The 71,365-nt window shown below is 35.9% G+C and overlaps 7 protein-coding genes across 8 annotated transcripts; 4 read left to right on the top strand and 3 right to left on the bottom strand.

Annotated features, from left to right (window-relative positions):
* On the bottom strand, positions 1-2,573 carry LOC110738207. Its single transcript, XM_021918575.1, has 4 exons — positions 2,197-2,573; positions 1,294-1,987; positions 330-474; positions 1-71 (listed from the first exon to the last, which is right to left on the bottom strand). Exons 2-4 carry the CDS (start codon positions 1,802-1,804, stop codon positions 11-13), a joined length of 717 nt encoding a protein of 238 aa, XP_021774267.1. The 5' UTR covers positions 1,805-1,987; positions 2,197-2,573; the 3' UTR covers positions 1-10.
* A 9,875-nt stretch (positions 2,574-12,448) lies between these two features.
* Positions 12,449-19,306, bottom strand: LOC110738208 (galactokinase-like). Its single transcript, XM_021918577.1, has 13 exons — positions 19,073-19,306; positions 18,813-18,997; positions 18,385-18,431; positions 18,094-18,188; positions 17,869-17,951; positions 16,775-16,843; positions 15,923-16,108; positions 15,487-15,621; positions 15,034-15,168; positions 14,170-14,240; positions 13,816-13,893; positions 12,784-12,925; positions 12,449-12,685 (listed from the first exon to the last, which is right to left on the bottom strand). The coding sequence occupies exons 1-13, from the start codon at positions 19,233-19,235 to the stop codon at positions 12,575-12,577; spliced, it is 1,500 nt and encodes a 499-aa protein (XP_021774269.1). The 5' UTR covers positions 19,236-19,306; the 3' UTR covers positions 12,449-12,574.
* A 1,790-nt stretch (positions 19,307-21,096) lies between these two features.
* Positions 21,097-23,228, top strand: LOC110738186. The gene is made up of 4 exons (XM_021918560.1): positions 21,097-22,030; positions 22,108-22,731; positions 22,823-23,112; positions 23,160-23,228. Exons 1-4 carry the CDS (start codon positions 21,097-21,099, stop codon positions 23,226-23,228), a joined length of 1,917 nt encoding a protein of 638 aa, XP_021774252.1.
* Positions 23,229-40,661: 17,433 nt separating this feature from the next.
* On the top strand, positions 40,662-58,075 carry LOC110738209 (CSC1-like protein RXW8). Of its 2 annotated transcripts, XM_021918578.1 has the most exons (13): positions 40,662-41,571; positions 43,699-44,100; positions 44,838-44,984; positions 45,591-45,654; positions 48,122-48,331; positions 49,040-49,210; positions 50,894-50,941; positions 51,246-51,544; positions 52,123-52,402; positions 53,831-54,109; positions 57,043-57,276; positions 57,376-57,550; positions 57,661-58,075. In XM_021918578.1, the coding sequence occupies exons 2-13, from the start codon at positions 43,820-43,822 to the stop codon at positions 57,756-57,758; spliced, it is 2,286 nt and encodes a 761-aa protein (XP_021774270.1). In that variant the 5' UTR covers positions 40,662-41,571; positions 43,699-43,819; the 3' UTR covers positions 57,759-58,075. The 2 variants fall into 2 exon arrangements, with proteins under 2 accessions (XP_021774270.1, XP_021774271.1); XM_021918579.1 differs by lacking the exon at positions 50,894-50,941 and having other exon boundaries at positions 40,666-41,571.
* A 1,230-nt stretch (positions 58,076-59,305) lies between these two features.
* On the bottom strand, positions 59,306-60,481 carry LOC110738187. Its single transcript, XM_021918561.1, has one exon. It carries the CDS (start codon positions 60,479-60,481, stop codon positions 59,306-59,308), a length of 1,176 nt encoding a protein of 391 aa, XP_021774253.1.
* Positions 60,482-62,081: 1,600 nt separating this feature from the next.
* Positions 62,082-62,741, top strand: LOC110738188. Its single transcript, XM_021918562.1, has one exon. It carries the CDS (start codon positions 62,082-62,084, stop codon positions 62,739-62,741), a length of 660 nt encoding a protein of 219 aa, XP_021774254.1.
* Positions 62,742-65,515: 2,774 nt separating this feature from the next.
* On the top strand, positions 65,516-67,119 carry LOC110738197 (Werner Syndrome-like exonuclease). The gene has a single exon (XM_021918568.1). The coding sequence runs from the start codon at positions 65,818-65,820 to the stop codon at positions 66,496-66,498; it is 681 nt and encodes a 226-aa protein (XP_021774260.1). The 5' UTR covers positions 65,516-65,817; the 3' UTR covers positions 66,499-67,119.
* The last annotated feature ends 4,246 nt before the right edge of the window (positions 67,120-71,365 follow it).

Here is a 71,365-nt window from a genome sequence, read left to right on the forward strand (position 1 = left end):
CAAGCTATACTCAGCCCACTGCTCTGCTCGCCTGTTCTCCTCTATTATTCCCAGAAGACTGCTCCACTAATCTGCAATATATTGACTACATGAGAGGAGATTCTAATTGATGACTTACTACATAAGACAAAACATAGAAGCGAGGTATGTTACTCATACTCAGGTACAATGGACATGATCACTACTCCAAGTGGCAGAACTTGACCATATTATGAAATATTTTAAAGATTTGGGTCCAAAATGAAATGTCAAGTACTAGTATTTACACTCAAATTGGAGTATTGAGAATCTAGCACAACCAAAAAAGTATCTGCAGAACTTAATAATACCTATGAGATTCAAAACCGGGTCCGTTATAATAGCTTGCTGATGATATCGGGTTATGCTGAACAGAAATAATGCTACGCTCTGTGACTCCAGATGAGATAGGCGATCCCTGGAAGCTTGCAGCTGAACTAGTCCTAGATGAAATTCCTGCAACATACAAGATATCAAACGATCTTTCAGCTGATTGTTAAGTATACACTTCTAGTCATGGGATCTGGCTAGCTCTAAATTTCATTTGCCCAAAGATCATTGAATTCATAGTAAAACAAATGAACATACAAAACTAACATTTCAACCAAATTTGGAATAGCTTATAACATAATCTCAAAGAATTGAATTCAGGTTATCCAATGAAAGAAAAAGGATGATTTTGAAGAAAAAAGATGATTTAGAAACTCCACCTCTAACAAACAGAAATACCTTCTGCAACTATACCAATAGAAGCCGACAGTTTGATGTATACAAATCCGAAAATGTATTAAATAAACAAGGAATGGAATTAAATCAACATCTTGAAGCCCATTCTCTTCCAAATAGCAGAGGGATCTCAAGCAGAACAGATACTTTTTTAACCTTCAAATAAAAATCTAAAATATAAGAGAACCTTAATTCCCAAGCTTCTTCAATATTATAAGTCAAAAAAAAGCCTAAAGCATGAAACTGTGATCCACAAAGAAATAACAACAATGAAGAAGAGCTTAATGTGTGGTGTATACGAAGTGAGAATCATTAGAACAGAAAGCCTTTTTTTAAAACAAATATTACAATTGCATTGAGTATTTATATGATCGCTAAAGAAGCAACATGAAGAATTAATCAGACCAAAAAATATCTAATGATATAGGAGACAAAATCCACTCATTCTGCTTTGCACGAAAACCAACAGATAGATCTTTCATTAGATTTTCAAGGAACAAAGTTTGGGGAGCAAAAATTTACAGAAACAGAACACGGGTAGAAATTTACCTTGCAAAAGCACAACTAGACAGAACAAAACAGTAAGAAGAGTAGCAAATAGCTGGTTTTTGGGGGAAGAAACCCTTGCTTCTCTCGTCTTCTTCAATGCTTTCATTCGCTCAACCCTTGCACGCTTAAGCCTAGCAAGTTCATGAAGTTCCCTAATCAGCTTCTGATCAGCTGAATCCAAAGACAAACCTCTAGGCGGTCGTGGGGGTTTGGGGGGTTTCTTAGCACTCATCGCCTTTGGTCTCTCCTTAACCACCTTCTCCGGTACTTCCACATTCCTTTCATCTATTACCATTAATTTCACACTCTCCGTGTCTTCCCCGCCACAACTCATAGCAATCGAAGGCGATAACCTCTCTTCAAACTTATTCCCTCCATTACCACTACCCTCAAAATACAATGGTTTCATGTTATTGTTCTCAATTTCTTCACCCACACTATTATCACAAGCTCCCCCCATTTCAAGATCAGCATCAAAATACCCGTCTTTTGAAGTAACATTCTCCATCATAATAATATAAATTTCCAATAACTTATCTCAACCGCAATACAACAGAACTCATTTCCTTACAATTTCCTAATATTTACACACTACCCACAAAATTTCTTCAATTAATTATATATTTTACACAAGATCCAACCCTAATTTCCGTTCCCCCAAATTAAATTTTTGACTCAAATGTTGGAAGCAACCCTGCAATTAGAAGCAAACATTTAAAATTTAAGACACCCAGAATATTGAACAACTATATATTATCCTAAAAAAATTCAATGTGAACAATTAATAAGCACTGAATTAGCTCAAAAACCCAAGTTAAAAATCACATTCTCAATGCTATAAAGAGCAGCAAAGTATCAAATTAATCTAAAAAAATTGAATTAGCGTATAGATTATAAGAATACCTTTTGTGGGGAGCGAAGAAACTGCAGATCCGAAGCTGGCAGTAGCAGCAGAAAACGAGGACAATTAAAGAATTTAAACAAAATAAAAATGAAAAAGAAATAACTTGGATCCTTCGTGAATTAGTGAGAAAATTAGAGAGAGAAAAAAGGGGAAAAATGTAAGAGGATAAGTTTGAATTTGAGAATGAAACCCAGAATTTTAAAAAGTATATACTGTAAAAGAAACTGAGTCTATGTTGTGAGTCACAGCTTTAATTAAAAAAAAACAAAACAAAACAAAACTATTTATAATAAAAAAAATGATAAAAATGAGGGTCAATTTATTGAAAGTAACCCAATTAAAGAGGGAAACCCGGGATTGTCACCGACACCTTATTACAAAGTACAAACCCATTTTATCATCAACTACCAAATGCTTAATTAAGACATTAGAATTGTCTTTCTATCCATTGTTTTCAAAAAAAAAAAAAAGAATTGTCTTTCTATCCATTGAAATTAAGGAATACTAATTTGGATTTAAGTGTTTGTTCAACTGGGTGGGCTAATTTGATTAAGTATTCTACAAAGGGTTCGGGTCAAGTCTGGGTCAATGAATTAAATTTGTTTGTTCGTGGTTGTCTTGTTATGACTCGAATGTTTGGCATAAACATTATGGAGTATTTGAGATTGAATTAGGACATGTTGTTTTTAGTAGAATACATAGCTTGGTTCTTTTGAATATGTCTAGTTAGGTTTTTCTAGTTAAGTTGGTTGAAAAAACCATTAATAAGCTAATTAAATAATGCTTGGTTTTCTATTAAAAAAAAATTGTTTGTTTTCTACAAATGCTTTTTAGCCAAATATTTTCACCATTTTGGCTTTTTTCAGCTTGTAGTAAACTCAACCAAAGTAATTAAGTAACCAATTTGTTAATGTTCTTCTTTTTTTTTAATTATTAATTGTGTATGTGTTAGAAAGCTAATTTATAAGAGTGGCTTTAGGCTAGAAGTATAAAAGTAGGCATGAAAGTAGTAGGTTAGTGACGAGTCTTTTTAAGACGTTTGGCTGTTTATATAATTAGAAAAACATGAAATTTGGCTAGATCGGATTAGTATGAATAATTTATAGCTAGCTCATTAATTAATTGGCACAAACATAAATTTGACAAGATAAAACCCAACCCAAATAAAAGCTCTACTATAAGCTTTGGTAGTTGCTTTTTCATAATTTAAATCATGGTTTTGCCGGTAGTTCATTTCGTGTATTAATAGTCAACATCTACAATGACAAATAACAAATTCAAAGGATCAGTTCATGCTTGTGTCCTTTACAGCTAAATTAAAATTAGTCACATAATAAATTATAGAAAAAACCAATGTGCCTTTTAATTTTATTTTTAGGAAGACTTGATTTTATACCAAGTGAGCAATTAGTTTATACTTATAAGCTACCTAGCCAACTGCCAATTTCGATTTAAAACTAGAATAGGTTGGCCCATAACCGTAATCATTCATCACCACTTAGCTTTTTTTTTTTTTTTTTTTTTTTTTTTTTTTTTTTTTTTTTTTGAGGAGCTCCACTTAGCTCAAAGTACTCCGTATAATATTGAAATTAATAGGAGTAATACTACCTCCGTTAACATTTACTTGCAACTTTAGAATATTTTATGTCTATCAAATAATACCCCAAAGTTGCAAGTAAATGTTAACGGAGGTAATAATATTTTCAGTCTATTTAATTAAAGTCAATAAACAATTAAACAATGGGACTTTTTTTTTTGACGTCATCACACCATGATAACAAGTTTTCCACATAATATCAACCTCTTTTTTCAAGCTATTTTGAAATCGCCTAAATATACATTCGGAATATAATACTACGTAGATTCATTTGAATTTACATTTTTTTTAACAGATTTGAATTTACATTTATATACTACTCAATTAATATTTAATAATAAGTAGGTATGTAAGCTCATTTTTGAGTTCAAGAGCATTGCATCAAGTGAGCATATGGTAATACTAATAGAGTATTACAAAGAAGACATTCTGAGTTACCTTAGAAATTTTATAAGATAACCCTAAAAATAATACTTTGTAATTGTATGAAGTAAAACATTTGAAGTCTGTCTCACATATAAGGCTTCAAATGTTTAAGGCTTCACATACTTTACTTCTTAAGAGTACGTGGATATTTATTTTTAAGGATAAGTTGGTCACTTCACGTATATAATAAACCTAAAATTATTGTTAACTTCTTATTAATGTTGTCCTATGTATGTTATACACTAATACTTAAATAAATCAAAAGTTTTAAAAAGTTAATATTTCTTTTGAGAATGATTGACAATATAGCTCTAACAAATAGCACATAAAGTAAGCTGCAAAGACTCAAAAAGAAAGTCGACAATTGAGTTTTGAATGACCCCACAACCAAATAATAAAGATTCATCTTGTTTGTTTGCTTTACCCCCCCCCCCCCTTTTTTTTTTTTTTTTTTTTTGGCACTGGCTTCTTTGAAATTTTATTACTACGTAGTTTAGTGTTTTGGTGATGTTAGCCCAACTACCCAATATTATCATTATACTTGTACTATCTTTGATGCTAGTGTTAAGATAGATAATGTAATAAAATACAAGTGAATGGAATATATAAGAGTTTGTACATTAATTACTTGTTACAATTATACGAAAACATTTTGTTTAAATAGGTGTAAGTTATGCCAATAGTGGCATCAATCATCGTTATTGAGAAATATTTATGGAAAAAAAACAAAAAATTAGTCATCATATAACTCTATGTGCTAAAGTCTCTAGTATAATCTCTACCGTACTGTATTTTTACAAGTAAACTCTTAATCAGTTTGGTGTCTAGCTAACATACAAAGTATACATTATTATTGGGGCCGGATTCCCTTATTTTCATATTTTCTTTAAAGTTATTGCTTGTCTCGTATATGGTTTTTAAAACTTGAAACACGCATTACGTGCATTAAATCTAGTGGAATATAACGGAACAAGAAAGCAGTTGATAACCAACTTTGAAAGCAAGAGGTTCAGAAAAACAGGCGTAGATGTGGTCATGTGGATCAACAAGAAATTAGCTCCAAAATTTACTCAACAATGTTTTCTTATTATTGTAGTGCAGCTTCTATAAATGTGGGTACTTTTTATGTGGATTTGTTTTGTGGAAACTGGAAAGTAGAGTATAAAATTAGCATCATATGAACAAATAAACTCAGGTGTTTGAGATTTAATCCCTGTATATTCTCCCGGTATTGATGGATCACATTAATGTAATGCACTTCATTGTCTACAGCAAATTTGATTTTTAAATTTTTTTTTTTTTTTATTTACTTCATGTACTTTCTGAAAATTGGGAATAATTAAAGGTCTTTATAATTGACTTTTATTGCTTAAAAAAAAATGACTTTTATTGTTTATGTTCACAAAAGAATAGTACGAGTTTATACTAGCTAGTAACTAGTTATTGCGTACTTCACTCTCATGTAATGTTATCGGAACAAAGTATTCTTTTTTATTAAAAAAATTAATAAAAAAAAATTGTAATATGTACGAAGTATATTTAGAGTTTTATTTTTAAAAAATAATTGTTTATGCATTGTCGACAAGATATATATTACAAGTAGTATTCTTCAAATCTTTGGCCTAAATTTTTTTTTTTAAGGAAATCTTTAGCCTAAATAAGAACATTTTATAAATTATAAAATTTCAAAAAAAATAAATACTACTTCATATATATGGTTAATTTAAAAAAGTAATACAATTTGTTAGTACTGTACTATATAAAGTCAGTTGTATCTAGAAATATAGTGGCCTTGTTTGGCAAATGGCTGTTGGCGGTTGGCTGCTTCACTTGGCTGGTTTGACCAGCTGGAATGTTTGGTCGTTTATAATGACTTTTGAAATTGGTTGTTTAAGCTGACTGTTTATAGAAGTGTTTGGTAAATTAATTGTTGGTTGTTGGCTGTTTATTAGATAATTTGTGGGCCAACAAGCCAAAAGCCAACAAAAAAGCTACTCAAAACAGCTTTTTCATTTTGGCTTAAAAGCCAGTTTTTTCGCTGACTAAAAAGTCAATTACCAAACACATTTTTTGGCTGTTTGACCACCTAAAAAAGCCAAAAGCTAACCAAAAAGCCATTGAAAAACCAATTACCAAACATGGCCAGTATCCTAAGGACTTGATGCACTTAATTAATAATCTAATTTAGTTAGTTTATAACTGATACTTCGTATTTCATAGTAAATGGGAACTAAATGAGAAAACGAGAAGTCCGGAAATACATGTCACAAGATATGTACATTATCTCCCAATTTACAATTTAGTAGTCCCTAGTCCCTACACCACCTTGTGATGTCTCAAAATCACAAAACCCTACTAGGCTACTATATCAACCTTGCCTGTAATGCCATGTAATCGCTTTCATTAGCATGAGCACGAGCACATTAAGCCTCGTGCCACCACCACTCATCGTATACATCTTAATCCCTCAACAAACAACAACTAGAATTAATAGAGTAGCTGAGTGGGGTGATGCTGAGAAACAAATTGACCCAAGATTGACGTTTATTTCACTAAATCATTAACTGAATTTGTATTTCAACTCGGACATTGCATTTAATTCATAACTCGTATGACATGCATTATTAGGAAAAAAAATCTTGCTTGTTTGATCCTTTGTCCTATTGTGTATTGTCCTATAAAGTTGATTGATGGGTTTCGGGTCATATACTCAGAGAGAGCGAGAAAAACAAAGTTGTACTGTTGTGGACTTGTGGGTTCGGATATTTTCGAATTACTACGGAGTCTCCGTATGTATTATTGGTTACTATCTATCAAGTTAATTGAGCTTTAGCTTCTTATTATCACCTGTAGCGGTTCTATATTTAATTACTCCCTCTGTCTCCTTCTGATAATCCCTTTATGGGCATTTTTCATCTGTTCTCAAAAAGTTCAAATTATATTTTGTAATCGTATCTATTCAAATAAAACAATTATAACCGTTACAAACTTAACAGTACTCGTAATATTACACGTGGTCCAACGCTCTAAACCCATGCTATATGTGGAGTCACGCTCCTCAGCTAAAGAAGAAAAAAAAAATCAACATTTGGTGGTCATTGGAAGTATCAAGAACATGAGCAGGTACGGCAGGGGTGAGGAGCCAATATCAAACAAAAAACAGAGGAATGAATCCCCAAATAATTTGCTATCATTTATCCATGCCCATAACGCCAGACTTTTGCCAGCCAAAGCCAAAGCCAAAGGTCACAACGCTCTTCTTAATTTCTATATGCGCTTCATTTATGAGCTTTAATATTCACAGAATCACAGGATACATTATACATATTTAGCAACACTTCAAGCACAGACTAGCATTTATCTTCTCTGATGTTTTTTCATGAAATCTTACTAGTACATTTTAAAGCTTCGTATCTATTTTTAGTAATTTAGTTTGAGGGAGATTTTCTTTTTCTTTTTCTTTTTATTTTTAAAAGAATGATTATACTGAACCGAAACCTCTCACAAACCTTCATCCCCAAAGAGCACCTAGTGAGGTTTAGTACCATAATCTCTAAGTCACTTAGCCAAACCTTTACCATTAAATCAAGTGTTACTTGATGGGGGTCATTATAGATAGACATGCCTACCAATTCTTTGTCTATTTCAAGCTAGTTCTTGTACAAAAAACTAGTTTAGAGGGGGGTATGTCCAATAATAAAGACCCAATCCATCTTCACTTTAATTTTGTTAAGAGTTAAAATTATCATTTAGTCAAAGGTGAAATTTGTTTGATTGCATCGAGATCACTTTCTGAAGATTATACTCCATATAACTGATGAAGATACGAAAATCAGTTCACACGACATAAAATTGCTCACGCCTTATTTTTCTTTATTGTCATTAAATTATACATTTCCTGTAACAGAACAAGAGTGGAGGTTTACTCCACAGATGTAACTGGTGTTCATTTGCTAAGACAAAAAAAACAGGGACTGCGGTAGGCAAAACTAAGGACGTTTTAGGAAACTAAGCTTCCCGAAGAAAATTATTACAAATTTGGTTGCGTGGCAAAAGTATTTACAAAAATAAGCTTCTGGGGTAAACCGCTGCCTCGGGCAGCGTTTTACCCTCTATTTTTTTAAAAAAAAAATTCTGCTACAAAAACGCTGCCCCAGGCAGCGTTTTTATAGTTTGACTTTTTTTTTCCCTCGTTTATTTTTTTTAAAATTAATTAAAAAAAAAAGGCAACAGCATAAAACGCTGCCCCAGGCAGCGTCTTATCTTGTTAATGAAACGCTGCCCTAGGCAGCGTTTATGTTTGGTTGTAAAACCAGAAACTCGAGCTTCGTTTTCAATCACGTTTGCTCTTCATTCCTTCGCCTCCTTCGCAATCCTCTTCCTTCCCTTCCCAAATTTCCTCTTCAATCCTCTTCAACCCAATTTCGTATTACATCCAATTCAAGGTATGGTTAAATATTAGTTGAGTATTTACAAATTGTTCGTTATGTTTGTTGAATTCTTGAATTGTTGGTTAGTGTTGTTGAATTCATGAATTGTTGGTTAGTGTTGTTGAATTGTTGGTTAGTGTTGTTGAATTATTGGTTATTGTTGAATTTCTTGAATTGTTGAATTTCTAGGGTTTATGTTGAATTTTGGGGGTTTTTGTTGAATTTAGGGGTTTAGGGTTGAGTTGATGAATTGTGATTGTTAAATATTAATTTGGATAATGTAGAATTGTTGGTCTTGAAATATTGAAGATGTTAAGTATTTGAATTTATAGAATTATTGCTTGTTAATGGTGACCTAGTGATGCTTAGTTGTTCCAAAGTGGTTAGTTGGATGTGATTTAGAGATGGATTAGTGTGTTTTAGTGTAATGTGTTTTGGTTGTTGTGTAGAATATGGCCGCACAGAATGTAGTTTTGTTGTGCCGGTGGGGAGGTGAATTTTTGTTTGACGGACCTCGTGTCGAGTATAATGGTGGAAATATGGAACCACTGACACTTGAACCGAACATGACCTTCAGTGATTTCATGAACGAGGTTCATAGTAGCGTTAGTTCAAACCCGGGTAGTGTTGAACTAAACATTAAAATGAGGTTTGAGACCGGGAATGGGGTTCAAGTGTTACCTGTGTCCTCGAATAAGCATTTGAAAGCTTTAAGGAGCGTTGTAGCGTTGAAGGGTGTTCCCACCGAGATTTATGTGGAGATGGTGCCTATTTGTACCCAACAAAATGCTTGTTAAATCATATTTGTGTTTAATCTATACCGTAGTCAGTGAACAGATACCATGGACAGAGAGGTGCATTTGCCCGGACCGCTTGACCCTTCCGTGCTTACACTCCAGGCCACGCACCGGAGCACTGCCGTATGGGATCAATCGGTAACATTTACTTCCTATGCCAACATACTTAAGAATGCTCCTTGAAATTATCGTTTTACACTTACGTTTATGTATTTCATTTGCAGGTTGATCCCGCGAAGCCGCTTGTTTGCAGGCACCACACAGCCAGAGTAATGGTGGGGTGGGCCGTCGAGGCACGCGTCCTAGAGTACATCGAGCTCGCTGGTTTTGGAGGAATTCACCGGATGGCCTTCAGGGCCATCGACCGAGCGCTTGTGACTGCGCTCGCGGAGAGGTGGAGACAAGAGACCCACTCCTTCCACCTTCCTGTAGGGGAGGCGACTGTGACCCTGCGTGACGTCGCGATACTTACGCGGCTTCCTATACACGGGACTCCAGTGACAGGACGCCCGTTAGTCGATCCTGTAGGACTTGTAGTTCGAGTTCTTGGGGTTCAGCCTGCTCCCGAAGATATCCGGGGAACTGGGTTGAGGATAGGTTGGCTACGAGAGACCTTTGGCGAGCTTCATCACGGTGCTGATGACGCCGCCGTTCAGAGACACGCCCGAGCTTACTTGTTCTTCTTGGTCGCTGGCGTGTTGTTCGGCAACAAGAGCGGCAGCCACCTCCAGCTCCTACACCTGCAGTTGTTAGACAACGACTGGGACCATATCCGTTCGTACAGCTGGGGTAGTGCTTGTTTGGCGATACTGTATCGCCATCTATGTCGAGCGTCCCACCGTGGTGCAATCGAGATCGGAGGTCCTTTGGTCGTCCTTCAGGTAACTCACCAATTAGTGTAATAGTTTAATAGATGAATAGTAAACACTTACGTTTTAATTCGTGTAACAGTTCTGGTCTTGGGAGCATCTCCACGTCGGGCGGCCAGGTAGGCCAGTCAGGCATCGACCGGGGGAACTGGATCAAGACGAGCAGTACGAGGCGTACGACGCTCCCCCTCTTCCTACACCTGACGAGGCATACGGATGCAGGTGGGTTGCCCCTAGACTCACACTTTCCCATGCGGCGAGGAGTCTACCGTACTTCCGAGACGCCTTCGATCGACTTACTGAGGACCAGGTATTTCTTCACTTGTACTCATTATTCTACTGTCTGATGTGTTTAGCGTTCACTGACGTTTTTTTGATGTGTATGTGCAGGTGACATGGGATCCGTACCTTCCTGAGTTAGTGGAGGCCATGCCTGGTCATTTGCTGGAGCATGAGGCAGAGTGGCGTGCTCGGACCCCGGTGATCTGTTTTGAGGTTGTGGAGAGTCACCTCCCTGACCGGGTCTTGCGGCAATATGGGATACGTCAGCCGGTCCCTCAGCCATGTGACACCAGCACTCGTTTGCACAGGGTTGACCGACGAGGAAAGGCAGAGACGGATTGGTCGGTGGAGCATCGTGCGTACGTAGAGCTCTGGCATCGCCGACTGGAGTTCGTTGTGGGCGGTGTACCGATGCAGGGCGTCCTCCAGCCTCACGATCCGTACATGGTCTGGTACCAGCGGATTACCCGGCGTTTCATCAACCCCAGCTACACACCTCCCTCCACCCATTACCATCCAGCATATGACGTGATTTATGGATATGTGAGTTTCACTTCCAACCGATTAATTTTCATCTCTTTTTAGGTTTCTATGCATAACTGATCAATGATTATTGCAGGCGGGAGACATGACATCGATGGTTGACGCGTTGTCCCTTAGCCTGGCTGACGGGCCCACCGGGAACGAGGTCCAGCGGGTTCGGGATATGGGCATGGCCAGCTTGCGTCGATATGGACACGACTACCTCGTCCCCCAACGGGACACGTATGATGGCCACTCGATGCATTCGCAGTTCGAGCTCGGACAGAGTAGTTGTGGAGGTGATTTTACGACGCCGACATTCTCAGAGGACTACACCTTCCACAGCACTGCGCCGTCCGGCTCCCAGGAGGTGCCAGATACCAGCCAGCTGACTCCCCCGCCGCCTCTAGACCCATTCACCACCATTACTCATTACAGGCGGCGGCGTGTCAGACAGAGGGCCGAGCAACCTGACCTAGATCAATTGCCCCGGATAGATGAATCGGGATAGTGTTAGCTTAGTTATTTCATGTAGTAAAATTTTTGTATAGATTAGGTATATAACATTTACATTTCTAATATAATAAATGTTTTTCGGTCAACATTTGTGTGTTATGTTCTTTGTTTCCCAATATGTTTTGATTTATGTATATATTGACTTGTCAACGGTGGTGGTGGAAGGTAGTGGTGTGAGGTGGAAGGTTGTTGGAGGTGGTGGTGGTGGAAGGTTGTTGGAGGTGGTGGTGGTGGTGGGAGGTCGGGGTGGAAGGTGGTGGACGGCGGTGGAGGAAGGTGGTGGAAGGCGGTGGAAGGCGGTGGTGGAAGGTGATGGTTGGAGGTGGTGGTGGAAGGTGGTGGAGGTGATGGTTGGAGGTGGTGGAGGGCGGTGGTGGAAAGGGGTTGGAGGTGGTGGAAGGTGGTGGTAGTGGTGGAAGGCGGTGGTGGTGGAGGGCGGTAGTGGAAAGGGGTTGGAGGTGGTGGAAGGAGGTTGGGGGTGGTGTTGGAAGGATTTTGAGGGTTGGGGCAAGAAACTGGTTTGGTGCTGCCAACCAGGTAAAACGCTGCCTGGGGCAGCGTTTTACCTGTAAACATATACAGATAAAACGCTGCCTGGGGCAACGTCTTATGTTTAAGCATAAGACGCTGCCTGGGGCAGCGTTTTATGCTGTTGCCTTTTTTTTAATTAATTTTTAAAAAAAATAAACGAGGGAAAAAAAAAAAGTCAAACTATAAAAACGCTGCCTGGGGCAGCGTTTTTGTAGCAGAATTTTTTTTAAAAAAAAATAGAGGGTAAAACGCTGCCCGAGGCAGCGGTTTACCCCAGAAGCTTATTTTTGTAAATACTTTTGCCACGCAACCAAATTTGTAATTATTTTCTTCGGGAAGCTTAGTTTCCTAAAACGTCCCAAAACTAAACTTGGCTGTGCAAAGATGAACAGGCAGCAATGGACAATCTAAAACTTAAAGATGGCAGCACCACTAGATGGCTTTGAGGCAAAAACATAGAGACCAAGGTCATTGTTACCGATCACCCCCTTGTCAATCCTCGATTGGTAGAAGTGCTCCTGATAGAGACACACAAAATGGGTCAGATAATTCTTCTTATATTCGGGTTGCACACTTCAAAACTCTATTAAATCCTGAGGTGTTTAGTTGAACTTACTTTCAAATCAAGGATAAAATGTGGCACTGTACTTTCCTTTACCAAAGAAACTGTGCAGCCACCCCATCCGGCACCTGTAAGCCTTGAACCAAGAGCACCTTTGTCGCGAGCAACTTTCACAAGTTCTTCTAACTCAGGACAGCTATATTACAAGTCACCCATTCACCACCAAGAAACAAAATCTCAGTTAATCAAGAAGCGCCAAAGAAAAAGTGATATAATAAAGTATGTTCCAATTTCTAACATCTGCATTACATACATTCCACCCTGTCTGCAACTAGTAAGCAAAGGATCCTACATATACTGCCACACTACATAAAGAAACTGGAGGGTGAAGGGCATTACATTCCACTCCTCCAGCAGTAGAAATCAAAAGGACCTATATATTGCTATAGGAAAAACTGAAGGCGAAATAAACACCCAAGCGCAAATCAAGTGGCCAGTAACAGCAGACAAATCCAACCGATTAACCACCAGAGCTCCACTTTGAAGCACAATTGCTGTCAAAACATCGAAATGGCCAAGGGAATTACTCATTCCAATTGCCTTAAGCAGTCAAAGTTGCAATTCAGGCATGTGTATCTTGTTTGTAAAGCACAGAACGGTGGATAGCCCCCCATCGGCCCCATGTAAGATGGACCTATATGATCAGTATTCCTCATGCCCTGCCACTCCCTTACTCTAACCCTTAGACCATTTAAAATTAACAGTACAATTAATGTGTTCTATTGATCAACTTAAGTGAAGCAGGACTGCAGGAGACCACGAGCAAGTGATATAACATTATGCTATAGTTAGTCACAATACAGGTTTTGCTACAATTCTCCTTCATTCCTCACAAATCTCATCATATTCAGGACACTCACAAGTCCCGAAAAATATTGCTTAAATTCATAAATAAAAGTTAAGCACTCAAACACTCTCAGGTCGACCTAAAACAGCCAGACACATGTAGTTTCGTACACAGGAAGACTTCATCAAATAATTAAATTGAACTCAAATTAGCATCACTAGTGGTTAATGCCTCTATACCTGCATTCATAGAGAACACTGCAGCTATAATGACTCTCATTCATAAGGTCACCAAGCTTCTTAAGCATATCCTCCTCACTGCAAAGACAAGTTGTAGAATATAAGTATACAAAAGACTATTTATACACGGTACGTAAAATTTTAATCTCAGCTACTACAGATAATTGTCAAATATTTGTTTCAAACTACTGGGTACAACAGCTATGTGACTCTCCATGTGTTTAGTCAATAACTCACTGCATATGACAGTCTCCAGCAGAATGAAAGGGTAATAGGGTCCAGCATGATATTTAAAAGATACACGACAGGGGAAAAGGATCCAAATGCTCAGCCAAAAGCTAAATTTCAACTTACCTCAAATCTGAGGACACTGTATCCTTGAAAGCATGTACCCTCTTGGCTTCAGAATACACATGAGCAGCCCTCTGGAGAAAGATGATTTGGCATTAGGCATAATTTAGGGGAAAAAATAACTAATTTTCTACCACAGTGGTGACTGGTGTGCAAGCATACAACACAGCAGATGGATCAAAGAATCATAAAATAATCCATCAGTGAAACACTCTAGCCTTAACATCAATGTAAAGTTTATCTAAAACCATCTGAAAAAAAAAAAAAATACCTTCAGAGAAATAGCAAAAGAAAAATTCACAATTTAGAAATATTACCATGATGACTTGAAAAAGATCCGAGGAGGAAAAAAAAAAGGGGGTGGGGGAAGGGAAAGAAAAGGAAAGAGAAGAGAGTGTTCCAAGAACAACTAATGAAAAAAAAAAAAAAAAGAAGCAGGGACATAAAGACAAAAAAATTCCACTCTTTCATTATAAATTGGCAGCTAGAGCAGATTGCACAATACAATACAATTGCAGTGTATATAGTGGATGAGATATAAAGTATCAAATTTCCAAATTGAGAAGACGCCCTTGATGAAAATTGAAACATTTTGAAAAAGGAAAAGAAGTGTACTAAATAGTGACATTGTCAAACACCTATTCCCAGAGTCTGATAACATGCAGCAACTACAGAGTTGCATCTTTATATGTTTTTGAGTGCATAACAACCAGCTATATACAAATTAGGATCTACAATAGCCAAAGATAAAATCAACAGATGTCTGGTAACTATGACACAATCAGGATTCATGAAAGCAAACATAGTTGCAAGGGTCTAAATTAAATTAACAATCACCAGACATAGTGTTGGGCCGTAGTATTATACCTGATGCAGCTTATAGTGTTTGGCTGCCTTCAAAACATCCAAAGAAGTTGGGGAGTCGCTAAAGATTGATTGCAGACTCTCATTAGTAATCTTCTCAATGTCTTCAGCAGTATATGGTTCCTCTTTAAGATTCTCCTGGAAAAATAGGGAAGGTTTGCATCGTCAAAATAGTGGTAAAAAAGGATTGATTACGCCTAGTCAAATTTCAGAATTAACTAAACAGTTGGTGATTGATAGTGCAGCACAATATGAGCACTTTGTTAAATAATATTATCGTATAACGTGACACCAACTTTCCCTAAATAAAATTCTCTCCACACCCAACACATTCTAATTAAAGGTTTCATAGCATAATCCATTACTCGGTTCCTAAAATAACAGAAAACAGCTAAACCGTGGATGATGCTATAGGTACAAAGAGACAACTACTATTAATAAGGTATGCAGGGGTACCTGGACAGCTAGTACAGGATCAGTGGATCCACGAGTGCCAGCGAAGGACATACAGAGGCCCTCAACATCAGAAAGTGTTTTGACATTGTATGCTGCCTCTTTTGGTTTCATTCCAAGCTTAATACCCAACACAATCTGCAGAAGTCAAACAAGCAAACTTTAACGCAAAACTCAAACATCAACAGTATTGCATCAAACACACATATAGTCATATCAACCCTAAATTTTTAATCAATAAGCTGCTTAACACATTCTTTAATAATCTTCAGCTTAGTCGGCAGCAAAATTATCGGAAGAAAAACAATGTCACAAATTTTGATTTTCTCCTGTCTCATCATAACTGCCTAATAGAACTTAGAACTCATGTAGAATGAATGATTTTGTAACCATCAAAATTTTTATTCAAAGCGTTAAGACAAGTTGAATATAAACTCACTGCAGCAAGTCTGCATTCAACCACACGATTGTTGTAATTTGTGGCAGCAGTGACAGCTTTCTGAGACTCTGCCAATGAATGTGCTATAACAAATGATCCCCCAGCTGGAAGTTTTACGTCAGTTGCACGAATAGGATTGAAATCTATCAACTCCGCGAATCCAGTCTGGGCCATGACAGAAATTGCCTAGCAAAAACACGCTTAAATCAATTGATAAATAGAATAATCTCAACATTGATTGATCTAAAGCCTTGAATGAGCAATCAGATGCCAAACCAGGTCAAAGAAGTTAGGTGGGGTCTTTTCATATTATGCAGTAATATTTTTTATAGGGAGCTCTTTATAGATCCAAAAATGAGCAATCAGATGCCAAACCAGATCAAGAGCATATTGATCTAAAGCCTTGAATCAGTATGGAACCCTAATAGTTGAGTATCAAGAGAAGTTCAGGTAAACGCCTGGAACGATACGAGTTGAGAAGAAAACAGAGAATGTGAACTGTAGTATAGTTTAGACAGAGACATAAAAATCTATGAAAGCAATGAGCGGGTAAGATTATAGTATATAATTTCCAACATGAAGAAAATACGAAAGTATATTTGTAAATTGTAAGTCTTGAGCCTACAAAGTTCAACATTTGAATATTAGGAGTAGCTATTTAGCAAGAAGTGGTCTCAAAAACTTCTAAAGACAAGATAACTCCACAGAAAAATAATTCAACAACATTGACAAACTGCATGTAGTTTGTGAATATTTCAGTAAATATTCGTTGTACTCCAGAACTTATTGTTCCCAGTGAAGTCTTTCATTTTACTCAAAATCCTTTAAATATATAACAATATGCTGTCTAACCTGATCCATTCCACCAGACTGTGTCCCTATGTGCCGCTCACATTCACAAGTGAGTTGTGCAATTTCTTTCTGCAAAAAAGGGAATGAAATTTGAAAAAAGAAATTATATTAGAAAATTAAAATCTAGATTGCAACCAAGACATATATAGACAGTAAACTACACATGACTATAGTATATAAGCTGTTACTGTACAGTCTGTTACAGCCTTTTGTTCCATCCGATATAAATTGTGCAAGACCAGTCCAATATATAATGCTTTCATCATGCAGAAGCAAGTTCAAGTAGCATAACAGAATTTTATAATCGAAAGTAAAGTTGTAGGTCATGTTGTTGTTAGACCATCCCCAATGGTAAGACTTGAGAGAGTTTCTTAAGAGAGAATTTTTTGCGAAGGATACCAATAAGTTGGTATCTAAACTTAGCAACTCTAAATGAAAGTTGCTAAGTTTAGATACTCAACTTTGAGTCTTATTTGACAAAAAGTTTGGGCCCCCTTATCAATATATAATATATTTTGTAATTTATTTAGGTGTTTTTTTTTTTTGAAAAAACTTACAATATGAATTTGGTGGGCCATAAATTGAAAGTGATGTTAGCATATTTTAGAGTGTCTCACCATTGGGAAATTAGCATTCACATGAGTTGCTAAATAGAGAAGTAGGTTGGGTATCACCATTGGAGGTAAAAAAACAACTCATTTTGTATTTCAATACTCAAAATTGAGTCTCACCATTGGAGATGGTCTTAAAAGCTTTCCCCAAATCAGTAACAATTAATAAAATAATACCAGCGTTATAAGATAGGCCTTAAAGTGATCTCAGAGAGCTCTAAGACATAGATACAGTCTGACTTGAGAAGAAGATAGCCCTTAAAATTTCCACTTAATAGATCATCCATATGGAAAGAAAAGCAATCTGTCCTCTTGGGAGTCTTGGATCATTTCAAGCAAGTTTGTGATAAAGTAATTTCCAAGCTTAGAACAGTATTAGAAAATGCAATTATTTTCTTCCAATTAATGAAATGGATTTTGGAAAGCAACTAAGGTGAAAATCAGCGAGCAGTAGAATTAACTACTACAAAGAGCTATAAATACCTTAGGGAAGTTAACCCCAAAAGCAGCCATTATAGCAATTGTAGAAGAGCAAACAAAAGCTGCCGAACTTGACAATCCAGAACCTAAGTGAAAAAGGAATCGCAAATACAATTCAGAATGAGCACTGCCCTAATCAGATCATTATAAAAATAGTTTTTCTTTCCCATGCTAATCAGAACAATTGTGACAATATTAGTGAAAAAGAAAGAAAGAAAGAAAATATACCAGTTGGCACTGTTCCATCTACAAGGATATCCAGGCCTACAGGTTCACCAACATTTACACCTTTTGATTTGGCATATTCATGGTAGCCTTTATATCTGCATATATTACAAAAAAGTCTAATAATAAAAAAATTATAGCAGCATAAACTTTGGAAGACTAAAAATCCGTTCTGAGCTGATTGATTGATTAAAAAATAAAATGAAAATGCATCAGCAGTTAGCAATATAATCTTAAAAAAAAAAAAAAAAAAAAAAAAAAAAAAAAAAAAAAAAAAAAAACTACGATTCTTACCCACAGATGAAATAATGACCCCATTTGAGATTCTTCAAGTCAAGTTCCTGCATAACATAATAGATTAAAATTAATTATGACGTCTGCGACTTGTACCAAGAACAATATTCTGGTCATAGCAGTAAACTATAGGAAAACAAGTTATAACAGAAACAGAGTTAATCAAACATCTCAGCTTAATATTGTGTCCTGAAATAACTTAATATGAGTATGCACAATTGCTAGTCATGTGTCCATAATAGTCTTCTGTTCGAGAATAAAAGACACATTGTCCCAACCCCAAGTAACCTATCTATAATTATACCCCTCTCCATTACTCCATCTAAATAGAATTATGCTAAGGGAGTACTGTATTCCCTCATAAATTATCCAGTACACATTGAATATTTATTATCATAAAATAAAAACGAGAGATGATTAAAATAAACCTGATTGGGATCAGCAGGATAAGTACACATTGAATATTTATTATCATCGAGATTCGCAATTCGAAGCAGTTTCTCCTCATCTTCGGCCCTCTTTCGAATCGCAACTATTGTATCTTGTCTAATCGCCATCGGCAACACCGAATACCCCTCATAATCTATGTGCTCTCCGATCAAATTAACTCTCCCTAATCCCCAAAAAACCAATCAAATTAGCATAAGTTAAGGAGAGAGAAAATTGAAAATATATAAAATTATAAAACCTGGAGATCGCGCGAAGATTTCAGGAGGATGAGAGAACAATTGTTGGAATTTTGATTTCATTTTGTCAAAACGAAGCCTTGCTTCTTCGAGAAGCGAACCATCGCCATAAACGGGTTCTAGAGAGGTATAGATTGGTACTGGTTCATCTTCGTGCTTCGCCATTGTTTTTGAATTGACTGTTGAGAAAGAGGAGGAGGAATAATTTGGTAAATAACTCACAGAAAATTAATTGTAATAATTAATAAAAGTATAAAACCCTGTCATGTGACTCACCTAATAATTTTATTAGGTGTTTGGTTTGAGGGATAGAAATAAGAAGGATAGGGAAGGAGGATAAAGATAGGGAATTGATAGGTGGGACAAAGATAATTAATCTTTATCCTCAACTGCTATTTGTCGCTCCCAATTTACCAGATAACGCTCCTTTTTTTACTTGAATGGACCACTATGTTCTTTATGCAATTTGTGTTATAAAAAGGACCTTGTTTCCCATTTGGACACCATACATGAAACGGTCCCCTCACTTCACGACATTGTTGTCCCGAGCCTCCCAAAATCAGTCCCCACGGCCTTGCAACCAAATCGGTCCCCACGACCACCTAAATGTTCTATTTTTAAAAATCGTGAAATTTTCCGACGGGTCTTGGGTCATGGACGACGAGTGGAACATACGTACGCCGGAGAATGCGTCGGATCATTCTGTAAGTTTTTTTTTTTATTTTCGGTAATTAGGACATCCGCCTAAAATTTCCGGATGTCCTAGGTACATCCGCCTAAAATTTCCGGATGTACCATGGAACATCCGGAAATTTCAAGCAGAAGATGGGATCCGCCTAAAAAATCCGGATGTTCCATGGTACATCCGGAAATTTTAGGCGGATGTCCCTATTCATATTTTTTAAAAAAAATGTTAAGTACGTTTATTTAATTTTTTTTATGTTTATTAAGTTTTTTTTTATGTATTTTTTTTTCGTGGTCTTGTGATTATTGTTGTGATTTAGTATTTGATAATTAATGTAATTTTGTTGTATTAATATGATTATTAGTAATATGTTTATTTTTTGTTTCATTATTATTATTATTATTATTATTATTATTATTATTTATATTATTATTATTATTATTGAAAATATTATTATTATTATTATTATTATTGTTGTTGTTATTATTATTGTTGTTATTATTATTATTAATTTTATTATTATTATTATTATCGTAGTAGTTTTTGTTGTTGTTGATATTATTGTTGTTGTTGTTGTAGTTGATATTATTATTGTTGTTGTTGCTGTTATTTTTATTGTTGTTGTTGTTGATATTGTTATTATTAATTAGTAGAAATATAATTTTAATATTATTATTATTATTATTATTATTATTTATTAATTAATGTTATGGTCTTATAAAATTTTTTGTAGTTGTTATTATAATTTTTTATTATCATTAATATTGTTATTGTTTAGTATTTGTTGTTATTGTTTTTAGTATTGTTATTAGTATTGTTATTATTATTATTATTATTATTATTATTATTATTATTATTATTATTATTAGTATTGTTTTTATTATTATTATTATTATTGTTTTTATTATTATTATTATTATAATTATAATAATAATAATTATTATTATTATTTTGACATAAAGCATGTTTTGTTTAATTTGTATAGGATATGGAATCTGAGGAAGGCGGTGACGGTGTGAATTATAGTGGGAATTTTGTCACCGATACGTTTTTTCCTACATTTGACGATGCAGTTACATGGGCTGATGGTGTTTCCATAAAATTGGGATTTATATTGGTGAAATCGTCTTATAACAAAACCAGAGATGGTCGGCCGTATCGGTATTTGCGATGTGATCGGTCACGAAGGAGCAAGCCAAGAGATTTGGAGAACGCGATACGGAAGGACACCAAAACCAAAGCTAATGGTTGTCCATTCTACATCAAGATATATTATGATGTGAGCACCGAAAGTTGGAAGATCATTGCAAAAATGATCACACCGGGACACATAACCACCCAATGATTGTGTACCCAGAGGGTCACCGTAAAGTGAGTGGATTAAGTCCGGGTGCAAAACAGGTTGTGCGAGACATGACAAAGTCTAAGGTTGCTCCCCGTAACATCATGTCCACTATTGCCGAGCAATATCCTGATGATCATCCAAACATCCGACACATTTACAATTGCCGAAATGACTTCAGGATGGAGATGTCCGAAGGAAGAGGAGTTGTTCAGCAATTTCTTCATCTGGCGAGAGAGAGTAAATACATTTACTGGGTCACGAACGATGATCACAACGTTTTGCAACATGCATTTATGGTGCACCCGATCATGGTCAACATACTCCGCACATACCCACATGTCATAGGTATGGATTCTACTTACAAGACCAATCGATATAACATGCCTTTCTTTGAGGTAGTAGGCGTGACACCGACAAACCAGAATTTTCTAGTTGGATATGTATTCATGCGCGACGAGTGCACGGCTAGCTATCGGTGGGTGTTGCAGAGATTAAGGGAGTTGATTGGGTTTGATATAGAGCCATTTGTATTTATTTTAGACCGTGATCTTGGGCTTTGTGCGGCTTTGAGAGAAGTCTTTCCAGGGACGTCACATTTACTCTGTCTATGGCACATCAACAGAGATGTGGAGGCTAAGGTGGCGAAGATGTTTGGAAACAAGACGGTTGGTGTCAGTTTTAGAGCTGGGAGATGGTTCAAAATCGTGAATGCAACAACACAGGCGAAGTATGATCGTGCTCTAACTGCCATGCAAGTGAGGTGGGGAAAATATCCGGAAGTGATTCAGTATGTTCAGAGAACATGGCTTTGTCATAAGGAGAAATTTGTGAAATTTTGGACGAACCAGATTCTTCATTTTGGTAACACCACCAACTGCAGAGTTGAGAGCCAACATTCAGCAGTGAAAACTTGGTTTGAATCATCCACAGGTTAGTTGTATTATTTTATTAGTTGTTCTCGTTGTTACGTAATTGTATTTGAATTTACTAATTAGAATCATTGGCAGGTGCTTTGGATACCGTATGGGCCCGAGTCCATTGTCATATCGGTAATCGCATCATACAAATTCGTAATGAGTTGGAGGCATCAAGGTCTAAAATTGGTCTGATGTACAGACAGTTGCCACTGTCACGTATAAATGGCAAAGTGTCTCAACATTGCTTGAAAGTTCCGGATAAGGAGACGAAAAGGATGCGGGATTTGAGTTACCAGGTCCATGAACGGTGCGGATGTGCTATGCGTGTGACCCATGGTCTTCCATGTGCTTGCCAGATACATGATTCGATAGTTGCACAAACAGGATTGTATAGCAGCCAAATTCATTCTTTCTGGAAGATACTGGTTATTGGTGATGGTGTTAACATTCCTGAAGTGGTAAATGATTCGACCGAGGAGGCTGCACATTTTCGGTCCCTAATCGACGAAGTCATGGAAAGTGACCCGGCCGTACGTCAAAATGTAACGCGAATCATTGAAGAGGAGCTACATCCAGATCATTCACACCTTGAAGAACCACATATCAACCTTAACACTCGTGGTCGACCGAAGAGAAATAACACTAGGCGTGATCGTAGCTATTTCGAGCATGTGAACCGTCAACACACTCGACGTGGTGGTGACCCAGAACCAGGTAATACTAAAATTCTATATTTAATATAAAAATATGTAAACTTAATACTTGTAGCTTTACTAATAATTTATCTTTTAATTTTGTGTTGTAGATCCAAGTGACATTAGTCAATGCAGGTATTTGAACTTGCTTCCAGCCCCAATGTTGTCGTACATTACGTTTTGGAAGGATGTCATCGGTGATGGGAACTGTGGCTTTCGTTGTGTCGTCGACTTCTTCTTTGGCGATCAAAATCAGTGGTTTGACGCTCGGGAAACAATAGCGAACGAGATCGCTGGTCATCCTACTTTGTACGAACGGATTTACGGGCTTGGGCGACTTTGGATGAACGTGGAGCGTATTCGATGGGATGGTGGGGCTGTCGGGGACCGGCATTGGATGGTTACAATTCAAGATTTATTTCCTATTGCTACGTGGTTCAACGCAAGGGTGATTTGTCTCGGAGTAGGCCTAGTACCAACTTGCTACTACCCATGCATCACAGTCTTACCGCTTAGGGCACGCAACGGGGTTCAGTCACCGACTCGAGAGTTTATGATTGCTACAGTTGGTGGATCACATTTTATCCGTCTTGACCTTGTACCTGATTCACCACTCCCTCCGATCGTCGGTTGGTGGAAGGAACACCACGAGGATAGTGTCAATGGATGGGATCAAGCATATCAATTGAGAAGGGACATGTGGGATGCATTAGTTAGGTAGTTTGTAATGTACATTCACTAACTTTGAACATTTGTAAGAAAATTAGAATTATGAAATTAATTTTAAATGTATTTGCTTTTAATCTAACATGATATGCAACAACACATCAAATATAAATAAAATAAGTGTCCATTTTATACATTACATTTAAAAAAAATTAAAAATAAGTTCATAACATAATTAAAACCACTAACAGAACATCTAATCAACATAATCTAAAGTCCCATTTTTGACCTCCAATCAAATACAAGCTGCTCAGTCATTGTTCGAGTCTCACTCGACATTTCAGGATACTCAGCTAGTGCTCTTTGGTGAATCTCCATGGACCGACCCATCCACTGCAAATCAAACAATAACATATTATAAACACAAAAATTCATAGAAGTCATTGTTAATATAATAATAAGCATAAATACTTACGTAATCAGTGTTAGTCCGCTCAGGCAGGTTGCTTGTAACTCCTGCACCTGGAGATACCCGCGGGTTAGAAAACCTGTACATCCACTGCATGTAACCAGGCGCAACCGAAGGAGCTGCAGCACTAAGCCTGGGTAGGGCACTGATGTGTCCATTTTATATAGTGTTTTACCCCCGTCCCTTGGTCGTTATTAGTAGTGTTTTTGGCTCCTTCGGGCCACTTTTATTACTAATTTGTGTGTTCTAGTGTTTTCGTAGTTTTAGTTGTATTTTACAGGAAATTGCACTCTTGGAGCATTTTCCCGGGCTTTATTGGATTGACTACGGAAGCTAGAAGGACACGACCACTTTTGGAGCCCAAGATCGGTGAGAGCCGGTGATTAAGGGCTCGGTAATTGGGATCACGAGGCATTTGGACCATGTATTCGAGACCCGGGAGGAAATATGGATTGGGCCGAGAAATCTAGCCCAATCGAAGTCCAAGCCTCGAAGAAGAAGACCGGGCCCGATCGGGTGAGCGTAGGTTCGATCGGGCGCGGCACATTAGTATAGGCGTTGTGAAAAAGGCGGGCCCGATCGGGCGGCCCTTCGCCCGATCGGGCGCGTGTTTTCTTAGTAGATGATTAACATAGCTTTAATTTGTTTTAGCGTAGGATTTTTGTACGGAATATAAATACTCCTCCGTAATACGTTTTTTATCATATCTCTCTTCTTCCCTTATCTCCTCTCTCTTAGACTTTCTCTCTCTACTTAGTTTTCTCTCTCTTAAACTCTCTCTAAACCTTTGTTCTTAATTCTTTCTTTTAATTCCAGATTTATTTTGGTAACGATTTCTCTTCCCTTAATCTTAGTTATTTATTTTATTCCTTTGATCATGAGCTATTTTATTATTTTGATTAGTTTAGTTTTTAATATGTGTGAGTAGTTTAATTTCTAGGGTTTATGGGGATCTAATAAATAATATGAAGGGGTAAATTATTGATGTTGATTATGAATGCTAGATTAATTTCCTATTGATTGATTTAATGCTCTGTGACTAGATTAGGCCGATCTTTTATGCATGAGTTTGACAATATTAATTCAAGAATCGAGAGATGAGGATTAATGTTTAGGTCTAGTTTCAATAGGCAAGTTAATTTATAAATGGTTAAGTCAAGATTCGAGAGATGAGATTTAATACCGATAAATTAATTGTGTGATTGTAATAAGTAGCGAGAGCCCTTTACAATCTGGTTAATTGATGCATTGATGATTGACTGTTATTGATTATTGGTATTGCATGATAATTTCTTATTGGATTGTTTTAATGTTTTACAATTGCGGCTTGTAAAAGTATAGCAATATTAAATTGATGAATCGAGCAGATGTTAATTTGATATTAAAGGCTATTTTCAATGAGGACTTAGATCTAGTAAATTGCGAGAGCCTGTTAGATCTATGTTGATTAATAAATTGCGAGAGCCTGTTAATCATGTTATTTATGCAATGTCAATGATTGATTACTATGTTTTACCCTAGAGTATTATTTATTGGTGAACCTATACCCTAGATCCCTTTATATATTGTTTTCTCCCTACTCTTATTCTTTGTAGTTTAGTCTCATACTTAATTAGATATATTGGTTACTTAAATAATTTAGATTATAATAATTAATTGGAAGTAAAAAGACTTGTTTCCCTGTGGAGATCGAACCTACTTCCCTATCTACCTTAGTTAGTGATTTAGGTATTTATTTTTGATTAGGGGATACGACTTTACCCTGTCAGGCACCTAAAACAACACTCTGAGATACCCCAGGGACAAACCTGTTCCACATCACAGCTGTCATCTCAGTCGAGAAGTCTACCCGATACATCTTCAAGTTAGTCGGCCTCTTGGCTTTCTTTGGCCTGATGATCTCGCGGGGAATGCCTTGCACGAAACCAAGCTGGCGCACCACTCTATCAGGCATGTACGGCTCAATGATGTTACGGTAATGAATGCAGCCAATGAATAAAGTGGGGGGCACTCGTAATGCAGGATCAGCTCCATACGGTAGCCAGTTCACCTCACGTTCAGTAAGCGCATCAATCCTAGTACGAAAAGCTAACAGGCGCTCCAGGTTCTTGCTAGGACATCCCGCTCCAACATCCCAAGCAAACGCACGAGGCATTTGAAGGTCCCGGGTCAAGGTACCCTGCTGTGTCCGAAAGCACGGAAAGTACTCGTAAATCCACCATTGCAGAAGCGTGAGACAACCAGCAATCGAATCAGCACCTTTCCGTGATGTCGTGCCCAGTTGCCGATACAAGTAGGCCAGTGCAGCTGTTCCCCAAGCATACTCGTTAATAGGGACATCTGTGTGACATAGCTCGTGGAGGAAGGATGGATGCATACGGTTACCACTCTTGTCTACAAATAGTGTACCTCCAAGCACTAACCACAAGTATGCATCAAGCTGCTCACTAAAATCCCGGTCAACCGCCAATGTCGACTCAAAAGTCTTACCAGTCAACACCCCACTACCCTGCCAAATGGTCTTTGTGCCGCAAACCTCAGACAGATCATCTGGAGTCATATCCATGGTGACCGAGCACGCGTCCCGTAACACATCCGTGCTAGGAGTAGTGGTCACCATATTGCCTGCAACCCGTAACCCAAGTATGTTGTACACGTCGTGCAGCAAGATCGTAATCTCCCCAAATGGCATGTGAAAGGTGTTCGTATCTGGCTGCCACCTCTCAACAAAAGCATAAATCAACGGCCAATCAAGTCTCTTAAACATCAGGCCGGGCAAGTGAGACAACCAACTAGCATCAATCGCCGCAAGGTCCTCCACAGATTGACGACCTCGCCAAGTGAACAAGTCAGAACATAACTTTTTTCTACTCAAACAGCGCAAAACACTACGCTCCTGCTCCATCCAGATATACCGTGCCACGTGACCGCCAAAACTAGGGATAACTGACCCATCCTCAGGCCCACCCGGCATCGGTTCCTGCACTAACCATGCCTCTGCAGAGCTGGAAGTAGGCTGACTCGATCCACTACCAACAAATCTCCCAGACTGACCCCTATATACCATATGGAAATCCTGACGGTCCTGTTCTTCATCCCGGTCACCAGCATGAATAGTCGAACATTCTTCTTCCTCGTCAGATATGGGTGCTCCACTTGCAGAGTACAAGGGCCGACTACTACCAGACTGTTGGTCTCTCGACCAACCACTAGTAGACCCGTACTGCTGCTGCTCGGGCTGAAGCGGTGAAGATCGAGATGTCTGTCTCCTAACAGACGCATTCAGACGTCGTGATATTGCATGTCGAGCACCAGAACCCTCGATCTACATAAAATAAAAAATAATCCGATTTTAATAACAATAATAATAATAATACTATTATAACAACCACAACAATAACCATTATAACAATAATAATAACAACAACAACAAATACAAATTAACAACAACAAATAAACTTAACAACAACAATAACTAACAACAACAACAACAAATACAAATTAACAACAACAACAATAACCATAATAACAATAATAATAACACTAATATCAACAACTATAATACTAATCATAATTAAAAATATTAATAATAGTACTACTAATAACAATAATAATATTATTATTATAACAACAACAACAACAACAACAACAAAAAATTAAACAAATTATAACAACAACAACAACAACAAAAAATTAAACAACAACAATAACCATAAAAACCCTAATATCAAATTAGTTTAATAATAATACTAATCATATTTTAAAAAATAATAACACTAATAATAATAATAATAATAACAATAATAATAATAATAATAATAATAATATCAACAATAATAATAACACTAATAATAATAATAATAATAATAACAATAATAATAATAATAATATCAACAATAATAATAACAATAATAATAATAATACTAACCATAACACTTCAAAATAACAACAAAAATAACAAAATCCAAAAAAAAAACAAATTAACAACAACAACAATAACCTTAACATTAATAATAAAAACCTAATATCAACAAAATAATAAAAATTATCATATTTTTTAAAATAATTACATTACAAAATATACTAACCATAATAATAACAACAACAATAATAATAACAATAATCACCATAACACTTCTAAATAACAAAAAAAAAAAAAATCCGAAAAAAAAAAATTTTAATTAACAATTTTATTAACGGGCAAAAAAAAAAAAAGGAACTTCCGCCCAAAAAATCCGGAAGTTCCATGGAGGATCCGGAATTTCCAGGCGGATCCTCCATGGAACTTCCGGAATTTTTGGACGGAAGTTCCTGGGATCCGAAATTAAAAAAAATAAAAAATTACCTCTTCGCCTCCGCCTCCGCCGCTGCCACCAGCGCCGCCGAAGCTCCTCCCTCCGAATCTCAGCCTAATCCGCCTCGAATCACCCTTTTTTTTTGTGTTTATGATGATTTTTGTTTTTTTTAAAAATGAAGAAAAATTTTTGAATTTTTTTTTAAATAGAGTGTTTTAGAGAGTTAGAGAGTAAGAGAGTTGGAGAGTAAGAGAGTTAGAGAGAGAAGTAAGAAAGTGGGAAATGTTGGTCGGGAAGGAAAAAACTGTTTTTATATATTAGGGGTAAAATTGGAATTTCAAGACAAAAAGGGAGCGTTACCCGGTAAAATGGGAGCGACAAATAACAACACCCATCTTTATCCCATGTTTGATAACTGATAAATATGAGAAATAAATTAGGGATAAGTAGTAAAATTATAAAAATATGTTTACTCATTTCTGATCTTTCTCTTATCCTTTCAATTTCATTAAGGGTAATTTGGTATTTTTTAGCCTATTTTTTTATCCCTTCCCCTTATACCACCCCTTAGTTATAGAAATGAGGGATAAGGGAGTGTTTTAATCCCTGTCCTCAACCTCTTTTAATCCCCATCCCTCTAAACAAACATATTTATAGTGTTACTCCCTATATTTATAGTAACAAATACGGAGTAAGTATTTTTTTTTTTTTTTTTGGGAAAACACGCGGTATCACCTTTATTAAGAATTAATAGACAACTTGTCCATTAGTACATACGACGAAACAAAGTGAAGGCAATAACATGTAGCCAAGAAATAAAATCAAAATTTGAGATAAGGTAGAGCACATCATCGATGATAGTATTTAAGTCATTCAAGAAAATAGAGCACATCTGATTTTGTATATAATTTGAAAAGTTTACATAGTGTTAAATACTTACTCCATGGTCTCCTGAAGATACGGAATAAGTATTTAACACCATGTAAACTTTTCAAATTCTATACAAAACCAAATATCATAAATTTATCTTAGTTCTACTAATTAAAACGAAGCCTTGGTTTTTCGAGAAGCGAACCATCGCCATAAACGGGTTCTAGAGAGGTGTAAATTGGTATTGGTTCATTTTCGTGCTTCGCCATTATTTTTGAATTCATTCACCAGAAAACTGTAGAAAAAGATAGGCATGACTCTTGAGAAAGAGGAGGATGATTAATCTGGTAAATAAGTCACAGAAAATTAAGTGTAATTTATAAAACCCTCACTGGGATTCAGCTAATAATTTTATCGGTTTATCCACTTTATTGTTACTCCCTATCGGTTTATAGCTTATACTCGTTCGGAGTAACAAATACAACTTTTCAAATTCTATACAAAATCAAATCATAATAAATTTATCTTAGTTCTATAAATTAAACTAGCTTTTGGGCCCGTACGACGTACGAGCTTATTATAAGGATATTATATTTTAGTTTTAAAAGTATTTGATTATTGATTGATAATGAAGTAACTTTGTGATATAATGTTAGAATTGCATAAATTATTTTGGAGGTATATCATAATACCAATAAATAAATTATTTTGGGGGTAAAGTGTAACCAAAAACTTGATTAAAGATATTAATTGGTAATATTCGAAGTGAAGCTAGATGAAGGAGTAGGAAGGTTGAGCCGGATTAATGCTAAAATTAAAGAAAGGATTAGAGAAATTGAAGCTATCAATTCTAAAATTAAAGAGAGATATGGAAAGGCTTGCTGGAGTGAAAAGATAAATTGAGTCGTACTACCTTGGCTTGGATTTTTGTGGTTCTCTTATATAAGAAGACATGTGGTCTGGCTTTCTTGTGTTGCAATAGAAATGACGGGGAAATGTAGTAGGATAATGACACGTGGCTTCCTTGGATTTTTGTGGTTAGAGTTTTTAAACATTAAAGTATAGATATAGATTTTCCCCAAAAAAAAAAGACAAAATATTTGAAAAATGATAAACATAATCCTTAGGGTTATATATAATTAACATTAATCTGCGCGTAATTTGACATGAATACCCAACTTAATTCCATTTTGGGAAGTATATTTAATGCTTATACATAATACATCTATCATTACCCATTAAATTTAACTCTATCTTACCACGATTTTTTCGTTATATGGAGAAAAACAAAATTAATTTTTTCATCTCTTTAGCTTACTCCTTGCGTGTTTTAATAAGTGTTACACTTATACACTTCCTTTTCCTTAAAAGAAAACTACATTTAAATATTATATTTTTTCTCCAATCACGGTTCCAAACTACTACCTTTTTATTATATTTTTTCACTCACATTCATTTTTTTTCAATAAACTATTAACCCCACTATTGTTCTTTTAAAAGTTTTTAATTGAATATCAACTTATCTGATATTAAATTTGAATTGAGTAAAGGAATACATCTTCCAATAAGAACCACCTGCTAGAACTTCTCGTTACAGACTTAATTTCAGTTCAATTCACCTCAAATTAGTTCAGTTCCTAATTTCTTCTCTCATAAAATTATACATCCCTAATCCACTTCGGCACTTCGTACAATGCTTAAGCTAAGCCATTAACAAAGCACGGTTCAATGGAGTAAGTTACTAAATTAAATCATTCAAACAATATTTATGGAAATGACACTATATGTGAAAAAAAACTATATAAAAGTATTAGAGCATCTCCAATGGTATACAAAAAGGATTTGCTTGCAAATTAATTTAACTTGTAAGCATGTAGCTTACCATTGGAATGACAATATTTTTTTTTAACAGAAATAGGAGATATATTAGATTAAAAGGCTAAAGCCTTAATATTTACAAAGTACATCCCATAATTTTTACAATGAAAATTAATGTAACTACAAAAGCTGCTTATATAATAAGCTAACCATACATTCGAAATTAATCTCCTAAGGAGATGAATATGTACATCACAGGAAGTCCCAAAAACTATCCACATTTATACTAAGACCATCAAAAACTAAAGACATCCATAGCAAAGACAACTTGAGCATCAGGTCTGCTGGTTTGAAGCTGATGCAAACTCGTGCTTTCTCCATTTCATACAAATCTGAGACACAATCCGGAACTAAATAATGTGTCTTATATCCAACAGCCATCTCCCTTCCATGAATTGCGAGACGGTGAGCTAATTCATTGTTTTCACGAGGGATATGAGTGACAACATCAACTTCAAAAGTGGCCAAGACAGCAGCAACGTCACAGATAGCTGCTGCAAGCTCGTGATGAGGATTGGGACCAGTAGTCAGGAGCATATCACGAAGAGCTTTCGCATCAGTTTCTACTATGACCTTCTTGATTTTCAAATCTTCAGCAATGGATAAACCGTCATTCAAAGCATACAATTCAGCTAAGAAAGGAGAGATGGAGTCATATTTGCATGAAAACCCCACATACCAAGAGCCATCAGATCTTCTAATCACCCCCCCTCCTGAGGAAACCGCTGAATTCATCCATACCCCATCAGTGTTAATTTTGAAGTACCCCTCCCTTGGAGCCTCCCACGCTGAACTTGAGGATACCTTGTCCTTGCCCTTCCTTTTGTTTGAATCTTGTAATAGACCATTTGAAAGTTTAAAATCAAAGAAGAATTTTGTGAAGAGAGAAATTGGTCCTATTATTTTTTCTTCAAAGATTGTGGAATTTCTATGCAACCATAGATGCCACAAAGCTGTAACAAAAATCAATTTCCATTTTTTATCCAAACCAAGATTATAATTTATCCATATATTCCAAGATGAGTTTTTAAAAATAATGAAATCAAAATTATTTGGAAGATAAACTTTGGCAAATATATCATTCCATAATATCGAAGAAGAAAAACAATCTCTAAAGATATGAATGTGTGATTCAGAATAAATATTGCATCTAGAGCATATAGGAGAAATCAAGGGCATGAAGGTGGCTAAAGTTTCAGCCACTGGCAATATAGAATGAGCACAATTTCCAAAAACATCCTATATTTAAAGGGGGCATGAATCTTCCAAATACTCTTCCAAGAATTAACATTAGAAGAAGCAGTACACCTTCCTTTCAATAGAAAATTATAAGCTGATCGAACATTAAATATTCCATCCTTACTCAAATCCCAAGTAATAAAATCTTCCATAATCGTATACTTAGGTAAAGGAGTAGCTTTAATCAAATTAATTACATGAAAAGGGAGAAGATGTTCAATATCCTTAAGATACCAAGACTTATCCTTTATTATATTAGAAACCTTCCATAGATTCATATGAGGAGGGATAGGACCTGTGATAACATCCTTCAAGGGTGAGATTCCTATCCAATGATGATGCCACAAAGAGGTAGAAACCCCATTACCTATACCAACCCTTAAACCCGAAGCTAGTAATTCTCTCCCTTTCAAAATGTCTTTCCAAATTTGAGAGTGATTAGGGCTAGCATGACATTCAAATAAACCTTTTTTCCTTAAATATTTTTCATTGAAGATCCTAACCCATAACTTATGAGGCTTAGTTAGGATGATCCATCCTAACTTAGCCATGAAAGCAATGTTCCACAATTTTAGCCATGAAAGCAATGTTCCACAATTTTAATCTTCTTATCCCTAAGCCCCCAATTTGCATAGGCTTAGTAACATGATTCCAACCTAATCTAGTAGAATACTTAGTTTTATCAACTTTATTCCACAAGAATTTTCGACAATTCCTCTCAATATCCTCACAAACAGAAATAGGAAGTAAGCTAGTTTGCATCAAATAAACAGGGAAAGAGGATAACACAGATTTAACCAATGTACACCTACCTGCCATGTTTAATAATTTGGATTGCCATCCTTTAATCTGATTGAAAGTTTTATCAAGCAAACCAAAATAATCACATTTTTTCAATTTATTAGGATGAATTTCAACTCCTAAATATTTACCAAAAGAGGTAGTAGAAGTGAAATCAAATTTTGTGATTAAATATTTTCTTATATTGTGATTCATTTTTCTAGGGAAAACAACAATTGATTTGCTTTGATTAACTCTTAAGCCCGAAATATCCCCAAATTCCTGTAACACTTGCATGATTATTTGAATGTTACTCTTAGATGCATGTCCAAAAAGGAACACATCATCTGCATAAAAAATATGAGACAGAGAGATTGAATTTGTTACCTTAATTGGCTTCCAAAAATTCTGATTAACCTTGTCTTCTATCATTAGAGATAATCTTTCTAAGCACAAAACAAAAATATAAGAAGACATTGGATCACCTTGTCGGATTCCTCTTGTTGGCTTAAATTCCGTAGTTATTTCTCCATTCCATAAAACCGAGATTTGAGGAGAAGAAATGCAAAACATAATTAGCCTAACAAAATTTCTTGGAAAATTGAAACCAATTAGAGTTTCCTCAATGAAATTCCATTCAAGGCTATCATAAGCCTTTGTTAAATCAAGTTTAAGAGCCATAATATTTTTCCCAACTCTAGCCTTATGGAACATATGTGACATTTCTTTGATGATTATCACATTATCTTCAATCCTTCTCCCTTGAATAAAACTAGATTGTAAGGGAATAACCAATTTATTCAAAAAGGAACGAAGCTTAGTGGAAATAATTTTAGTAATCAATTTATACACAGTGTTACAAAGCCCTATAGGCCTAAACTGGGTTAAATTTTCTGGATTTTCCACCTTAGGAATCAAAGAAATATAAGATTTATTAATATCTGGGTTAAAGAAACTATTAACAAAACTATCAGCACAAACCTTATGAAGAATCTTTCCCAAAGAGTCCCAATTTGCTTGAAAAAATCTAGGCTGCACACCATCTGGACCAGGACACTTCATTGGCTCCATATTAAATAAGCAAGCTTTAACCTCCTCCAAATTAGGAACGAAGGTAGCTAAAGAAATATTATCACTTATCGAAAGCTTATTAATAGGGCTAAAACTACCAGAATCCCCCCTATTATTAATTTTAGACTGGAAAATATTTTTATAAAAATCAGTTGCCATATTTTTCAAAATAGAATCATCACTAATCCAATTTCCATTAGAATCTTTAAGGCATAAAATTTTTCCTCTACTTTTTTTAATTTTGGCAACAATGTGAAAATATTTCGTATTTAGATCACCATTTTTGCGCCAATTAATTCCAGCCTTTTGTGCCCAAATAATTCTCTCTTTATCATAAATATCCTTTAACTCCTTTAAGAGATCTTTTTCTAAATTAATTAGGAAACTCGAATGATTTTTAGCCAGATATTTCTGAATTCCTCCAATTCTAGCTAAAAGCCTATCTTTTTTATATTTTAGATTACCAAAAATATTATGGTTCCAATCCTTTATTTTATTTTGAAAATTTTGCATACCTATCATATAATCATCAAACGGTTCATTCCAACTGCTAACAAAAAAATCTTTAAAATCAGGATGAGCTAACCACACTTCCTTACAACACAAGGGGAAAGAACCATTCTACCTAGGGTTAGTACAATTAATTAAAATAGGGGAATGATCTGAATACGTAAATGGTAAATGGAATACCTTAGTATGCGGGAATTGCTCCACCCAAGTAGCATTACCTAGAGCACGATCTAGCCTCTGCCTAATTAGAGTAGCTCCTTCTCTAGCATTACTCCAAGTGAAGGGATTACCATTATACCCCATATCAAAAAGACCAGCGGCATTAGTGAAATTGTTCATATCTCTACACTGAGCATGTCTAAAACCACGCCCTCCAAACTTCTCAGACTGAGAAGTGACTTCATTTAAATCCCCAAATAGGAGCCAGGGAGTATTTGGAGGAGGTAAATCAGCTTGCATGTCCCTCCACATCTCATGTATTTCTTTACGAGTGGACGGAGCATGCATCCCAGTGATCAAAGCTTCCTTATTCATATTTTTAAAGTGAAATAAGGCATGAAAAAAGGAGAAATCCTCTTTAAAATCAGCAACGTCGACAACATTCCTCCAAAAAAGCCATATTCCACCTCTTTTATCATTGGCTTCAATAGCTTTAAAATCATGAAAACCTAACTGCAACATTATTTGCCTAGCTCTCAAATCATCAGACTTAGTCTCAAGAAACACGAAAACCGTTGGACGATGGATATTCACCAAATGTCGAGCATGCGGAATGAACTCATCTCTACAAGCCCCCCTTACATTCCAAAGGATGAACTTCATCTTCAAATTTGGCAAAGGCCACTGAAGAGTGACTGAAGGATGATCAGTCGGATGAGGGTTCGGAGGCAGATAATACACTTCCCAGTCCCTCCAAAACTCTCCCATCCTTATCGGCAATACATCCTCCAGAGATAACGGGGTCATCTGAGCCACAATTTCCCTCGGCCCCTGTAGAAATCGATGATATCTGATCTGCAATTGCATCCCCACCACAGCTTCCTGAGCGATGAAGGTTGCGATAAGGCGATCTTCCATGTTTTGTCCTCTGGTTTCTAATCTCAAGTGAAAAACAGGGATTCTTCTTGGAATTTGGAAGGGGAATGTACGATCCCTTTCCTCCACCCTTAAGATTGACAGAGCTTCCTGCCTCCTTTTCAAGGCATCCAACAATCTCACCGCTCCGGTGAGCTCCGTCGGAGAACCCGACCGTTTCTTGATCAGAAGAGTTTTTATCATCGGTGAAGTTGGAAACAATTGGAGAGTTTTCGCCTTCGACCCCGACCCCTGTTGCAACTCGTGAACTGGAATACCTTGGAGAACTGGCTCCTTCCCTCGAGCTTGAGCATTGAATTCCTGATCCGAGACGGGATTCTTCTTGGAATTTGGAAGGGGAATGTACGATCCCTTTCCTCCGCCCTTAAGATTGACAGAGCTTCCTGCCTCCTTTTCAAGGCATCCAACAATCTCACCGCTCCGGTGAGCTCCGTTGGAGAACCCGGTCGTTTCTTGATCAGAAGAGTTTTTATCATCGGTGAAGTTGGAAACAATTGGAGAGTTTTCGCCTTCGACCCCGACCCCTGTTGCAACTCGTGAACTGGAATACCTTGGAGAACTGGCTCCTTCCCTCGAGCTTGAGCATTGAATTCCTGATCCGAGACCTTTCGTCTCTGGTAAGTTATCATGGGTAGTAATTGAGGGGATGAAGATTGGCTCTGGTCTTGCATGGCTAGAATTTAGAGAGGCTTATTTATTTAATTGAGAATCTGAATTGAAGTCTAATATAGTAGAAGAATTGATTTTATTCTCTGTGGCTGTCTCACCAAAAGTATTATGAGGAACTAAAATCAACGGCTCAGAGCCTTCATCAAGCTGCATTTCCTCCATGTGTTCATTCGAAGATGACACATTAGTATTAATGCCACCTATTGATTCCAATGGCTTACTTGGAAATTCATCAACCATCATTACTTCTAAATCATTATTATGTTTATTAATTGCATCCAAATTCAAAATTGGATCAATTTCACTATTTTTAACTTCCTCCCTATTTACCTCAGTATAAGAGGTAAAATTAACATTCTTACTTGAAATTAAATTGCTATTATCCTTTATCAAAGCAGGATTTAAAACATCATTATTAACAACTTCTTTTTTTTATAAACAAAATTATTCTTAGAATTAACTAAATCTCTTTTATTGTTGTTATTATCAACAATAATCGATTTATTATTCTTTTGGTTGATACCGTCAACTCTAATCTTAGAATTAGGCTTAGCATTATTTTTTTTTGCTATTACTATCCACAAATTTAGGGGTGGGCCTCCTTTTATTATTAGTAACTAAAGTCCATGGGCCAAACTCCCCATATGGCTCATTTTCAGCTAACACTTGATACTGGTTGACTTAGAATGAGATCCAACTAAATTTATGGGCTTTGATGCCACTGATCTGTTAATTTGAGATCCAACAAGAGTGTTGGGCTTTGATACAGTTGCTTTACCAATAGCAGATCCACCATCAGAAGAAGAAATCAAATTAGAATTTCCTTTCTCCATAGCTTGTTGTCCAACAAAAACTGACTTAATCTCCACCTCAGCTGATTTGTTCAACATGCAGTGAGACTGCACATGTCCCACCTTGCCACATGTAAATCAACATGCAGTGAGACTGCACATGTCCCACCTTGCCACATGTAAAACACAAGTTGGTAATATTCTCATAGGAAATTGTCTGCCATGCGCCACCTATCCAGACTTTAGACACCAAAGGTTTGTTCAGATCTATCTCAATACATACTCTTGCGTATCTCCCTCTGGTGAGTCTATCAGTCGCATAATCCACCCGAATCGGTGTTCCAGCCAGTTTAGCTATCTGAAACAAAGCCGTTTTATCAAAATATTCCACAGGCAACTCTGTAAATCTAATCCAGACTGTCATCTTATCAAATGGATTTTCTGAAGCTCTGAAATTCGGCCGCCACTTTGTCATCATTAAATAATGATCAAACACAAACCAAGGCCCACCAAACAAGGCCCTTTCATAATCATCCTCCATTGTAAACCTAAATAGGAAAACATTATGACCAAGATCAATTGTTTCCAATCCTCCTTTCACTTTCCACATTAGACGAGCTCGATTGAGCATAAAAGCAGGGCGAATAGTATCCCCCAAGCACTTACCCATCAGAGTCAAACCCCATGGCTTTCGCAAACGATCTAGAGTTAATTTATCAAATTTAACAGATAAGCTCGAATCCGGACCCAACTCCTCCTCCTGAGACCATTCAGTTGAAGTAGCTACAATTTTCCTTGCCTCTTCAAACCATTGAGAAGAATTAGCAACAACTTCTCTATAACTAACCACCGATGAAGACTTCTGATTTAAATCAACCATCTCCTGATCTTCTTGATGAGGTGGATCAGGTGGTTGCTTTGAATCCACCATAGCAAATTACAGGGAAAAAAAAAACTTTCACTTCTTTTTCTTGATGTAGCTAGATCAAGCAACATTGCTTTATTTTTCTATAAAAAAATCCCATCCTCTTATATTATGACATGTTATGTGTATGATAAAAACTATTTTTATTTATTATTTTATTTTTCCAAGCTACAATGTTCTATTTCTCATCATTGGAACACTTTGTAGCTTAAAAAAAATTAGCTTGAAATTTTGATGTATCAAGGTAAGCTACAAGGCTTGTAGATTACCATTGGAGATACCCTAAAAAACTAATCCATAATTTTTATTTTTAGCCAAATAAATTTCTCATCAAAAATCGATTTAGTCTGTTTTTCTAGGGCACAAGAATCAAAGAGAGAAATTATATTGGAATTCCTTTGTTCAATAGTATAAAGAAAGTTTGTACTTCATTTATCCATTTTTAGTTTTACAATGGGTCATTTCAATCCAGGTTAGTGGGTAAATGGGGAGATAATGTGCAAGACACACAAATTTGGCACGAACTTTTAGCCCGCTAGCACAACCCATAATAATAATTATAAAAAAACACTATGAATAGTAAAAATAAAAACAATAAAAATAAAAATTATAAAATAATAATAATAATAATAATAATAATAATAATAAAGAGTCATAATAGTATAAAAAACTATAAATAATAAAATTAAAAATATTAAAATTATTTAATTAATAATAGGTTGGCCCGCGGCCCTGCATGACCCCGCCTGGCAGGTACGTGGGCCGTGTCATGGGCGGGGGTATGCCATTTGGTGGCCTGGCACGACACAATCCGCCATTACCTCGCTCGACACTCTTGGCATGGCGAGGCACAACTCGTGCGCGACTCGACACGGCACGATGCCCAACTCCATCTGCCATATCACTATTAAGGAAAGCTTAGGAGATAGAAGAGATAAAAAAAAAAAAAACAAAAAACAAAAAAAACTCGGCCTATTGGTTTTGGGGAGGTCTTCTTGCACAGGCCCAAAACCGACCTTGGCCAAGAGCAGCTTATGTACATCATTAGTCAGAATTTGGTATCAGCCTCACAGGCCAACTTGCAAATCATCTCCCCCCCCCCTTTTTTTTTAAACAAAAAAAAAAAATTACTAAAAATATCCTATATCCTATCATAGCTGTGAAGGTAGTTGTTAGTTGTGCAAGTAGCTTTTAACTGTCAGCAAGCTGTAGTTGTGAAAATAGATGATTGAAGTATGAGTGTTCAGTAAAGTAGCGGTTGACTAACTTTTACATATAAAAATCAATATTTTACATTTAAAATCATAGATTAAATTTTCAACAGCTACCTCTACTTTCAAAAGCTAAGGGTATGTTCGGAAAAATATAGTTGTGTAGGTAGTTGTAGCTGCGGAGATAGCTGTGAGCTGTGTATGTAGCTGTTAGCTGTGAAGATAAATAGGGCGTGTTCGGCAAAATATAGCTATGAAGGTAGCTGTAGCTGTGGAGGTAGTTGTTAGCTGTGTAGGTAGCTGTTAGCTGTCAACAAGCTGTTAGCTGTGAAGATAAATAATTTAGATATGAGTGTTCGGTAAAGTAGTGGTTGACTAGCTGTTACATATAAAAATCAATATTTTATTTTTAAAACTATAGATTAAATTTTCAACAACTACTTGAAAAGCTACCTCTAATTTCAAAAGCTAATATTTCTAACTTTTCACAAAAGCTACCTCCACCACTAAAAGCTACCCTAACCACTACTTTGCGAAACACTCACATTTTTTGTTGAGTAGTGGTTTGACCAAGTCAAACCACTAAAAGCTACCTAAAAGCTACTCAAAAGCTAACGCTGAACACGCCCATAATTTAGAATATGAGGGTTCGGTAAAATAGCGGTTGACTAGCTGTTACATATAAAAATCAACATTTTATTTTTAAAACTATAAATTAAATTTTCAACAGCTACCTCAAAAGCTACCTCTAATTTCAAAAGCTAATCTTTCTAACTTTTCATAAAAGCTATTTCCACCATTAAAAGCTACCCTAACCACTACTTTGCTAAACACTCACATTTTTTGTCAAGTAATGATTTGACTTGGTCAAACCACTAAAAGCTACTAAAAAACTATTGCCGAACACGCCTTAATATTTCTAACTTTTTATAAAAGCTACCTCCACCACTAAAAACTACCATAACCACTACTTTGCCAAACATTCACATCTTTTTTTGTTAAGTAGGGGTTTGACCAAGTTAAACTAATAAAAGCTACCTAAAAGCTACTCGAACGCTAGCGCCGAACACACCCATAGAGTGAAAAGAGGGTTTTGGGGTGATAAATTTCACTTTCCCAAAATACCCCTCTTATTTTAGTTTTTTGTTTTTTTTTAATAAAAAGCTACAATCCTTAAAATAAAATAAAAATAAACTACTGCCTAAAATAAACTACCATTTGAAAAGAAAAAAAAACATTTGAAAAAAACCCAGAGAATCAAGCTTAATAGATACGAATAACTTAGGGCTTGTTTGACATCATTTTTGGTTTTCAGTTTTCTGTTTTTTTGAAAACCAAAAACCAAAAACAGGAAACAAGAAAAAGGTGTTTCCACTTTTCTGTTGTCAGTTTTCAAATTTATTATAATTTTAATATGTTTAAATAATTTTTGATTCATTATGGGACATATATCATATACTTTTAAAAAAAACAAAAAACCAAAAAAAGAAAACCACAACAATGCCAAACGAATCCTTATATTCAAATCATACATGGGCTCCATTTTTTAATGAGCGATATGAGCTCGACATGATACTAGTTTAATTTTATAACCATGTTTGAAGCACAATCCTATAATACGTGGGCCTCCAAAATCTACCCCGTATCAAGCTTTACCTCCCATGAAATATTCCCGACATGCTAAGCTTGGTTTGGTAACATAAGCCATCAACATCCGAAGCATTGAACGCAAGAATCTTAAACCGCGTAAAAATCACACCCATAAACAGAATTAAAATCGTACACTCCATTCCCACGTTAATTCCAAAATCACAGGGCACCAAAATTCCCAAATGAATAAATTCCTGAATACTTTCCATTTCAAGGCCGTAAGCGGTAAATCATCCACCATTACCCCACGTGACGTAATCATTCAACCAATAAAAATAAAAAAAATGCTGCGCTGGATACACTTAATACCTTCCACGTTGACCTACAGTCCAAAACGGTGTGACAACTACCCAATCACGCCGTCCCACGTGGCCAACCCCGTTACTTTCTCATTGATTTGTTTTATTCTTCCCTTTTAATTCACCACATAATTGATTAATTAAAATTAATTTCAGATTTTTTATTTTTTTATTTTTTTATTTTTTTTTTGCATTATTCCAAAATAATCTCCGCCATCGCTCCAAAAATCCAAATTTTGATTCGGTTTTTCGTCGTTTTTTTTTGTCGAAATTATCCCAAATTGTGTTCATAATTGCTTCTAGGTTTCATTACTTTCTCCATTCAATTGTTTGTGAAGTATATGCAAAACGTTTCATTTTTTTTTTTTTTTTTTTTTTTTTTTTTTAATTTTTTATTTTGTTGCAATTTGGTTCGAATTCATCAATTTCGTCGGAATTCAGGTATTTTTCATTGCATTTTTGCAGTTTTCTCTTTTGTTACATGTTTCAGACATCTTAATTTCACTGGAATTTAGTGTAATTCTTAGATTTGATATTGAGTAATGGTTGTTCTTGATTAAGTTATTAATTTAAGATTAGTGAAAAATTGTATAATTGCACTATTATAGCTACAGAGCTATTATTACTTTAAATCAATTTCTGTGTTTTTTCATTTATTTATTATTATTATTATTATTATTTTTTATTTTTTTTTTTTTTTTATTATTATTATTATTATTATTATTATTATTATTATTATTATTATTATTATTATTATTATTATTATTATTATTATTATATTATTGAAGTGATACAGAAAGCTAAATTTCTTTGCCGTAAAGAATTCTGTCCAGAATTTTGCAGTTTTTAGTATTGTGTAATTTTGTCTTTAGTTTCTCATTTTTGTCGGCATGAGAGATTTCTTGAAATTCTGATAGGTGTAAGGCAATATAGATGTTTACATAGTCAGCGTTGCAAATTTTGATGAAGTATGTTGTAGGTGGCGGTTTTAGGGTGTAGATGGTTGGCTGATGGTTTTGTGTTGATGTTTTGATGAATGATATTATAGCAAAACACTTTTTTCGTAGTCATCGCAGTAGATGAATCGACTTAACGGAGCGTTGGTCGAAAGTACTTGTACTATAATATCAGGTTCCATTGTTGAATTGATGATTGGGAAGAAAATAATGAGGTTGCTGGTTCTTGTATTGGCATTTGTCTGTCTGACAAGTCAAGAAATAGTTGAGAATATGTTTCATGGAGAATTAAACCCCTATAAACAGTAGTGCAGCGTCTACAATGGTCAATCTCATGTCTACAGCGGATCTGTCACCATATTTAGTTGAATTAGTGAGAGGATAACTGGATAAGTTTGACAGATTGCAATCTTTGTGCATAGGGGAGCTGTTCAGGAGACCAAGCTGTTCGAGTTCTAATCGATATCTTCTAAATTATTGGCTTGTAGATGGAGGGTTTCCTTTGTGCATTTGGACCAAGACTGACTAGATTAGGTTCCAGCCAAAATGAACTGTACAAAGGAATACTGCCATTCATTTCATTTAGGGAACATAAGAAGTTTATTTGCAAAGATAAGGTTTGAGTGACTGAGTGTTGAGTTACTCACTTACAGTGAGAAAAGTAAAGTTTGAGTTTAAAATAAACGCTCTATACAATTAGACAGGTAATATGAAAAGGAATATTGTATCCCCTTGTCTTCTCCATTCCCGAGCTTGAAATGTTACTGTAGGATCCATGAGTAAGAATAAGATGCAAGACAGACTTCACACTAGTTGTCTCTAGAAAGTCCATTCAGTAAGTGGGGAATGTGCATATCATTATTATTATACGCAATGTTTGATTGATATTCCCTCTGCTTATTAGGTCGGAGGGAGTTATGCTCTAAACAGGCCCTTTTGATTAGTAGAAAATCAATCATAAGAAGAGAAGATACTTTAGATAGTAAAAGCTTCTTATAAAGTCTGATAATTTATTCTGGAAATCTCTACGATCTTCTAATCTCTGCCCTCAATCAGTATAAAAAGAAGCAATCCTGTTCCTGCTGTATCCTTTTTTTAAGTTTTGAAGGAAAATTGTGATGTTTTGAACTCCCCAGCAGCCCAGTTTAAGCCATTGTGCTGTGGGTTTTTGCTTGCCTGTTTTCTCTTCCCCATAAAGCTTCTAATATTCCAACTGCAGATATTCACTAAGTAAAGGATTAGTCTCTTCATGCAATACATGGACCAATGTTTTTTTTTTCTTCAATCTGTGACCTGGGGTTTGATTCTCTTAGACAGGTAGATTATAATAGGTGTCTAACTTGATATAAATACTATAGGAGATTAGGAGGAAATATTTTATAAATTTTTGTAATACTCAATTTCTATATAGTGCTTATACCTCAGTGTTCCTAGTTCCTACTGTTGGTTGATGTGATTTTATTGAAAATAGCTCTAATATGACTTTTGATACATAGAATTTGAATCTGTTCATATACTAGTAACTAGTAATGTACTTTTGGGATAATGTTTCTGCTAATTAGCTCTCCTCTTATTATCTCCTAATGCAATTCTTTTACATTTTTTTTGGCAGCACCTGCATATTGTAATCATTTAAATTCTGCACAGAGCGGTCTTTCACAATGGCTCTATGATATAGAAATTATTCTGATTTTCTCATTACCATGGTAAAATCTTCCTGTTAGTGGTTTAAAATGGAGATATCTGCTCTATTGACCTCGGCCGGGATCAATATAGGCATTTGTTGTGTGCTTTTTTCATTATATTCCATATTGAGAAAACAGCCAAGCAATAGAAATGTATACTTTGGACGTAAATTGGCTCAGATGCGATCAAAGCGTAGTGATCCTCATTGGTTTGAGAGATTTGTGCCTTCTCCTAGTTGGATTGTAAAGGCCTGGGAGACATCTGAAGATGTAATATTGGCTGCTGGGGGATTGGATGCTGTTGTATTTATGAGAATGCTTGTATTCAGGTGACTAATCTTGATTTTCATACTCATTTAAAGTTGTATTATATATTAATTTGTTCAGTATATGCTTCGTCTTTATTTGATCTGCCTATTAATCATAGTTTTTTTGTTTTAACCATATGTATACCAGTATATGCTTCGTCTTTGTATTTCTATTGTACAGTCGGTTGTAATTGTGCATGGTCCAACCAGGCTATTTTTTTGCACAGTATTCTAATGATGGTTAAAGCTGTTAACTGGAGGGAGCATGAAAGACAAATTTGGAAAAAGAAGCTCCAGTTTCGTGTCAAAAAAAAAAAAAAAAAAAAAAGAATTGTAGAATGTGGCCATCTTTATCGACTATTAATAACTTCTTGATTTTTTGGTCCAACTTCGAATTGTGAAGTATGAAAAAATAGAGCAAATATGTAAATATGTGATCCAGTCTATTTTCTTGCCATTTTAGATAGATTACTGCTAATTTCTCAAATGCCATAGGCTCTTTTTGGTATGATTCAGTATAACTTTGGAAACTAGATAAGTAGGGAATTCCAAGGGGAGTTAGTGTTTAATAATCATAGAGTTTCTGTACTATATGAAACTTGTCATCATTTATCGGTCTTGTACTTTTGTTCCCTGTTCATGCTCTCTGTTTTTAGTCTTTTTACCCTTGTGTTTGAATCCTGCCCTTTTCTGATAAATGTTCCTATATATATGACCTATCTCTACAATCTGATGCTGTTTAATTATTTACTGTGCAGTATTAGAATTTTCTCAATTGCAGCTATTGTGTGCACTGCTATTGTGCTTCCCTTAAATTACTATGGTGAAGAAATGCAGCACAAGCTCATCCCTGCTGAGTCATTGGAAGTGTTTACCACTCAGAATGTTAAAGAAGGTTCTAGATGGTATGGTTGCCTCTTCCTATCTAGTGTAGTTGCATCACTTTTTTTTGGAATTTTCTGGGTATGAAAACAAGATTTATGATTTCTTCAATCTAATGTTTATAAAAGATTTATAAAAAAATCTGGATAGTGTGTGTGTGTGTGTTTTTTTCCCCGGTTTATGATACAAGCACATACACGCATATGCATCAAATGGTGTTAGTTTAAGAATTTATGACAATGACCGCATTGATCAATTTTCTTAATGCTTAGTTGGTGCGTTAGTGCGTAATGTTTCTACTTTATACTTCTTATACTTTAGCCTTTGGAATCCATCAATCATTTTCCATATATCTTTTCTGTTGAGGCCCTTGGGGAGTTGGGAGTTTCTTCTTAACTTTACTTTTGGGGTTGAGGTTATTGTTGATTTTGATAATTTGGGATGAGGGGGTGTTGAGATCCTCTCTTACCCACTTTTGCGAGAAGATAATTCATCCTCATATTATTTTTGGTTGTGTAATGGCAAAAAAAGTTTTATTTTTAGGCTGATTTTTCCAACAAAAAAAGATTATAGTAATTATCATATATGCTGCTATTTAGTGTAATTGTTACTGTTGTTTTCTGTTTCAGGCTTTGGGCTCATTGTCTTGCACTGTATATCATTTCGTGCTCTGCGTGCATTCTTCTCTACTTTGTAAGTATAAATTATCTTGAATATTTCAAAATTATAGGCCACTTGCCCTTATTTCTTAATTATATTATATTCTTGTAAAATATTAAAATCACCTATACCTTACAATTCATCCCAGTGTATTTTTCAACTTTAGTTTATACAAATTTGAGGAGTTGTTCAAACTTGCTGTTTTAACGCATCATATGAAGACATTGATGCATCACATAAAGATGTTAATCCTTTACACCTATGTTTGGATAGAGAGAAATGGAAGGAAGAGATGAGAAAGGGAAGGATGCATCATCCTTTGTTTAAATGCCTAATGCAAGGAGGGAAGGGCAGGGAATGGGAAGGGTCCATTTTTCTTGCCCTTTTAATAAACTAAATTCCTCCATTGTTGGAGAGATTTGGAAGGAAAATGGGTGTTCACCTTCTCCCTCTCCTCTCCTCCCTTAGTCCCTTTCCCTTCCCGCTTTTTCCTTCCCCTTTACTGTTGTTATCCAAACATAATGTTAGATTGCAAAAAGATGATTACAAATGGCTTTCAACAATAACAATACCAAAGCCCAAAAAATAATGGGGTTAGCTGCATGAATTATGACCTATCTCCTATGGCTATCCACATGGATTTATTTTTTCACACATTATTTATGAATCTATCTAGTGCTCCATGCTTTTGCAAACCCTTTATTAGAAAATTTTGGATTTTAACACCAGCAAAAAAACCCCAAAATGGTTTTTAAAACCCCCATACAAAAAAAAAAAAAAAAAAAAAAAATTAACACTTCGCAAATTTTTGAAAAATGGATGTTACCACCACTTAACGGCCTCCATCCAAAAATTTCGTTAAGTGGGGTCCATAGTGACATGTGTTACCATTTTATTTGTTCTATAAAAATAAAAAAGAAAAAAAATTAATACTCCGTAAATAATAAAAAACCTAAAACTACCCGGCCACCACCGCCCCACCACTGGCACCTTCACCCAACGCTACCAGCTAGCAGACCGGTGGCGCATCCCCTCCCCCTCCCTCCTCCAACCCACTTGAACCCTCCCCATCCTTTTCCGCAGCCCTAATCGGCGCCAAAAACCACCAAACTAAAATCCTCCTTCCCCAAAACGACCACAAATGGCTGAAATTGGTCGGTTTTTGCTGTGAGTGGCCTTAACCGGCCGATTTCGTGGCCGTTTTGAGGAAGGAGGGTTTTGGTTTGGTGGTTTTTGGGGCCGATTAGGTTACAGGAAAGGAAGGGGAAGGGGATGCGCCGCCGGTGTGCCTACCTGCAGCGTTGGATGAAGGTGGCAGTGGTGGTGGTTGGGTAGATTTATTTTTTATTTTTAAAATTTTTTGTTTATTTATTTTCTTTTTTTTGGCCAATAATAAAGCGACACGTGGCTTTATGGCCCCACTTAACGGATTCATGAATGGAATTAGTTAAGTGGTGATAAAATCAAATTTTCGAAAAATGTTATGGTGTTAAAATAATTTTTGTATGGGGGTTTTAAAAACCATTTTGGGGTTTTTTTTTGTTGGTGTTAAAATATAAAATTTCCACGGCATTATAAAGCTTTTTAATTCCCACTACTCATTGTTTTTGGTTTTCTTTTGAAATCTTTATACACGCAATCCTCCGTCTTCTACACCAGTGCATCCTGATTGCTATTTTACATTCTCATACCAATATAGATTTTTCTCTTATCTACACCCATCCTAACATAAAACGCCTCTGCTACACTCATCTTCTTACTATGCTCCTTAGGGCCTGTTCTGACTGAGCTGAAACTGAAACTGAATATTTTATGAGAGAAGGGAATTAGGAACTGAAGAGAACAAGCCCTTAGATGCCTAACATTTTAACTTTTATAATAATCTTATTGCTTTGCAGTCTTAGGTAAATTTTATTTTAACATTAAAGGCATGCTACGATAGCTCAATAACCCCATCATTGTTCTCTATTCGGGCCACCTAGTCTACGTGTTACATCTTGATCAGTATCTCCACTTCTGTGTGAAATTGATTCAAAGCTTTTAAAACATTCAATAATGGGTAACTTTTTTGTCGTCAAATGTCATAACACACTTTTAATTGGTTATACTTCAACTTAGCGCAATTTTGATTTTTTTTTTTTCAATTTTATTTAATTTCTAGCTTTTGTCTAAGTACTTAAAGCATATCTTTGTTTTAATTAATTTGTAATAAGGTAATCCTCTGTCACTCCTCCACAAGATATTTGTTTTACTTGTATACACACACCCTTAACCAGGTCAATATAAAGTTAGAAAAACTTAGTAGAGAATTCTTTTAGTAAGATATATTAATTATTGGGCTATAGTTTGGATTTTACAATATACCAAAAGTGGCCTACTATTATGATTTAGAGGTTGTACCAAAAATTCATTGGCTTACTCTCTAAATCTGAAAGTTCATTTGTGTATGAACAATTTTGAAAGGGTTTTTCTCACTAGTATCTGCTGTAATTTCCTTCAGGAGAATAAAAGTATTATTAAGAGGCGCCTTGCATACATTAAGGGATCTTCTCAAGATTTAAGTCAATTTGCTGTACTTGTTCGCGGGATACCTTGGTCTGCAGAAGAGTCATATAGTACTTCATTGAAGAATTACTTTACGAAGCATTATCCATCTTCTTATCTTTCACACCAGATGGTATATCATTGTGGAAAAATTGAGAAGCTGATGGTATGTTGACTTATAAAAATCCTTTAGAACTCTCTACAAGTTTTAAATGTGTGATCGTGATGCTTGCATGCCGTTGTGAGCCTTTAATGTACATATTAAAGGTTTTTCTTGCAAGTGATTTCTATACAACCCTTACTCCTTTATCTTAGTAGCTATCTCTTTTCCTTTTGTCTTAATTATCATATTATATTCGAGGATGACTGTGCAAGCTATTTTCCTTCTTTAGACTTCATTGATTGCACAGCACACTTATAAGGACAGAGTAGGAAAATTGGTAATGGTGCGGGGGTTGGTCACTTTGACCTTAATTGCAGAACTTATTATGACTGTCAAATTTTAATTTTCCTTTATCTGACCTATTTTTTCCATCCTTGATGTGTTTGATATAGTTATTTTAACAGATCCTGTGGAGAAAAAGCGCAATCATAAAATAGATAAATTACCCACTCTGTAGCGTATTCTGAATTTGTTGTCCTTATCAGCTGATTGTTCTATCATACAATGTGAACTTGGTTTCTTTTCGGCAGAATTATGAAGTCTTTATGGGTTCAGATATGTTATGGTGCAACTTTTGAAGCCTTTCATTTTGTTAAAGTGTTTATGTTAGTTTGCTTTATTATATTTATCTTTATCATTTGCTGGCTGTCCATGCAGTTTCCTACCAAAATGTAACCTATTTATGACTGGTATTTAACGTTTTTGATGCAGAAAAATGTCAGGGAGATGTACGATGTTCTCTATCATGATAGCATTCCTTCCTGTCACTCATGCGGTCTTTCAGGTGGAGGGCGTCCAAATGTATTCAACATTCTTGTTAATGAACCAGAAATTATTGAAAAAGGGAGGCTTGATTTGCAAGACTTGCGTGATAGAGGAAAGGTTAGAAATGATAAAGTTACCTGTTATGCTACTTAAGTACAGCTGTGAATGTGTCTGATTTCTACTTTCATCCTGCTCACTATCTATTTAGCAATAATTATCACTGAATCAGTTTTTCTTAATTATAATCTTGGTTTTATGCTTATTGATGCCTAACTTTATATTGGTAGAAGATGACTTGTTCTCCCTCTTGAGATTGGTGGTGGGGGTGGGAGGTGTTTTTCTTGACCTGTAGCAGCGTACTCTGATTTGATGAAAAGCAAGGCTTTATGCTCTTTATTTTTTATTTAACTCTAAGATAACTGATTAAAATTTGGTATATGTATCGTCAGTTAAATGAACAACTGATTTAGGGCGTGATAAATGTCCTCGGGGGCTGGGTCCAGTGGTACACCATGTTCACTTCATCACATGTCGACTTGAGATATGGTCAAATTAGTTTGACATTACCTGTATACTAGGTAGGATAGGATCCAAATTTCTATCAGCTGTTGATATGGTGGGTTATAGGGTATAACCTCAATCCTGCCCCATCAGGCTAGGCCAAGGTTATAGGGTATAACCTCAATCCTGCCCCATCAGGCTAGGCCAATTGGTCTCTTTCCTTGTATAACAAGTCTCTTCTGCCTCCAATTTCTCCATCACTATATTGTACATAATCCTTCTGATGGAGCAAAGTAAACGTCGTAATATCACAACACTAAGTATTATTCTTGGTAAAAAAAATTATGGTGATATTAGATGGGTATAAGGTCATTTTTTTTCAAAACTAATGAATTATGTATATTGTTTGATATTGTATCAGGTAATTGTAACAGCTGTCATTATTTTCAATTTATCACCATAGCTAGAAGGTTGCTTTACCCTCATAGTCAGGACAATTGATTGTAAAGTTATACTCTTATTTAGATGGGAAATTCTAGCTCTTGTTTGTTTCATAATTCCTCAATGAGTATGGACTTAGATTCAGCCATTTTCCTTGCCAAATTAATGACCATATCACTAGAAAATAAACAAAAATCCACTTGGAGTTGGGGATTTTTTAATAAAGATTTTGAGCTTTAGTTATAATGAAAATGCAAAAACGAATGTCACTGTCTGGTTGTAAGAAGCTTTATGTGAAGCCTACTCATTCCAATGCAGGATGAATACATAATCTATGCTTGTCCAACTTTCATAAAACTAATGTTTTTATAGATGAAGGAAGAACTCAGTTTTCTTATAGGTCTTATAAAAGTTTATGCTGTAATAGGATTCTTTTGACCCCCAAACTTTTTGAATTCTGTAGCTATCTTTAAAAGTAATTAATTAGCTTTTGATTCCACCCACCCCCCCCCCCCCCCGGAATTTTGTATACTTTGTCTAGTGGCCTGCTAAGCGTACCAAGATTAGCAAGTAGCAACCTTCTTCAGATTGTAATGTTTTTATCATTTAGGATTCCTCTTTTTTTTTTATTTGTGACGTCAGCTTAATAGCTGTGTAATTGTGGGTTTGGGGAAGAGAATAGTTTAATTTTATTGGAGTTTTAGAATTAACATTCTGGTGATATTATGGACTGGACTAGTGAAAGAAAAGTCAGCAGCCACTGCAGCTAGTCAATGAAGGGCTGTGTTTATTAGTTGATATCTGATGCTAGTGTTAAATGTTAAAAGGTTTATTAAAATTCCCTTGCTTGAATTCCAGCCAATGCTGGACTATGAAGAGCTATTTTCACTGGGAATTTTGTCCAAGGTAACCCTGTGGTGTTTTATATGCTTCCTTTTATTTTTAATAATTATTAGTCGCAGAATTTCCATCTAATGATATTATCTGCTGTTTGTCAGTCTTACCACCCCCTCGCATCCACCCAAATAAAAAATAGCATTTTATTTTGTTATTAGGAAATTCTGGGTGAAGAACATCATTGATTATTTTAGATGCAGTTCTTGGATTAAGTATATTTGTTGAATTTTTTTCATTTTTAGATAATCATGTGGTACTTTTTGAAGTAGTTATTACTTTTTTTTTTACAGTTTAGCTGCTTCTTTTGTTCCAGGAGTGTCCATCTGCTTTTGTGTTCTTTAAAACCCGCTATGCAGCTGCTTGTGCTGCACAGGCTCATCAGTCATCAAATCCTATGTTGTGGGTCACGAATCTGGCCCCAGAGCCACGTGATGTGTATTGGCCAAACCTAGCTATTCCATATAGGCAATTCTGGTTGCGAAGGACAGCAACACTTCTGGCTACTGCGGCTTTTCTGGTCTTCTTTATTGCTCCAGTTACTCTTGTGCAAAGTTTGGCTAATTTAACACAGCTCCAGCAGGCGTTTCCCTTTTTGAAAGGACTGCTAAAGAAGTAAGTGACATGATGTTATAAAATGATGTTTAATTTTTAAATACAGGTTGAATGTTAAATTGAATAATGTAATTCATTGATGATGAAACAAAACAATAGACGAAGAGATTTAGCATTATTATGTTTTGTTAGGCAATGCTAAATTTTAGGGGCTTACGGTAAATAGGCCCTGTGTATGTGCAAGGCTGCTAATAGTTTGAATAAGGAAAATTCTTTAGTATGCTCGTTGGACAGCAGTGGAAGATTTCTCTTCTCCAGCATCCTGTGTTTGTTTGGAGATGAACTCCGAAAGCTGAATTTTGTCTTCTTATTTTTGAAGGCCAGAAAGGCTTAGCATTTTTCTAAGTGTTAATTCCAGTGATCTTCCTGAAAAATGCTACACAGGACATTCTAGAATATGGCATCGTTCGAAATAATATATGTTTTTGGCTTGTAGCTGTTTGCAGTTGTGGATCTGGGACCCATTTGTCACCCTTTTGTCCAGCAAAAGGGCTGCTGAAGGCTGCATTGCTTGATCAAATAGTTTTTGATGGTGCGTCATTTAGTACTTATTTATTCTTTTTGTTTCCTTCCCTCAGGCCGTATGTAAGCCAGCTGGTTACAGGGTACCTACCCAGTGTCATACTGGTATTGTTTTTTTACACCGTCCCACCATTGATGATACTCTTTTCAACAATTGAGGGGTCAATTTCTCGTAGTGGGAGGAAAAGGGGTGCATGCTGCAAAGTCTTGTTTTTCACCATTTGGAATGTTTTCTTTGTTAACATTGCATCTGGAACTGTGCTCAACAAATTGAACGTCTTTTCCCAACCAAAAGACATACCTACACAACTAGCAGCTGGAGCAGTGCCTGCAGCGGTAAGTATGTGTTGTTTTCGTTTAATAGTTCTTTTTAGTTGTAGATCCCTCCTTGCTATCACTTTTTTTCTTTGTCATAGTATTCTTCTATCTCCTGCATGGGCTTTATCTCATATTGTAGCATATTGCAGTATAGCTAACAAGCTTTACACAGCCTTAAAAATTCTTTTTTTTTTTCAATTTATATACATATTTTTTCTGGGACTTTTAAGTACAGATGCTTGGTCTGAGTTTGTGTCATTGGTTGTGCATTTAAAGAGTAATAGCTGAGACATGGACTCAGGTACTCTTGTCTGACTCGGCCTTTTTATAAAATTTTCATGTTGTTGGCTGAAGATTAAGTGTCAAAATGTTTTACTTCCATACCAGTGTTTCGAGAATGTAGCACGAGTACGAGAGCAAAAGAAGAGTCCAAGTAACATAGATAGAAAGAACCTTTTTGGGTAGGGTGGGGATGGGGGATGGACCTTAGTTTCATTATTCCAACTAGAAATGAGTCAATGATCAAAGGTTAGTTTCTAAAGTTTATCTAGGATAAAAAAAACTGAATAAGGATTTGAGAGTTTCAAATCTGGTATCGATCATGAGGGTTGTTTATGTGAAGGGTTGTCTTCAAAAATAAAAAAATGTGAAGGGTGTGTGTTCTTGTCATCTAGTTGTTCTTCTTTCCTCTGTTTAAATTTTTATTTTACAAGAAAATAATCTTAATTTGAGGCGTATGACATGAGTTTAAGCCTTTAAGGGAAATATGCAAGGCGCAGTGTGAGGATTTGCTAATACAAGTATATGGTTGCTCATTGAGATTTGGAGGTTGCAGGCTCAACTTGTGGTATTATGCTGCACATTTGTTGCTGGACTTCCTGAACTTGCTTTGGCAAAACCCTCTTGTGCAGGGTTACTTAGAGTTGGCTATCACAGGCATACATTTTATATGTTTTTTTTAAGCCCCTTAGCAACCTGCATGTCTGCTCTGCTTGTGTAACTGATCATTTTTTGATTCGTAGGAAAAAAAGGTTTCATTTAGGTGATGCTGTAGAGCTTTAGTTATCTTTTTTAGGGTGCTAAGTTGGAATTCAGGGTGCTCTTTTGGAAGCGGTAGGTTCGACATTTGGAAATAGGCTGCATATACCTTGCATGACTGGCATTGGTTGGACCCTGCTGCATAGGGTTCTATATTTATAACTCTTATTATTTACTCTGTATCAAATGCTATGAATTGCATATGTTTAGCGTGCAAGTTTTATTAAATGGCTTTTTTTTTTTTTTGAAACAAGTTTTATTAAATGCCTTAATAAGGCCTGTCACTCTGTCAGCATGCATGCTCTACAAATTTTACTGATTTTTTTCTCTTACAATGCTCTAAAGTTTTTTTGAAGATGATGTAGCAAGGGTTTGTCTTACTGATTTTTACTCACTAAAACTATGCAGGTCAAGTTCTTTATGACTTATGTCTTGACATCAGGTTGGACCAGTTTGGCATGTGAAGTTGTGCAACTATGGCCTCTTCTCTGTAACTTCATCTATAAATTCATCCTCAGAAAGAATCATGGCCCATTTGATGGAGAGTACACCTTTCCGTATCATTCTGAAGCACCTAGAGTCCTTTTGTTTGGACTTCTTGGTTTAAATTTTGCAATCTTGGCACCTTTGATGCTGCCATTATTGCTGATTTATTTCTGTCTTGCTTACCTCGTGTACAAAAATCAGGTATGCTTTTTTTTTTCTTTTTTCCCCCTTATTAAATCACATTTGTTTTTCCTTTTTTCAGTAATTAGTTCATGGAGTTTTTCCTCATGATGCAAAATGCTTCCCTATTGTTATTAGTGTAAATCCTTTTTCTTTCATCTGCATTCAGAACCAATTTAAAAGTTTATAGGAAGCAAATGATAAAGATAAACCTCTAGGAAAATTGTTCTCTCACATTTATTATTGTATGCAAGAGATTGGAAGGATGAAAGTATAGAGATAAGGAAGAAGAGAATTCGAGAGAAATGGATAATTGATTGTAACTTGGTGCAATTAAATCATTTAATGATGTTTACACAGCCCAGGTCTTAAGAGTTGCTGGACAGTCCCAATATCCAACCTACAAGCTAAGCTAAATTAAAAACGCTCCACATTTTTTTTTGATTCATTTGCTCCCTCATCGACCTCCTCCTTGTATAGATATTCATTCTGCTTTATTCTCTCCCTCTCTACTCTGTTAATTTGAATAAATTAACTCATCTACATATCACATGGGATCTTGATGTATACGTTTTGATCTGTATTATCAAACTATCAATTCTATAAATTGTTATTAATATATAATCAATGATAATAATAGCCAAAGATTTTCATTAAAGACCACGTAAAAGGCCAATGAGTAGGAGGGAAAATAGAGGGTGTACCTCTCAGCTTATTTCCCAAGCTACCACATAAACCCTTATTATCCTTCCCCTTTGGACTAGTTCATTACATATCATGTTATTTCTTTGGAAAAATTGACAAAAGTAATCCCAAATTTGCCTCATTCGCCCAAAATAATCCCAACTTTGGATTATGTTTTAATAATCCGAATTTTGATATGAATTTGCTTTTAATGGTCCCAAGTGACCGGTAACTTTTGAAAAAGTTTTTTTTTTTAGTGTAATGTACACATGTCACCATGTAATTGGTCAAAATACGTTGTAATTTATTATTTTAAAAAAAAAAAAATTGTTAGTAATTTTTTTAAGGATCAAATTATTAATAATAATTAACAGTTAACTAATTATTTTAACAATAATTAAAAGCTAACTATTTTAAAATTGAATGCAAGAAAAACCACCAGCCACCACCGTACTCTCCTTGCCCTCCACCCTCGCCGCGCCTGCCCCCACCGCAGTGACGCCTAAACTACCCAAATCCCACGCAACCTTTTCGCCGATCGCTCTCTTCCCGCAGCAACCCCCTTACTGCAACCCTAACCCTTCCCTTCCTCTGCAACCCCTTTTTGCGGTTAATTACCCCCACTCACAACCCCCACCTATAACCACAAAACTAGAACAATTCAGAAAAGCGGTGGGGTTTGGGTGGGATTCAGCTGAATAGACGTGGGAATTGCGTGCCTGGCCGGGTGAGGGGTCGAATTTAGGGCTGTCACGGCAAGGATAAGGGTTGCGGGTGGGTTCTTTGGTTGGGGAAGTGGATTCGAGGTAGGGGAGGAGCTGTCGGGATGGAGGGAAGAGAAGGGAGGTGGTCTCACCGCCACAGGGAGGAACTCCCGGCATGGGATGGAGGCCGGAGTGGCGGGGAGTGTGGTTGGGCTGGTGCCTGGTGGGGTGGTGTTTGAGTTAATTAAATAATTATTTTTTATTTTTATTTAAAATTCTTTAATTTTTTTTTAAAAATTTTGACCAATCATATGTTGACACATGTCAGACCAGTTGGGACTATTGGAGGCAATTTCATATCAAAGTTCGGATATAATCCAAAGTTGGAATTATTTTGAGCGAATGAGGCAAAGTTGGGATTATATTTGTCAATTTTACCTACTACCTCCATTTCATAAAATCTGCAACAAACTAGCTTCCACAATTCCCAAGACAAAATTTCTTAAACAAAGATTAGAAAATAGAGGGGCATATGATTAATTGGATGAGAGAGAAAAAGAACTCCACCAGTTCACCACCGCCAACACCCACATACTCCACCAGCAACACCAATCAGCCGCACAACCACTACACAAGCACCCACACCACCCTAACCACCATATGCTCACCCTGTCACCACCATAGGCTTTGAATCATGCTTAAAATCCACCTCACCCACCTTGTAACCACAACCACCCACCTTGCCACAACCCCACGTCACCAACCACCACCAAACGAACCGCAACGCCGTCACCAGCCTGCACCAACGAACCGAAAACCCACGTCACCAGTCACCAACCAACACCAACGAACCAAAACCCCAACTCACCACCACCAACAAATTGAAACCCCACGTCACCACCACTTAGATCTGAAACCCACCTTACCACCACAAAGATTGAAAACTCACAACCACGAAGACCTCACCCTTATTGGTTACAAAAATTTGTCTAACCCTATCCAAATTAATTGTGAATTGAAAACTTTGAAAAGGAAAAAGGGAGAAGAGAACGGGTGGCGAATCCTGAGAACTAGCGGCTATGAAGAGAACGAACGGCGTGGTGAGAGAAGAGGGAGAAGAGAGAGAAAAGTATTGCTGGTGGTTGAGAGGGAGGAGAGAGAAAAGTTAGGTGATGTTGGTGGTGGAGGTGGTTGTCAGGGAGGAGAGAGAAAGTGGGTTGGGGTTTTAATTGGGGATAAATTAATTTGGATTAATAAGTTAATATGTGGTTTATTGAAGTTAAGTAAAATTAAGTAAGGGTATGATGTTAATTTATCAAAAAAAAATTTACTAAAAGAGGAAATTTTTAGTTTGTTGCAGATAATGTGTAGCTTTTGTTTTTGGAAAATGTTGCAGATTTTATGAAACGGAGGTAGTATTTTTTTTTTTTTTCTACTAGTTTCTTTTGGGTTGGAATATGTGTTTTGTCTTATGATTTGGCATTTGAATATGATCATATATGCATCATAACAACTTGCTTTAATTTGAACTGATGCATTCTTTTGCACATTAATTTTTTTCTTCAGATTCTCAATGTTTATATCACGGATTATGACAGTGGTGGTAAATATTGGCCGATTGTCCAGACCTCAACAATATTTTCTTTGGTGATGGCACAAATCATAGCTATGGGAGTCTTTGCGTTGAAGAAGTCGCCAGTATGCTTAGGATTCACTATTCCATTGGCTATATGTACACTGTTATTCAATGAATATTGTAGGCGGAGATTTCTCCCCGTCTTCAAAAACATTGCTTCTGAGGTAACATATTTGATGTTTGTGGTGCTTATCTGTAAGCCTTTATTGTAATCACAAGGTGTAAACAAGAAAATATGAATTTGATGGATTGCATAATCGCAGGTTCTTATTGATTTGGATCAGCAAGATGAGGAAAATGGGAGGATGGAGGCTATATATCAACGGCTTCAATCTGCCTATTGTCAATTGGAATGGCTTGCATATGGTAGCTCCAGACCAAAAACAAAGTACTTGTGTAACGATGAAGACATTAGGCACACTCAAGAACTTAAGTCAGGTCTGTCCTGTTATTCCTTTTTTTTGGCATTGAGAATTTTATTCATTTATTGTATTTGTATCGATTCTTTAGCAACTAATGCGTGAATCTGACATGTTCTGTCATTGCAGAAATTGAATTTAGTCAAGAAATTACATCAGATGAATCTGTAGATAGACCAAGGCCTGCAAATCACAAGACAGACGTCGAATCCAGTCCAATTAGATAGTACATCATTAGGCTATATGATTGTTTTTTTTATTCTTCTTCCATTTTTGATATCCTGGAAGTGTACAGTGGTATAGACGTATAGTGGTCATATCTGGTTGAATCAACGCTTGTAAGAGCAAGTTGATTCACAATATAATTGTATAGGCTTGTATAGGATTTGAGGCAATACTTTTGTTCTCTGCTTCTTTTGTTCAATTATACAAACAAGACTCTGCATTCCTCCAGACCTCCACATTACCAGGTTGCAATTTTCTTTTCTGGTTTATTTATGGAGCTTATACGTTATATACAAAGAAAAAAATGGAAACAGAAAAAGAGTTTACAGATTATAATGGTATATAGTAAAATTTACTTTTGGAATTTGGTGGCTCTTCGGCTTTTGTTTTTTATGCTGTGCCAGTGTTGTATTTTTTCAAATTTTTTAGTGTGATTTGCTGCTTATTGTCTTTTATTATATGTCATCAACGTCAGCATGGACATTGCTTCATTAGGCCCCGTTCTTTAGAGCTGCTCTGCTGAGTCCTGCTCTGCTCTGCTCAAAAGAAATCTGCTCGGCTTTGCTCTGCTCAGCTTAATTTTCAAATAATAATTAATAATAACAATAATAATTAATATTCAATAATAATAATTAATATTGTATTGATAATAATAGTTTATTATTTTGAATAATTATAATAATTATTAATATTAAAAATAATTTTAATAATTAATAATAACAATAATAATAATAATAATAATAATAATAATAATTTTAATAATAATAATACTAATAATAATAATAATAATTAATAATAATAATAATAATTAATAATTTTAATAATAATAATAATAATTTTAATAATTAATAATAATGATAATAATAATTTTAATAATTAATAATAATAATAATAATAATAATAATAATAATAATAATCTGCTCTGCTCGGCTATCCTGAAATCTGTCTGCTCTGCTGAAATTTAATCTGATCTGTTCTGCTAACCCTTGCTCTGCTCTGCTTTGCCCAGAAGCTCAAAAGAACAGGACCTTAGTACTGCGCAACATGTATGCTATTTATACTTCCAAAAAAAAAAAAGAGTGGAGTTATGCCTGAAAATTCAGGAAGTATAAAGGAGGATCCGAAATTTTCAGGGGATCTACCCATCCGCCTTAAATTTCCGGATGCTCGGTGGTAGATCGAATGTGGTTGGGTCGGAGTTTTTTATTTTATTTTATTTTATATTATATATTCAGAATTGAAATGAACCTAAGAAATCCTTACAAAGTACAATTCTATGCTATCAATCTTAAAGATGGTTGAAAGAGTATACACAGTGGAAAATCAAAATGAGGCAACTAAGGGTCTGTTTTCTTCAGCTTAATTTCAGTTCAGTTTAGCTCTAATCAGTTCAGTTCAGATTATAATTTCATTCTCTCACAAATAATTTATTTTTAACTTCAGTCAGTTAAGTTCAGTTCAATAAATCAAAACAAGCCCTAAATAGTTTCGGGGAAGGTAATAGTTCGTATGTTGAATGTATTTTTTTTTTGACAAAGGATACAAACAACTACATATTAATATTAAAACAAATAGAGTGAATTGCCGCTTCTCCGGCAATTTGGTGAGCTCTGTGGACGCGCTGGCGATCCGCCTTATGAATACCACAAACCTGGAAGCGAGAGGCAAGTTGCAAAATTCTCCGAATAAGCCATTTATAAGCGATGCTACCCTGACCCTCTCCACGAAGCAAGGAGACCAGATTATGTGAATCAGTAAAAACCGTAAGAGACAGAATCCCGGAATGTAAAGCCCATTGAAGCCCATACAAGCAAGCTAAAGCCTCTGCATGTAAAGGAGAGGAGCAAACCCCGTACTTGCTACCTCCAGTAATCCGATCATCCAACGGATCCTCATTATCCATGCACCAACCCATTCCAGCTTGTAGAGAATCTTTAAACCAGAAGCCATCAATCTGAAGTGAGAGTAAACTCCTGTCATGGGGGTGCAGGCCAAGCTGAGCCCTGTAAAACCCAGGCGGAGAAGAAGAACCACCATTAGCCTCCACAATAACAGGAATGCTATTAGAGTTGACAAAGACAGAATGATTCTCCATGACCTTCGCAAACGTCGAATCAAAAGGCCTAGACGACGATGAATCCCTAAAGACTCTAGAATTACGGCATAACCACAAGGTCCAAAGCGTACCGATGAAAGTACCTAAGCGAGCACTTGAAAGTCCATCCCGACTGATAAAAAGTCGGATATATTCTTGGATCCAATCTGAGAGAGAAAGGTCTCCATTAAATTCTGAGCGAATGCTGAGGCATCCACCCCTCCAAATCGAACGCGCGCTGGCGCACATCCTGAAAAGGTGTTGTAAATCCTCTGGTTCCGTACTACAGAGGTCACAGAAAACATCTTGAATCGGAACTCCTCTGTGATTGAGTTCAACCTTGACCGCTAGAGCACGATGTAACAACTTCCATAAGAACAACTTCCATTTCGATTGCAACTGAAGAGACCAAAGAACCTTCCAAAAGGAGTCAGTAGCGGAAGGTGTAGAAGAAGGAGAAAGTTGTTGTTGAAGCATTGCGTAGCCAGTCTTAATCGAGTACTTTCTAGCAGGGGTACCCGTCCAGTAACAGAAATCATCTTGAGTAGTATCAGGAAGTTCCATAGCTAGGATAGCAGAGGCATCCGCAGGAACAAACGAATCCACAATTTTAGTATCATCCCACCCCATCGTTTGCTGGTTGATAAAAAAACTGATAGTATGTGGGGTGCCATTTGGCAGAGGAATTCCAGGTTTGAACTCTGGAATGCCCCCATTGACCCACTTAGCAGAACCAGCTAAAGTAGACTGACCGTTTCCAATTTTCCAACTACAACCCTGTTTCAAAAGAGTGTCCGCCTTAAGTAACCCCCGAAGGCCATAAGACTACCGACCAGAGTACCGAGGCCGAGTACTATCATTGTTGGACAGAAAGGTTGTGCGAGCACTGAAAACTCTTGAGACTAGAAGCTGCGGGTTGGTAACGATTCTCCAAACATGTTTCATTAGATACGCCTTATTTAAGGAAGACAAGCAGCGAATACCCAAGCCCCCTAATCCGCGAGGAAGATGCATGGTATCCTTGTTTACCCAGTGCAGGCCTTTGTTGTCCGAATGTGCCCAAAAGAAGCGCATGAGCAATGAATCAATTTTCCCGGTAACAGAAAGTGGCAGCTCATAGCAAGCAAGCACGTGGGATGCCATCGCAACAAGGATTGAGTTAATGAAAATTAACTTCTGCGGTTGAGACAACCGAGTAACGTTTAAACAATGGATTCTTCCAATAATTTTATCAATGATGAATTGGAAGTGATCCTTCTTTTTTCCAATGAAGTCGATAGGAGCCCCCAGATGATGATCGAACCCCTGAACATGCTTCATTCGAAAAATTGATTTGAACCTGTCCTGAAAAGGCACCCCGATATTCGGACTGAACTTTATCAATGATTTTGAGAGGCTCAGCTCTTCTCCAGAAATCTTAGTAAACCTTTGAATTATCTGCACAATATTGTTACAGGAAACAGTCGAAGCCCGGAAAAAAATAAGAGCATCATCCGCAAAGAAAAGATGGGATATAGTAGGGCTTGCTCTCGAAAGCTTAATTCCCTGAAAAAGCTTCAATTCCTGGCCCAGGTGTAGCATTCGCGAGAGAATATCCATGTAGAACAGGAAGAGATACGGTGAGATAGGATCACCTTGACGAAGACCACATTGAGGTTTAAAGGTTTCCGAGGTGGTGCCAATAACCAAAGATTTATAAGTAACTGTGGCGAGACACTGTTGGATCATCTGTAACCAACGGGCCGGAAATCCGTAGGCTTGTAACACCTGCAAAAGAAAACTCCAGTGAATTCTGTATATAGAAACAAATTTATCATACAATAAGGGTTTGTTCTCATACGTTTAAGTTCAGTTCAATTCAGCTCCTAATTTCCTTCTCTTATTAAATATTCATTTCAATTCAAAGCATATACAACAAATCAACCATCTAACATCAAAATACAAACGACACGACCCGTCAAATGACTTGACGTGACGATCTTCCGTGCATGGCGTCGTGATCATCCGTCTTCGTCGTCAATCTTAACTATGATCGTCAGTCGTCAACAAATAATCCTCATTTATTCACCGATTTCTCATTTTTTTTTTTTTAAAAAAAAAAACAAAAACTCAGTAATTATTAATTTCACCTATAAATACCCAAAACCCTTCACCACTTCTCCCTCCTCAACCCCATTTGAGAGTAGAGAGAAAATTCAAAAAAAAAAAAAAAACCCTCCATTCCCCAACAATGGCGGTTACCATCCATGAAAACCCACCACCTTCCCACAAAGTCCGGCACTACACCATCAGCATCTCTTCCACCCACACCATCTTCACCACCGTCACCTCCCACCCCGGCGCCGCACGCGAGTGGATACACCGCACACTCCACCAACACCGCCGTAACCGCCACCGTCTGATCATCGGCCTTGGCGTCCAATGGACTCCAAACACAATCTGTCTGATGAACAGCCCCGCCTCCACCATCCAGCTCTGCATCGGGTCTCGCTGCCTCATCTTCCAGCTCCACCACTCTCTCTCCTCCCCACGCATCCTTCGCCGCATTCTCTTCGACACTCGTAACACCTTCGTTGGGTTATGGAATCACTCTGATGCTTCGAAGCTTCTGGAGTGTGATCATAAGCTTGAGATGGTGAAGGGTATGCCGATTGATCTCAGGAATCATGTGTTTGACCGCCATGGGAGGTCGCTTCAAGGTGGTTCGATTGTTGACATTGCTGCTCAAGTTCTGAAAATTGAGATTGAATGGGATCATCAAACTTCAATGACTGATTGGGAGCTTCATCAGCTTAGTCGCTCTCAAGTTCGTCAAGCTACTGTTGATGCTTTTGTTGCTTTCGCCATTGGTATGGATGTTCAAGCTTGGAAACTTAACAATTATATCTGACTTTAAATGTCATTATTCCACTTCTTTTTTTTTTTTTTTTTTTTTTAAATTTATTTAAGTGGTAATTAATTAATGTGTCGGATGGTTTTATGTTACCCAAACTTTTAGCCTTTTAGGGTTTGTTTGGATGATGAGGGTTTTTGATCTTGGTGATTTTGTTTTACCATTTTGATATAATTTTTGGTTTAGGTGAAAACTGCCATTTTGATGGAATTGTGTGTAGCTCCAAAATCTGACATGTTAATTTGTGAATTGCGAATTTAACCTTTATCCGTTGTTTTTTTTTAATAACTTATTTATTGTACCTTAGATATTACATGTGGAATTTTATTAGATTTTTGTTTTTTTTTAATATAAATATAGAAGTAATGTTTCAAAAACCAAAATGTAGGAACAAGTGAAATAATTTTTTATTTTTTAAAAATGTGATTATTACTTTGTATTAGGATAATCTTGTGGGATAGTGTTGAATACATTAAAATTTAATGTACTCCGTATACCTTTAACAAGAATTAATTTGTAAGATTTAATACTATAAACTTTTACAAACACCCCATGATCCCCATCAACCTCTCGTCTGGTTTCCAAATCAGGTGAAACATAGCTTAAGGATTTTTCAAATTGTGCACAGCTAATTTTGGTATAACAACTGGAGAAAGTTATGCATCCTTGACTGTCATTCAACAAATCAAATAGGTGCTCCTGTTATTCACTTCTGGCCAAAATGTTACAACATCTTCTGTGGAAAACATGAGAATTGTCCTAAAGTTCTATGTTGATCTCATCCATTAATGCCCAATATCTCCATCATAAAGTGTTTGAATCAATAAATCCACTTTTTATGTTTATTACTCCACTCATTATGTGCTTACAAGTTACAACATATACAATAATGTGTGTATGAGTAAATGGCATTTTTACCTCATTAGTAACCTAAAAAGTCCATCATTTGAGATTGTTTATAGCTTATAATACTTGTTTTAGGCTCTATTCTAATAAGGGCGTCGGATATCAAAGCTCAAGTTACAACAAAGAGTACATTATGTTCACTTATTAAAGATCATCTTATCGTTTTTGAATTTAATTAAACTTATCTGAAATTACTTTAACTTATTTCAAGTAAGAATGTGGTTAGCCCTTATTAACAATTGCCATAATTTATTTTTCCTTAACTTAGCTTATGCAAACTTATTTTCTACAAGAAATAGAATAGGTTTAAGCAAACATATTGAATTTAGTTAAAATCTAGTAAAAGCTTAGATAAGGTAATAAGGCAAATTAAAATTTGTGGAAATGAAGTAAATAAAATGAATTCTTAGCAAAAATAGTACTAGTATATAACTTATCGTTAATATATGATGTGGGAAAAAAAAAGCCTTATAGAAGTATTTTATACATCTAGGTGTATTGTGCACCTGACTAACCCAAAGTTAGTTTTTGATCTACTGTTTGTGATTAAATGATAAACTATTATCAAAATTAAACAAAATACTAATGGATATATTGTGCAATTAGGTGAGTCTATATCTTTCCCTCGTCAAATAATTGGTGATTTCATCGAAATTCAACATGCTAAAATTTATTGCGATTATCCAAGATAATAATGATGTTATATGTGGAGAATTAATTTTTAAAGCAAACTATGCATAAAAGATAAAATCGGATAAGGATTGATAAGTAGATAAAAAGTACAAAGTAAGATAAATTCAAATGAGTTTTGAGAGCTTATAATTTCTTATCTATTTAACTAATTTTAGTCATAAATTTAACTTAGCTATCCCTCATTTAAAGTTGTAGAATAGATCGATCTAGTTGTAGGGATTTATCAAAAATTATTGTGAGTTATATTCATATGCTTTTCACTTTTAAACTATCTTATGTTAAACTTAGGGCCCGTTTTCATACGTTTATTTTCAGTTCAGCTCAGCTCAACTCTTAATTTTCCATTTCAATTTAGTTCAATCAATGAGAACAAGCCCTTATTTTACACAACTTTAATTAATTTTTTGAAAATAAAATTTAGGAAATCACCCTAATAAAATGAAAGTGAGCAAGTTGTTAGCATACAATTCAAGTATGAGAAAGTGAGAATTGTAATTTTAAAATTAGTAAAAAGTACACAAAATGAAAATAATTTGAGAAACTGATGATTGGTGTTTGATAGATTGTTTTTATTCAATAACATCATTTGTATTTTTTTAAAAATGTAGGAAAATCCGTGCACACTAAAGATTGGTTTGTATAAGGAATATATCAAAATATTGATTTTGACTACATAAATCATACGTAGTATGACAATGAAATAAATAATGCATATTCAAAATGAAATGAATCTAAAATTCTGGTAAATTTTTGAGAATTATTTGGTTACAATAAGTATATAAAACCCTCTAATTACTCAAATTTAGGTAGTTTGCAATAAATTATTCCCCAATTTTGGTCACAAAGTCCTTAATTAGTTAATTGATCAAAATTGACATTTGATTTTGAAATTAAAAGTAATGACCAATTTTTTTGAAACTCCATCCATAAAAAAAAAAAAAAAAAAAAAAAAAAAAAAAAAAAAAAATCAATTTTATCCACTGAAACACTCAAGTAAGGCCCTGTTCTCTTCACCTTAAAAAAACAATATTAAGTAAAAATAATTTCAGTTCAGTAAAATTAATTTCAATTCAGTTTTCTTAAAGAAGAATTATAATAGAAAATCAGTAAAAATAATTTCAGTTCAGTAAAAATAATTTAAGTTCAGTAAAAACAATTTCAGTTCAGTAAAATTAAGTTCAGTTCAGTAAAAATAAGTTCAGCTCAATAAAAATAAGTTCAGTTCAGTAAAATTAAGGTAAATCAAACAGAGCCTAAACCTATTGCACCGCAGCACTTACCCCGCCACAATCAGTCCTACTCAGCAGTCTACACCGCTGATTAGTCAAGTCCAGTCCAATCTTTTCTCCCTTCCCTCTATTTCTCGTTGCGTATTTGACAAGCTTTTATTTTACATTATTTAACCAACCATTTTCACAAAAAAAAAACCGTTTTCTCTCCCTAAAAGTCTAAAACCAAAGCCACAACACAAACAATGAACCCAGATTCCATAACCATCATTCCCGATTGGAACCCCAACCCAAATCGTCGCAAAACTTACACCGTCAAATTCTTCGCCGAAACAATTGACACCGTCGTTACCTCCACCCCCGCCGTCGCACGGCAGTGGGTTCACACTCTCCGGTACAACCACCGCCGTGCACTCTACACTTCCTCCCTCACCATCGGCCTCGGCGTTCAATGGCGTCCCACTTTCTCCCCTGACTCCGACACCGCCGCCACTCTCCAACTCTGCGTCGACTCCGACTGTCTCATCTTCCAACTCCATCACGCCTCCTCCGTCCCGGCCACCCTCAGGAAGCTTCTCGACGATCGTGTCACCTTCGTTGGGGTCCACAATGGAAGAGACTGGAGACTTCTAGAAGAATCTGAGCATAGGTTGGAAGTTGAGTGTTTGGTTGATTTGGCTAAGAAATATGGGTATGGGAATTGGTCTATGGGAGAAATGGCGGCAAGAATGGGTGCTGATGACGTGGTTAAGCCTTATCGGTTGGGAGTGAGTAATTGGGAAGCTTATTGGTTGAGTGATGAACAGGTTCAGTATGCTTGTGTTGACGCTTATCTTTCTTATTGTCTTGCTCGAGCTCTGCAAGATCAAGATGATGATGATGATGCTGTGATGTCTTCTGATGGTAATGATTCTGATTATTATTAGTTACGCTGTCCTTCGTAATTTAAATTACACTATTAACATGATTATTAGTATTAGGGAAGCTATACTAATTTTGTTAAAATAAATACGGATTTCTAGTTTTTGTAATTTTGATCACCTTTTTCGGCTGCTTAATGTTGTTTTCTACACTCATTGCTTTTAGTGCTTTACTACGGAGTAGTTTACTCGTAATATTTGGGTCTCATATTAGTAGAATTTGTGCACATGAAATTAAAAAATACTCGAGTTTAATTCCACGTGAATAGGTATAGTATACGCGGATAACAATTTCAATGGATGTTTAAGTGTTAGGAATTGGAAATACTTATTGATTTACTCCGTATCTGCCATTGTTCATTTTATTGATTTCTCTGTTTTTTTTTGTTTTTTTTTGTCGGATAATATAAAACTCCTTGATTAGAGTTATTACCATTGATCAATATTTATAGGGTTACTATGAGAAACCTAATCATATTAGGTAACTATAAGATATGTATAGATATCAAAGATAATCTTATACAAAATATATCCTAAATCTAGGATGAGAATATTCTATGGATATTCTCTATCACACCCCCGCAGTCAGAGCGGGAAAAAACCGGATGCTCAGACTGGATCTGAATCACGCATCGAATGGTAAGGATAGTATAGGAACCCATGATCAAAAGAGAAGTAGTAGACGAGTGCTGGTGATGACGATGAGAAGCAACAACCACGACCTACGTATAGTAGAGATATGCACTTTTAGGCTGAAGGAGAAGAGTCACGCATATACTTGGGCCAAGTTGCAGATCCAGAGAATAAGTTAAGGGATCAAACCATCATCGGGGAGAAGACACTACACTACTACGTGAAATTACAGTTGAAGAAAAACAAATAAAATTGCGCAAGAAAAGATTAAATCCCATCACTTGAAATTAATCAATTCTCAAAAGAGAAACCAAGTAGCAAGAAGTAATACTCCACAAAGATTCCAAGTGCTACAACAATAAAAGGAGCTAACTTGATAGCAAAAGAGATGTGCAAAAGTTGACCTTATTGTGATATACCACCACCAAAACAAAATCTATGTGATTATGTGTTAAAAAAACCAACGAGGCAATGTAAGAATCATTGTTGGTCATGGGGAGGTGGAAATAGAGTGCGGCACATGGAGTAGGTTGGCAAATGTGGTTACTGCCAGTAGTGGAAGGCGGTAGTGTATGCGATTGCCAACAATGATGGAGGAGGCTTTCGCGATTGCTACTGTTGGTGGGAGGCGCAAGGTTATATAAAGATTCTAAAAAAAAACTTTGAGAAAAGAAAAAAAAATCTATATGTGTGTTTGCGGAAGCATAAAAAACTTTGTATATCCCGCCGGTGGGTTTAATTTTCTAACCCACCGGCAGGGTGAGAATTTTGGTATATAATCCCAAGATCTAACCTAAGCTGTGATACCATGTCAGATACTGTAAACTCCTTGATTAGATTGATTTCCATTGATCAATATTTATAGGGTTACAATGAGAAACCTAATCATATCAGGTAACTATAAGATATGTACAGATATCAAAGATAATCTTATACAAAATATATCCTAAACCTAGGATGAGAATATTCTATAGATATTCTCTATCAGTTTTTTTTTTTTTTTTTAAAGAAGAATTTCTCGTGTATGTTCTTGCTGCAACATATTGCTATCTAAACTAGTGGAGACTTAAAGGTGTTACTATATTATTACACTAAACAATTTCCCAACTATATAATGAGAGTATTAAAACCAAATCTGATGTCATATCTTAGACCCTCTTCAATGGTGAAACTTGAGTGAGTTTTTTTTTAATGAGAGAGGGTATTTTTGGCAAAGGATATCAATAAGTTTCTATCTAAACTTAGCAACTCTAAAAGAAAAGTGCTCATTTAACAAAAAGTGTGGGCCCTTATTGATATTATAATATGTTTTGTAATATATTTAAGTTTTAATTTTATTTTTTTCTAAAAAAAACTTAAAATATGATTTTGTGGGCTATAAATTGAAGGTGACATTAGCATACTTTAGAAAGTCTCACCATTAAGAAATTAGACTTCATATAAGTTGCTAAATTGAGAAGTAAGTTGGGTATCACCATTGGAGAAAAAAAACAACTCATTTTGTATTTCAATACTCAAAGTTAAGTCTCACCATTGGATGGCCTTAAATTGCTACATACTTACCTTTGTTTTTTATTAGTGGACACGGATTTCTTTTCAAGAAGTTTTTTTTAGTTGGCACGTTTTGTTTTTAAGTAAGTTTAATACCTTGTTTTTTTTAAGTGTACCCCACTTGCTTTATCATTCTATCTCACTCTATCTCCTTTCCTTAATATGTGTGTATAAATTGAACATGTCAACTAAATAGAAACGGAGAAAGTATAACGAAATTGTGGTTGGTTATAACTTATAAGTCTAACATTATATAAGTCCAATACTATTTAATGGACCTACAATAAAACTAAGTACACAAAACCTAAAACAAGTCTCGCAAACAACAAAGAGGGAATAATCATCCTGTGATAATCGATCAAGTGCACCATCTTGCTACTGACTCTGCCACCTATGCTAATAAGATTTATGGTGGAATTAAAAAGCCAAGTCTGCTCGCAAAAGTTCACGAATTTGGAAACCCCCTCCAGAGGGAATAATCAAACTAAATTGTGATACATCCTTGAGAGATGAGGGGCGGATAGGCTTGGATGTTGCAGCAAGGGACTCGAGTGACGATGTCATCTTCACAGCTACTCCTCACACCAAAGCCTTTTGGCCCCTAATCGTGGCTGAAGGGAAGGCAGTAGGTCTAGCAGTCAAGCTAGCAAAGCGTTTTGGCCTGACGAACATCATCATTGAATCAGTCACTTTAATTCAGTCACTTGATCCCATGTTAAGCAAAGGCTATGCAAAGGCTCGATCTTCTTCACTGATTTAGACGCCATCTTCAATGATATTTTAGCTTCTTGTAGTCTTTTTAATTCAGTCACTTGATGCCATGTTAAGCGGGACCAGAAATGTTGTTGCCCCTAATTTAATTGGCCTGTCTAATTCCTTTTGGTGTAGAACAAATTTGGGAAAACTATTATCCTTGTGTAGAAATGTTGTTGCTCCTAATTTAATTAGTCTTTATAATTCCTTTTGTTGCACCTATGAATTTTCTTCCTAAAAAAAAAAAGGAAGATCATAAGGAGATATGTATAATACACACATAACAACATCAAAGATTTGGAGTAGGAAGGATTTTTTTTTTTTTTTTTGTCAACACATCATACAAAAATGAATTCATTCATTCACTTTTACAATTAGTAGAATTGATAACCTTGTTTATAGAGTAATACTTCTCCTTTTTTATTTAGTTGACACGTTCAATTTAGGCACACATATTAAGGAGATGAGAGAGACTAAAGAGGGAATAATAAAGCAAGTGGGGTACACTTAAAAAAAGCAAGGTATAAAGCTTACCCAAAAAGAAAATGTGTCAACTAAAAAATCTTTCTAAAAAGGAATACGTGTCAACTAATAAAAAACGGAGGTAAGTATTAGCTAAAATTTTCCATATAAGTGTTAATCATACCCCTTTTTTTAAGTAATAAATATTCCTAGTGCATTAATACAAGCTTATTCAAGTATTCTCCTTAACATCCACATTGGGCACAACAGGTTTTAAGAGTCGGCCAACATGATCCGAGACCACAACAATAACATGTGCCCCGACTTGGGCAGCCCTTTGGTTGTGGCTTACATTCTTGTACAACTATTAATTTTCTGCTCAACATCTTCCCCTTAAATCTCAAAACTTTTCGACACCGAACCTCAAAACATCCCAAAATTCTCAAAAAGCGTGAATTTCAATTTTGGAAGTTTTTGACTTTTTTCGCCCGGAAATAAAAATTGCCGAAATGTTTACCTTGGTCCCTAATTAATACCCTCCAGGAGTCCAATTGGGTGGGTGGAACTAACCAATTTGCCTTAAAATGGCCAATTTACCGGTTTACAACTTGCACTGATTTCATTAACTCAAGCCTACCAAGAACATTTCTGACAACATATAATGATCATTTATGGTTCCAAATAAGACCCTGAGATGTATCCCCAATAATCTCATTTCTTTTCGACACCAGCCCCGAAACCTTCGAAATTTCTCAAAAAACATGGATATTAGCCTTCAATTTTGGAATTTTTTTACTTTTTTTCGCTTGAAAAAAAATTGCGAAAATGTTTACCATGGTCCCAAATAACCTAAGGGAGACCAATTGAGTGGGTGGAACCATCCTATTTACCTTTAAAATGCCAATTTACCGGTTTACAAATTGCACCAATTTATTTTACTCAAGCCTACTACGAACATTTATGATAACATATAATGATCATATATGGTTCCAAACAAAATTATATGACCCCTAGATGTATCCCCTAAAATCTCAAAATTTTTTGACACCCGGCCTCGAAACATCCCAAATTTCTCAAAAAGCGTGGATTTCAATTTTGGAATTTTTTTTTACTTTTTTTCGCCGGAAAATAAAAATTGCCGAAATATTTAACATGGTCCCTAATACCCGTCGAGAGCCCAATTGGGTAGGTGGAACCATCCAATTTGCCTTTACACGACCAATTACCGGTTTACAACTTGCACCAATTTCATGAACTACAACCTACCACGAACTTCTATAACAACAAATAATGATTATACATGGTTCCAAACGGCATTATATGACCTCGAAATATAACCCCAAGAATATCAAGACTTTTCAACACCGAGCCCCGAAACCTCCAAAATTTCTTAAAAAGTGTGGATATTAGCCTTCAATTTTGGAATTTTTTGACTATTTTCTGCCCGGAAATAAAATTGCCGAAATTTTTACCA

The sequence above is a fragment of the Chenopodium quinoa genome, unplaced genomic scaffold (genome assembly GCF_001683475.1).
Source record: "Chenopodium quinoa cultivar QQ74 unplaced genomic scaffold, ASM168347v1, whole genome shotgun sequence".
In the NCBI taxonomy this organism is placed as follows: Eukaryota; Viridiplantae; Streptophyta; class Magnoliopsida; order Caryophyllales; family Amaranthaceae; genus Chenopodium; species Chenopodium quinoa.

Excerpts from the sequence above, each read along its gene's own strand:
- LOC110738207 (XM_021918575.1), bottom strand. The coding sequence starts at position 1,804 with ATGATGGAGAATGTTACTTCAAAAGACGGGTATTTTGATGCTGATCTT. Across the intron at positions 475-1,293 it reads TCTAGTTGTGCTTTTGCAAG|GAATTTCATCTAGGACTAGT; the intron begins GTAAATTTCTAC and ends TGTATGTTGCAG. Across the intron at positions 72-329 it reads CCCGGTTTTGAATCTCATAG|ATTAGTGGAGCAGTCTTCTG; the intron begins GTATTATTAAGT and ends AATATATTGCAG.
- LOC110738186 (XM_021918560.1), top strand. The coding sequence starts at position 21,097 with ATGATTGTGTACCCAGAGGGTCACCGTAAAGTGAGTGGATTAAGTCCG. Across the intron at positions 22,031-22,107 it reads TTGGTTTGAATCATCCACAG|GTGCTTTGGATACCGTATGG; the intron begins GTTAGTTGTATT and ends AATCATTGGCAG. Across the intron at positions 22,732-22,822 it reads TGGTGGTGACCCAGAACCAG|ATCCAAGTGACATTAGTCAA; the intron begins GTAATACTAAAA and ends TTTGTGTTGTAG.
- LOC110738187 (XM_021918561.1), bottom strand. The coding sequence starts at position 60,481 with ATGGGGTGGGATGATACTAAAATTGTGGATTCGTTTGTTCCTGCGGAT.
- LOC110738209 (XM_021918578.1), top strand. The coding sequence starts at position 43,820 with ATGGAGATATCTGCTCTATTGACCTCGGCCGGGATCAATATAGGCATT. Across the intron at positions 51,545-52,122 it reads TTGAAAGGACTGCTAAAGAA|GCCGTATGTAAGCCAGCTGG; the intron begins GTAAGTGACATG and ends TCCTTCCCTCAG. Across the intron at positions 54,110-57,042 it reads ACCTCGTGTACAAAAATCAG|ATTCTCAATGTTTATATCAC; the intron begins GTATGCTTTTTT and ends TTTTTTCTTCAG.
- LOC110738208 (XM_021918577.1), bottom strand. The coding sequence starts at position 19,235 with ATGGCGAAGCACGAAGATGAACCAGTACCAATCTATACCTCTCTAGAA. Across the intron at positions 18,432-18,812 it reads ATCCTGCTGATCCCAATCAG|GAACTTGACTTGAAGAATCT; the intron begins GTTTATTTTAAT and ends TATGTTATGCAG. Across the intron at positions 17,952-18,093 it reads AGATGGAACAGTGCCAACTG|GTTCTGGATTGTCAAGTTCG; the intron begins GTATATTTTCTT and ends TTTTTCACTTAG.
- LOC110738188 (XM_021918562.1), top strand. The coding sequence starts at position 62,082 with ATGGCGGTTACCATCCATGAAAACCCACCACCTTCCCACAAAGTCCGG.
- LOC110738197 (XM_021918568.1), top strand. The coding sequence starts at position 65,818 with ATGAACCCAGATTCCATAACCATCATTCCCGATTGGAACCCCAACCCA.